This window comes from Bufo bufo, chromosome 4 (assembly GCF_905171765.1).
Source record: "Bufo bufo chromosome 4, aBufBuf1.1, whole genome shotgun sequence".
NCBI classification, from domain to species: domain Eukaryota; kingdom Metazoa; phylum Chordata; class Amphibia; order Anura; family Bufonidae; genus Bufo; species Bufo bufo.
The window spans coordinates 320076009-320148097 of NC_053392.1; positions in this window are offsets into that span (position 1 = coordinate 320076009).

Here is a 72089-nt window from a genome sequence, read left to right on the forward strand (position 1 = left end):
AGCTGAATTTGCTGGGCAATGGGGAGCCAGTTAAGGGATTGACAGAGGGGAGAGGCAGAAGTGTAATGGGCTGAGAGGTGGATTAGTCGGGCAGCAGAGTTGAGGATAGATTGGAGGGGTGCAAGAGTGCTAGATGGAAGGCCGCTGAGGAGGATGTTACAGTTGTCTAGGCGGGAGATGATGAGGGCATGTACAAGCATTTTTGACGACTCCTGCGTAAGGAATGTGCGGATGCGGGAAATATTTTTAAGTTGGAGGCAGCAGGTGGTGGAAATGGCTTGGATGTGTAGTTTGAAGGACAGGGCCGAATCCAAGGTTACTCCAAGGTAGCAGACTTGGTTGCCCGGTGAGAGTGTGCAGCGATTGATCGTGATAGATAAGTCTGTTGGTGGGCTTGAGCAAGATGGGAAAGAGATGATAAATTCTGTTTTATCCATGTTAAGTTTTAAAAAGTGAGAGGAGAAGAAGGAGGATATGGAAGATAGGTATTGTGGGATTCTTGATAGTAAGGTGGTGATATCTGGACCAGAGAGGTAAATTTGTGTGTTGTCAGCATAAAAGTGATACTGAAAACCATGGTACTCTATGAGCTGTCCCAGGCCGAAGGTGTAGCTAGAGAAGAGCAGGGGACCTAGGACAGAGCCTTGCGGGACACCAAAAGAGAGGGCATGAGACAAGGAGGTGTGTGAGAGTGAAGATGATAAATGTGATCCAGAAGAAGGCCAGGTCCATGATGCCAAGAGATGAGAGAGTTTGTAACAGAAGAGAGTGGTCGGCGGTGTCAAAGGCAAGGAAGGACAGAGTAATGTTTTTTTGGTTTTGGCCATTAGCAGGTCGTTGATGGCTTTGCTAAGGGCCGTTTCAGTTGAGTGGTGGTGTCAGAAGCCAGATTGTAGTCGGTCAAAGAGGGAGCAGGAAGAGAGGTGAGCGGACAGTTCAGAATGGACATGTTGTTCAAGTAGCTTTGAGGCATATGGAAGAAGTGATATGGGGCTATAACTGGACAAAGAAGATGGGTGAAGGGAAGGCTTTTTGAGGATGGGTGTAATGGAAGTATCGGAAAAGGGAAGACACTGGTGGTTATTGAAAAATTAAAGAGATTAGTTAGGGCTGGGATAAACACTTTGGTGAGGTTGGGGATGAGGTAGAATGGGATTTGGTCAAGTGCACAGATGGTGAGATGTGATCTGGAGAGTAGGGTGGAAAGTTTTTCATCTGTAATGGTGGAGAAGCAGGTTTTGGGAGAAGAGGACTGAGTAGTTGTGTAGAGGGGCTGTGGGGACTGTGCACTGAAGCTTTCTTTGATGTTTACGATCTTTTGTTTAAAGTATGTGGCAAAGTACTCAGTTGAGATGAGAGGTGACGGTGAGGGCACTGGGGGACATAGAAGAGAGTTAAAAATATCTGTGTCAGCAGAACAATTAACTGTTGTTTAAATTATTGTATTTCCGTGTGACAACTGCAAGGAACCAAAAAATATCTGTGTCAGCACACAATTAACTGATGTTTTAACTATTGTATTTCTGTGTGACAACGGCTAGTGATGGACGAACATCAGCCCGGACGTTTTGTGTTCGCGGCGGGGCCCATTCACTTTAATGGCAGGAGAAAATGAAAAACTTTCAGGTCATATTTGCAGCCACCAAATACTTAATAGAACTGCACAAATAGTCCCTAAACATGGACAGTGACATACCAGAGGGGGATCAATGGCAAAAATTCCCACAAAAAAATATGTATTTTAATCAAGGGCCATTTTTATGCGTCTTAACCCCTTAAGGACTCAGCCATTTTTCACCTTAAGGACCAGGCCATTTTTAGCAAATCTGACATGTGTCACTTTATGTGGTGATAACTTTTAAACGCTTTTACTTATCCAGGCCATTCTGAGATTTTCCATCACATATTGTACTTCATGACAATGGTGAAATTGAGTAAAAAAATAAATACAATTATTTATAACAAAAACTCAAAATTTACCCAAAATTTGGAAAAATTAGCTAATTTCAAAATTTCGATTTCTCTACTTTTATAATAGATAGTAATACCTCCAAAAATAGTTATTACTTTACATTCCCCATATGTCTACTTCATGTTTGGATCATTTTGTGAATGCCATTTTTTTTTTTGGGGACGTTAGAAGGCTTTGAAGTTTGGAAGCAAATCTTAAAATTTTTCAGAAAATTTCTAAAACCCACTTTTTCAGGACCAGTTCAGGTCTGAAGTCACTTTGTGAGGCTTACATAATAGAAACCCCATTTCACAAACTACACCCAAGGTATTCAAAACTGATTTTACAAACTTTGTTAACCCTTTAGGTGTTCCACAAGAATTAATGGAAATTAGAGATAATATTTCAAAATTTCACTTTTTTGGCAGATTTTCCATTTGAATAATTTTTTCCTGTTACAAAGCAAGGGTTAACAGCCAAACAAAACTCTATATTTATGGTCCTGATTCTTTAGTTTACAGAAACACCCCATATGTGGTCGTAAACTGCTGTACGGGCACATAGCAGGGCTCAGAAGGAAAGGAATGCCATACAGTTTTTGGAAGGCAGATTTGGCTGGACTGTTTTTTTGACAACATGTCCCATTTGAAGCCCCCCTGATGCACCCCTAGAGTGGAAACTCCAAAAAAGTGACCCCATTTTAGAAACTAAACCCCTCAAGGTATACAAAACTGATTTCACAAACTTTGTTAACCCTTTAGGTGTTCCACAAGAATTAATGGAAAATAAAGATGAAATTTCAGAATTTCACTTTTTTGGCAGATTTTCCATTTGAATCCATTTTTTCCAGTTACAAAGCAAGGGTTAACAGCCAAACAAAACTCAATATATATGGCCCTGATTCTGTAGTTTACAGAAACACCCCATGTTTGGTCGTAAACTGATGTACAGGCACACGGCAGGGCGCAGAAGGAAAGGAATGCCATACGGTTTTTGGAAGGCAAATTTTGTTGGACTGGTTTTTTGACACCATGTCCCATTTGAAGCCTCCTTGATGCACCCCTAGAGTAGAAACTCCAAAAAAGTGACCCCATTTTGGAAACTATGGGATAGGATGTCAGTTTTGTTGGTACTATATTAGGGTACAAATGATTTTTAGTTGATCTATATTACACTTTTTGTGAAGCAAGGTAACCAGAAATAGCTGTTTTTATTTGTTATTTACAACATTCATACCAAATATGACTACTTTTTGGGGTTTGTTTCAGTTTTACATAACAAAGCATTAAAAAAAAATATATGATTCTTTAGTGTCTCCACATTCTGAAAGCCATAGTTTTATTTATTTTTTTCGGCGACTGTCTTGTGTAGGGGCTCATTTTTTTGGGGATGAGATGACGGTTTTATTGGCACTATTTTGGGGTGCGTATGACTTTTTGATCGCTTGATATTACACTTTTTGTGATGTAAGGTGACAAAAAATTGCTTTTTTTGGGGTTAACCGCCTCCGGACCGCCTAACGCAGGATTGCGTTCCGGAGGCGGCAGCCCTGCGCAGAGTCACGCATATATGCGTCATCTCGCGAGACGCGAGATTTCCTGTGAACGCGCGCACACAGGCGCGCGCGTTCACGGATCGGAAGGTAAGCGAGTGGATCTCCAGCCTGCCAGCGGCGATCGTTCGCTGGCAGGCTGGAGATGTGATTTTTTTAACCCCTAACAGGTATATTAGACGCTGTTTTGATAACAGCGTCTAATATACCTGCTACCTGGTCCTCTGGTGGTCCCCTTTGTTTGGATCAACCACCAGAGGACACAGGTAGCTCAGTAAAGTAGCATCAAACACCACTACACTACACTACACCCCCCCCCCCCCCCCGTCACTCATTAAACCCTTATTAGCCCCTGATCACCCCATATAGACTCCCTGATCACCCCCCTGTCATTGATTACCCCCCTGTCATTGATCACCCCCCTGTAAAGCTCCATTCAGATGTCCGCATGATTTTTACGGATCCACTGATAGATGGATCGGATCCGCAAAACGCACACGGACGTCTGAATGGAGCCTTACAGGGGCGTGATTAATGACTGTGGTGATCACCCCATATAGACTCCCTGATCACCCCCCTGTCATTGATTACCCCCCTGTCATTGATCACCCCCCTGTAAAGCTCCATTCAGACGTCCGCATGATTTTTACGGATCCACTGATAGATGGATCGGATCCGCAAAACGCATACGGACGTCTGAATGGAGCCTTACAGGGGCGTGATCAATGACTGTGGTGATCACCCCATATAGACTCCCTGATCACCCCCCTGTCATTGATTACCCCCCTGTCATTGATCACCCCCCTGTAAAGCTCCATTCAGGCGTCCGCATGATTTTTACGGATCCACTGATAGATGGATCGGATCCGCAAAACGCATACGGACGTCTGAATGGAGCCTTACAGGGGCGTGATCAATGACTGTGGTGATCACCCCATATAGACTCCCTGATCACCCCCCTGTCATTGATTACCCCCCTGTCATTGATCACCCCCCTGTAAAGCTCCATTCAGACGTCCGCATGATTTTTACGGATCCACTGATAGATGGATCGGATCCGCAAAACACATACAGGCGTCTCCCTGGAGCCTTCCAGGGGGGGTGATCACCCCATATAGACTCCCTGATCACCCCCCTGTCATTGATCACCCCCCCTGTCATTGATCACCCCCCCTGTCAGGCTGCATTCAGATGTCCGTATGATTTTTACGGATCCACGGATACATGGATCGGATCCGCAAAACACATACGGACATCTGAATGGAGCCTTATAGGGGGGTGTCAATGACAGGGGGGTGATCACCCCATATAGACTCCCTGATCACCCCCCTGTCATTGATCACCCCCCTGTCATTGATCACCCCCCTGTAAGGCTCCATTCAGACATTTCTTTGGCCCAAGTTAGCGAAAATAATTTTTTTTTTCTTACAAAGTCTCATATTCCACTAACTTGTGTCAAAAAATTAAATCTCACATGAACTCACCATACCCCTCACGGAATCCAAATGCGTAAAATTTTTTAGACATTTATATTCCAGACTTCTTCTCACGCTTTAGGGCCCCTAGAATGCTAGGGCAGTATAAATACCCCACATGTGACCCCATTTTGGAAAGAAGACACCCCCATGTATTCCGTGAGGGGCATATTGAGTCCATGAAAGATTGAAATTTTTGTCCCAAGTTAGCGGAAAGGGAGACTTTGTGAGAAAAAAAAAATATAAAATCAATTTCCGCTAACTTGTGCCAAAAAAAATAAATTTCTATGAACTCGCCATGCCCCTCATTGAATACCTTGGGGTGTCTTCTTTCCAAAATGGGGTCACATGTGGGGTATTTATACTGCCCTGACATTTTAGGGGCCCTAAAGCGTGAGAAGAAGTCTGGGATCCAAATGTCTAAAAATGCCCTCATAAAAGGAATGTGGGCCCCTTTGCGCATCTAGGCTGCAAAAAAGTGTCACACATCTGGTATCGCCGTACTCAGGAGAAGTTGGGCAATGTGTTTTGGGGTGTCATTTTACATATACCCATGCTGGGTGAGATAAATATCTTGGTCAAATGCCAACTTTGTATAAAAAAATGTGAAAAAGTTGTCTTTTGCCGAGATATTTCTCTCACCCAGCATGAGTATATGTAAAAAGACACCCCAAAACACATTGCCCAACTTCTCCTGAATACGGCGATACCACATGTGTGACACTTTTTTGCAGCCTAGGTGGGAAAAGGGGCCCACATTCCAAAGAGCACCTTTAGGGTTTCACAGGTCATTTACCTACTTACCACACTTTAGGGCCCCTGGAAAATGCCAGGGCAGTATAACTACCCCACAAGTGACCCCATTTTGGAAAGAAGACACCCCAAGGCATTCTGTGAGGGGAAGGGCGAGTTCCTAGAATTTTATATTTTTTGTCACAAGTTAGCGGAAAATGATGATTTATTTTTTATTTATTTTTTTCCTTACAAAGTCTCATATTCCACTAACTTGTGACAAAAAATAAAAACTTCCATGAACTCACTATGCCCATCACGAAATACCTTGGGGTGTCTTCTTTCCAAAATGGGGTCACTTGTGGGGTAGTTATACTGCCCTGGCATTTTAGGGGCCGAATGCGTGAGAAGTGGTTTGAAATCAAAATCTGTAAAAAATGGCCGGTGAAATCCGAAAGGTGCTCTTTGGAATTTGGGCCCCTTTGCGCACCTAGGCTGCAAAAAAGTGTCACACATGTGGTATCGCTGTACTCAGGAGAAGTTGGGGAATGTGTTTTGGGGTGTCATTTTACATATACCCATGCTGGGTGAGAGAAATATCTTGGCAAAAGACAACTTTTCCCATTTTTTTATACAAAGTTGGCATTTGACCAAGATATTTATCTCACCCAGCATGGGTATATGTAAAATGACACCCCAAAACACATTGCCCAACTTCTCTTGAGTACAGCGATACCACATGTGTGACACTTTTTTTGCAGCCTAGGTGGGCAAAGGGGCCCACATTCCAAAGAGCACCTTTCGGATTTCACAGGTCATTTACCTACTTACCACACATTAGGGCCCCTGGATAATGCCAGGGCAGTATAACTACCCAACAAGTGACCCCATTTTGGAAAGAAGACACCCCAAGGTATTCCGTGAGGGGCATGGCGAGTTCCTAGAATTTTATATTTTTTGTCACAAGTTAGCGGAAAATGATGAATTTTTTTTTTCCTTACAAAGTCTCATATTCCACTAACTTGTGACAAAAAATAAAAACTTCCATGAACTCACTATGCCCATCACGAAATACCTGGGGGTGTCTTCTTTCCAAAAAGGGGTCACTTGTGGGGTAGTTATACTGCCCTGGCATTCTAGGGGCCCAAATGTGTGGTAAGAAGTTTGAAATCAAAATGTGTAAAAAATGACCGGTGAAATCCGAAAGGTGCTCTTTGGAATATGGGCCCCTTTGCCCACCTAGGCTGCAAAAAAGTGTCACACATGTGGTATCTTCGTATTCAGGAGAAGTTGGGCAATGTGTTTTGGGGTGTCATTTTACATATACCCATGCTGGGTGAGAGAAATATCTTGGCAAAAGACAACTTTTCCCATTTTTTTACACAAAGTTGGCATTTGACCAAGATATTTATCTCACCCAGCATGGGTATATGTAAAATGACACCCCAAAACACATTCCCCAACTTCTCCTGAGTACGGCGATACCACATGTGTGGCACTTTTTTGCAGCCTAGGTGGGCAAAGGGGCCCACATTCCAAAGAGCACCTTTCGGATTTCACCGGTCATTTTTTACACATTTTGATTTCAAACTACTTACCACACATTTGGGCCCCTAGAATGCCAGGGTAGTATAACTACCCCACAAGTGACCCCATTTTGGAAAGAAGACACCACAAGGTATTCGCTGATGGGCATAGTGAGTTCATAGAAGTTTTTATTTTTTGTCACAAGTTAGTGGAATATGAGACTTTGTAAGAAAAAAAAATAAAAAATAAAAATCATCATTTTCCACTAACTTGTGACAAAAAATAAAAAGTTCTATGAACTCACTATGCCCATCAGCGAATACCTTAGGGTGTCTACTTTCCGAAATGGGGTCATTTGTGGGGTGTTTGTACTGTCTGGGCATTGTAGAACCTCAGGAAACATGACAGGTGCTCAGAAAGTCAAAGCTGCTTCAAAAAGCGGAAATTCACATTTTTGTACCATAGTTTGTAAATGCTATAACTTTTACCCAAACCATTTTTTTTTTTTACCCAAACATTTTTATTTTATCAAAGACATGTAGAACAATAAATTTTAAGCAAAATTTATATATGGATGTCGGTTTTTTTTGCAAAATTTTACAACTGAAAGTGAAAAATGTCTTTTTTTTGCCAAAAAAATTGTTAAATTTCGATTAATAACAAAAAAAGTACAAATGTCAGCAGCAATGAAATACCACCAAATGAAAGCTCTATTAGTGAGAAGAAAAGGAGGTAAAATTCATTTGGGTGGTAAGTTGCATGACCGAGCAATAAACGGTGAAAGTAGGGTAGGTCAGAAGTGTAAAAAGTGGCCTGGTCTTTAAGGGTGTTTAAGCTATAGGGGCTGAGGTGGTTAAGTCATGTTATATTTTTATACAGCAGGTTCTTACGGACGCGGCGATACCTAATATGTCTACTTTTGTTTTATTTATGTAAGTTTTACACAATGATTTCATTTTTGAAACAAAAAAAATCATGTTTTAGTGTCTCCATAGTCTGAGAGCCATAGTTTTTTCAGTTTTAGGGTGATTAACTTAGATAGTGTATGATTTTTGCGGGATGAGATGACTGTTTGATTGGCACTATTTTGGGGTGCGTATGACAGTCCCATGGCAAATTGTGCCAGCTCTGGCCACAGGTTGAGCCTGCTCACCCAGTAGTCCAGGGGTTCCTCGCTTCTTAGAGCATCCACATCGGCCGTTAACCTGATGTAGTCGGACACCTGTCAGTCTAGGCGTTCCCTGAGGCTGGTTTCCGGAGGGGGGCTGTCGATGGGTTGGCTGCAAGAATGATCTCATATCTGAAGTGACCAACACATTTTCAAACCACCCTCTTCGTGCATGTGCTGTTGGATTGGTACCCGCAACTGTTTCTCTGTGAGTGGAAATTCCTATGCCAGTGCCCGCAAAAGCAGAATGCAGCATTTCTCGAAGCAAGGCCAGGAAATGCTGCATTCTGACATGCTGGTGATGCTGGTAACATGTCTGCCATTTTGTTTTTATACCGGGGGTCTAAGTACGTTGCCACCCTGTACTGGTCCTTTCCCTTTATGCTTTTTATACGGGGTCCCTCTTCAAACACTGGAGCATGAAGGCCCCAATTTGCACTAAACTGGAAGCAGTGGAGTGGCCTGGCTCCTGCTCATCGTCCAGGATAATGTCATCCTCGATCTCCTCCCCCCAGCCACGGACAACACCAGGGATCCTCGAAAAGTTTAAAGCCTGCTCTTCTTGCTCCTCCTCCGCCCCAGCACCATCCTCCTCTGACTCTTCTTCAGACTCCTGTTGACTTGTCTCAGATGGAGTATCCCCCCCTGGGAATTCATTCAGCATTGCGACTTCCTCATCTTCCTGCTCCTACTCCTCGACGGCTTGATCAATGACACCACGCAATGCACGCTCCAGAAAGAAGGCATAAAGTACGATGTCACTAATGGCGCCTTGGCCGCGAATGACAAGTTTGGTGATCTCATCAAATGGCTGCAGAAGTCTGCATGCATCGTGCATGAGCAGCCACTGGCACGGTGAAAAAAACAAGCTCCCCAGAACCTGTCCTGCTGCAGAGTTCGTACAGGTAGTCGTTAACTGCATGTTTCTGCTGGAGCAGCCTATCAAGCATATACAAGGTGGAGTTCCATCGCGTCGGGCAGTCACAAACCAGACGTCTGATGGGCAGGTGGTGTCGCCGCTGAACGTCAGCAAGGCGAGCCATGGCCTTGTAAGATCTTCTAAAATGGCCAGAGGTTTTCCTGGCCTGCCGCAAGACGTCCTGGACTCGGGGTATTTGGCAACGAATCACTGCACGACTAAGTTCAGGACGTGTGCGATGCATGGCATGTGTGTCATTTTGCCCTGTTTCAGGGCGCTCAGCAGATTGGCATAGTTGTCGCACACCACTTTACCAACTGTCAAATTGAGCGGGGTTAGTCAATGATCGGCCTGTGACCGCAAAGCTGAAAGGAGTGCAGGACCAGTGTAGCTCTTGGCTTCCAGACACAACAGCCGTAGCACAGCATGGCAACGTCTCACCTGGTCGAATAGGTTCTAGGGAGCTTGGGGGGCATAGCGGAAGAGGCGGTAGCAGTGGAAAAGGAGGAGTCAGCCGAGGAGGAGACGGAGGATGGAGTAGGAGGAGGAGAAGAAGAAGAAGAGGCAGGCCTGCATGCAATCCGTGGCGGTAACACCAAATCCACACAGGTGCCATGGGTTGCATGCTTGACGGATGTCAGAAGGATCACCCAGTGGGCAATAAAAGTTATGTACCTTCCCTGCCCGTGTTTGCTAGACCACGTGTCTGTGGTCAGATGTATCTTGGCACCGACACTGTGTGCCAGAGATACATTCACTTGCCGCTGAACGTGGCCATATAGCTCCGGGATGCTCTTCTGGGAGAAATATTTCCGTCTGGGGACCTTCCATTGCAGTGTGCTAATGGCCACAAATTTTCTAAAGGCCTCTGAGTCCACCAGTTTATATGGCAGTAGTTGGTGGGCAAGTAGTTCCAACAAGCCAGCGGTCAGCGGCTGGGCAAGAGGGTTATCCGGCGTTATCATCTTTTTTTTGCTCGAACATTTGGGCCACGGAAGCCTGCCTTTTGCCAGATCAATGCGACGACGGCAAGGTGGAAGGTGGAGTGGAGGACAAATGGGAGGAGAGAGGAGAAGGAGAAGAGGCAGGACGTGGAGAACCAGGAGTATGTCTTTGTGGGTTCTGACGGTGTTGCTCCCACTGGGCTCAGTGATGGGAGGCCAGGTGCCTTCTCAAGGCGTTCGTCCCTAAGTGAGTGTTGGGCTTACCGCGACTTATGCGTTGACAGCACAGTCTGCAGATGGCAAAACTATTTTCAGCAGCGGACACGTTAAAAAAAAAAAACACACTGCGGAGCCATGTGCCAGTGTTCTGGGAGCGCCAGATGTGACAGTGCATGGTGGATGGCTCGTTCCAGATACATTAGCAGTCTGCTTTTTTCCTCCTGTGCACTGTAAGTTCTGCCTGCTTCTCCTCCTTCTCCTCCCTATCTGCTGCTCCGTCTCTCCCTCTGAACTCCCCTCCTCTTTCTCTCTTGTGGGCACCCACGTGACGTCCATAGACACGTCATCATCGTCCCCTTCACCACCACTGACCAAGATTTCGGAGTAGGCAGCAACAGCGGGGACCACCCTCCTTGGGCTGATCTGGGTACTGTCGTCAGACTGCTTGGTGGCGACCGTTGATACCTCCTCTTCCTGATCCGATACCAAGAATGGCTGCGCATCGGTAAGGTCTTGTAATAGATGGGAAAATAATTCCTCTGACTTGAGCGGAGGGGATATGGTGGTGATGGTGGTGGTGGTAGTGGTGGTGTCTTTGGGGGTGCACACAGCAGAGAGTGAGGAGGGTGCAGATAGAGAGGATGAAGAGGGTGCAGAAGCGGCGCGCTAAGTGAGCCACTCAACCAAGTCTGGTGCGTCCTTTGACGTAATCGCAAACTTCCACTTAGGCTCCGGCCTGGTGCACCTGCCCGACCCCTACCACCCCTGTGGAATGGCCTGCCTCTTCCTCTGCTTGTCATTTTCAAAATGACCCAGTGACAAAAGTCCCTATAGAAGAGCAGTATTTGTGGAAGAAGGTATATCACACCCTTGCTTCAATCAGTTTTTTTGGGGGGCAACTGGTATAACACACCAGCTGAAATTATTTGTTCCAATGGCATTTGTCACTCTGTGTAGCTGCGGTAACGCAGCAAAACTGCAAACAAAATGCTGCACTACCCAAATGCACTATATAGAAAGTATATTATTGGTATATAACACCCCTGCTTCAATCAGTTTTTTTGGGGGGCAACTGGTATATCACACCAGTAGAAATTATTTGTTCCAATGGCGTTTGTCACTCTGTGTAGCTGCGGTAACGCAGCAAAACCGCAAACAAATGCTGCACTACCCAAATGCACTATATAGAAAGTATATTATTGGTATATAATACCCCTGCTTCAATCAGTTTTTTTGGGGGGCATCTAGTATATCACACCAGTAGAAATTATTTGTTCCAATAGCGTTTGGCACTCTGTGTAGCTGCAGTATCGCAGCAGAACCGCACACAACTGCTCCACAATACAAATGCACTATAATATACTTTCTATGTTAGAAAGTCTATTATAAGTACAGTATATCACACCCCTCAGTATATCACACCTATCGATAGCAAACCTATTCCAGTGCTTAAAAGGACTTTTGTGCACTATTGGATAGCGTTTGGTGTCCCTAACAGTCTGTCCCTGCTCCACAAAGCAACCTCTCCCTACACTGGCAAAACACAGAATGTAAAATGGCTGCCAGATTGGGTTCTGTTATAGGGTGGGGGTGTGTCCATGTGCTGAAACGTCTCAATTGGCTGTCCTGTCCCACCTGATGGATGTGTCAAGGGTCAAAGTTCGGAGCAATGCAAAAGAATATGGCGCATGCGAACATTGCCATATGTTCGCATGTTCGGCGAATCGCAAACGAGCAAAGTTCGCCGCGAAACAACCGCCGGGCGAACCGCAAGGCCATCTCTAACAACGGCAAGGAACGAGTTTTGCGAACCAAAATATATCTGTGTCAGCAACACAATTAACTGATGTTTTAATGATGTATTTCCGTGTGACAACGGCAAGGAATGGGTTTTGTGGTCCAAAAATAGTTATGTGTCAGTGACACAATTAACAGATGGATTAACTATTAACTATTGCACCAACCAAAAATTACTACAGGTCACCCACACTGAAAAGCACGATTAAGTATTGTATTTCTGTGTCACTGGAGCAAAGGTGTTGTATTGCACTGATCAATAATGCCTACAGGTCACCAGCACACTTTTTTGTTTCAATAATAAAAGCCTAACACTCTCACTGCATGCAGTAGCATCCTGTCCCTACACTAGTTAGAGCAGAATGGTGGCACACCATGTGATCCGACATTTATGCTTGCAGGGTCATATGGTGCCCCGGCCAATCACAGCCATGCCAATACTAGGCATGACTGTGATGGCTTCCAAGTGCCCACAGCTTAAACGTTTGTTGATTGGCTGAGCTGCAGCCTTTCAACTAGCTTTATTTTAACTACGAACAACGAACATGAACACAGACTTTGAAGCCAAAATCCACGTTCAGGGTCAGTACCCAGATACCGTAAAGTTTGGTACAGGACCAAACGTGGTGGTCCGGGTTCACTCATCACTAGCAGTGAGACTTTTTCACCTTAGATAATTAAAAGGGTTGTGTCATTTCAGACTTTGGTGGCACATCACTAGGATATGCCATCAAAGTCATATAAGTGCAAGTCCCACATCTGAGACCCGCACCTATCTCCAGAACGGGCCCCCGAAAGTGAAGGAGAGCACACTGCACATGCGCGGCATGCTCTCCATTCATTTCTATGGGGGTTCCAAAAATAGCCGAGCAAGGTCGCATGGCTATTTTTGGAAGTCCTATAGAAATAAATGGAGAGCATACCGCCCAAGCGCAGCCACTCCTCCATTCACTTGTATGGGACTACCGGAGATAGCAGTCCAATAAGAATGAATGGGGCGGTGGCCGCATTTGCGTGGCTGCTCTCCGTTCACTTTGGGGGTCCAAGCAATATGCCACCATCGTCCAATATTAGACAAAGTTATTAAAGGGGGTTTCTGAAATTTTAATACTGATGACCTATCAGCTGCTTGAGAAGGTAGCGGGGCTCCTGTCAACACTTTGGCCTTCTTGCAGATTACCAAGCACAACACCATACACATTATAACAGCTGTGTTTGATCTCACACTCAGCCCCATTCACTTTTATAGGGCTGAGCTGTGCCTAGGCCACGTAACTGTTGAACGTGATGTTACTGGCCTAGGAAAAGCTGAGAGAAGGCCACTGCGCTACTTTAAGCTTCGGTGTCTTCTCTAACATCTGATGGGGGGAGGCCCGGGTGTTGTATCCTCACGATCAGATACTGATGACCTATCAAGAGGATAGGTCATCAATATTAAAATCTCGAAAAACAACATTTTTTTTCTTGTTACAGATACGGCTGCGAAATTCACAAGCGAGGAGAGGACAGAGATAGTGCCAATCTCCGGGGAGCTCAAGACCGGATTAAGTTTGATGGAGGCACCTGGACAATAGAAATTTGGTGGAGTCCCCCATGATTGCCAACAGCCTGAAGACTGAGTAAAATTTTCTCTCTGTGTATGCAGTCCTCTATTTAGACGAGGGAGGAGTGTGTTGGAGATAAGAGTTTTGGTCACATGACACAGCTGAGTATCAGAAGGGAGGTTATAACTCACAAAATCAATCACTGTCAAGAAAATTATCTTCACTACAGTATGCATCATGTACTTTTCTAACAGGTCAGAGAATAAACATTTTGTGGGTGTGCTTCTTTATGAGGTATGTCCCAATACTTTTCTCCCTATAGTGTGTATTATTGGTTGCAAGTTGGTCAAAAGAAAAAAAGTTTGAAGAGCAAAAAAAAGCTGATAAAAGGTAAATGAAACATGATTTAATCCAACTTGTTCAATAAAAACTAGGCCTTAGATATATTAATGAAAATATAAAAAAAATCATGCAACAGCTATATTTACATGAGACATTTGTACATAGTACACCCAACGCTAGGGGCTACAAGCCCATTGCTGGACCAGCATCGATAAACTGATAAGTTTCAAAGAAAGTTTTACAGAAAGAAAACCTTTGTGCTTTAATTGTATTGCTGGTAGCTGGTGTGACAGGGCCATTGCATTTTCATAAAGTGTCAATGTGCATGAACAATTAATGAAACGTGGCTCCACAGATGCAGGCATGTATGCAGCAAGTCACTTTAAAAATGGGATGCTTAAAGATCACATATTACACAATCCAACCAACATTTCTCAGGTTGTTTTTTTCAATATCAGAAAGGCCCATAAATATATTCACAGATGTTCCCTTGTTTATTTGTTGACTCTGTGTAATTTGTTTGCCCTAATTTGTTTTTGTCTACCCTGGGACTCCTCTTTTTAATTTCCCTTTCTCTGTTTACCACTCTTTGTGGAGCAGCGGTCTGTTAAGCTGTGAGAGGCACATGCCAAATTAAAAAAAAGACACTGCAGATTGTTTCAAGCATTGGCTGCCCCTTTGGGCCTGAAGGCCTTGCTTGAAGCCTGCACCTGCTCCTCCTCCTGAGACACAGGGCTCCTGATCTTTATCCCCTGCCTTTAAGCTGCCTGATTCCTATTATCCAAAGTCAAACAGCGTTCTCTGCATTCACGCCTCCAGCACTTGGCATGAAATTAATAAGGCTGGCTGATATATTTCCCTGGAAGCCTGCCAATCTTTAACAGTGGTGTTAGATTAAAAATGTTGGCATGGTTAATAAACATAGAAAAACAAGAGCCAAAAGTTTTTCACAGTAATGCAAAATCCTCTAAAAGGAAGGAGGTGCAGAAAAAGAACATCAACTTTCTTCTTTTGTTCTGTGACACTTCTGTTGCTATATAAACAGGAGATGACACGTTATACAAATTCTCTTCAGACTAGATGGTGATATGAGATGAACAAACACACATAGACAGAAAAAATAGATGCAGATATTAGATAGATAGATAGATAGATAGATAGATAGATAGATAGATAGATAGATGGATGGATGGATGGATGGATGGATGGATGGATGGATGGATGGATGGATGGATGGATGGATGGATAGATAGATAGATAGATAGATAGATAGATAGATAGATAGATAGATAGATAGATAGATAGATAGATAGATAGATAGATAGATAGATAGATAGATATGATACTTAATAAATAGATAGATAGATAGATAGATAGATAGATAGATAGATAGATAGATATGATACTTAATAGATAGATAGATAGATAGATATGATACTTAATAAATAGATAGATAGATAGATTGATAGATAGATAGATAGATAGATAGATAGATAGATATGATACTTAATAAATAAATAGATAGATAGATAGATAGATAGATAGATAGATAGATATTAGATAGATATGAGATGATAGATAGTAGATAGATAGATAGATAGATAGATAGATAGATAGATAGATAGATAGATAGATTAAATAGAATGATATTACACAGAGTACTAATAAATAACTAGATAGATAGATTAAATAGAATGCTAATAAAAAGCAAGAAATGATTGATAGATAGATAGATAGATAGATAGATAGATAGATAGATAGATAGATAGATAGATAGATAGATAATAGATATGTAGTATCTCACAAAAGTGAGCACACCCCTCACATTTTTGTAAATATTTTATCATATCTTTTCATGGGACAGCACTGAAGATCTGACACTTCGATACAATGTAAAGTAGTCAGTGTACAGCTTGTATAACAGTGTGAATTTATTGTGCCCTTAAAATAGGGCCTCATGCACACGACCGTTGTGTGCATCCGTGGCCGTTGTTCCGTTTTCCGTGATTTTCTGCGGACCCATTGACTTTCAATGGGTCCGTTGAAAACTCGGAAAATGCACCGTTGTTCATCCGCGGCCGTGATCCGTGTTTTCTGTCCGTCAAAAAAATAGGACCTGTCCTAATTTTTTGACGGACAACGGTTCACAGACCCATTCAAGTCAATGGGTCCGTGAAAAAACACGGATGCACACAAGATTGGCATCCGCGTCCGTGATCCGTGGCCGTAGGCTACTTTCACACAGACGGATCGCAGATCCGTCTGCATAAAAGCTTTTTCAGAGCTGAGTTTTCACTTCGTGAAAACTCAGATCCGACAGTATATTCTAACACAGAGGCGTTCCCATAGTGATGGGGACGCTTCAAGTTAGAATATACTAAGAACTGTGTACATGACTGCCCCCTGCTGCCTGGCAGCACCCGATCTCTTACAGGCGGCTGTGATCCACACAATTAACCCCTCAGGTGCCGCACATAAGGGGTTAATTGTGCGTATCATAGCCCCCTGTAAGAGATCAGGTGCTGCCAGGCAGGAGGGGGCACACCCCCCTCCCTCCCCAGTTTTAAATTCATTGGTGGCCAGTGTGCCCCCCTCCCTCCCTCCCCTGTATTACATTTATTGGTGGCCAGTGCGGCCCCCCTCCCTCCCCTGTATTACTGTACATTCATTGGTGGCCAGTGGGCCCCCCCTCCCCCGTATTATTGTACATTCAATGGTGGCCAGTGGGCCCCCCCTCCCTCCCCTGTATTACTGTACATTCATTGGTGGCCAGTGGGCCCCCCCTCCCTCCCCTGTATTATTGTACATTCATTGGTGGCCAGTGCGGCCCCCCTCCCTCCCCCTCCTAATTAAAATCCCCCCCTATCATTGGTGGCAGTGGAGAGTTCCGATCGAAGTCCCAGTTTAATCGCTGGGGCTCCGATCGGTAACCATGGCAACCAGGATGCTACTGCAGTCCTGGTTGCCATGGTTGCTTAGCAATTTTTAGAAGCATTTTGCTTACCTGCGATGTCTGTGACCGGCCGGGCACTCCTCCTACTGGTAAGTGACAGGTCTGTGCTATAAGCAATGCGCCACACAGACCTTTCACTTACCAGTAGGAGGAGTGCCCGGCCGGTCACAGACAGCTTAAGGTAAGTATAATACTTCTAAAATTGCTAAGTAACCATGGCAACCAGGACTGCAGTAGCGTCCTGGTTGCCCCGGTTACCGATCGGAGTCCCTGTGATTAAACTGGGACTCCGATCGGAACTCTCCGCTGCCACCAATGATGGGGGGGAATTTTAATTAGGAGGGGGAGGGAGGGGGGGCCCACTGGCCACCAATGAATGTACAGTAATACAGGGGAGGGAGGGGGGGCCCACTGGCCACCAATGAATGTACAGTAATACAGGGGAGGGAGGGGGGCTCACTGGCCACCAATGAATGTACAGTAATACAGGGGAGGGAGGGGGGGCCGCACTGGCCACCAATAAATGTAATACAGGGGAGGGAGGGAGGGGGGTCACACTGGCCACCAATGAATTTAAAACTGGGGAGGGAGGGGGGTGTGCCCCCTCCTGCTTGGCAGCACCTGATCTCTTACAAAGGTCTATGATACGCACAATTAACCCCTTAGGTGCAGCACCTGAGGGGTTAATTGTGCGGATCACAGCCCCCTGTAAGAGATCGGGTGCTGCCAGGCAGCAGGGGGCAGTCATGTACACAGTTCGTAGTATATTCTAACTTGAAGCGTCCCCATCACTATGGGAATGCCTCTGTATTAGAATATACTGTCGGATATGAGTTTTCACGATCTAACTCAAATCCAATGGTATATTCTAACATAGAGGCGTTCCCATGGTGATAGGGACGCTTCAAGTTAAAATATACCATCGGATTGGAGAAAACTCTGATCCGATGGTATAATAGGGACTCCTGACTTTACATTGAAAGTCAATGGGGGACGGATCCGTTTGCAATTGCACCATATTGTGTCAACGTCAAACGGATCCGTCCCCATTGACTTGCATTGTAAATCAGGATGGATACGTTTGGCTCCGCACGGCCAGGCGGACACCAAAACGACTTTTTCCTTCATGTCCGTGGATCATCCAAAAATCAAGGAAGACCCACGGAAGAAAAACAGCTTGCTGAAATAGTGACCACAGGGTCGCTTTCGGCAACAGGAGAGTCAAGGCAAGCAGTTGCTGATCAAGCAGGTAGCGGACTCCAGGAACAAAAGCATGGGTCAGGTTAACAGGAACCCAAGCAGAGATTTACCTTTGCAGGACACAAGGACCTTGACGCTCAGGCACCTGGGAAGGCGGCTGAGCCACTTATATATATGCAGGAGGGCTAGGATTGGACAGCAAGGTCTCATGCGCTAACACACAGGAAGTGATGCATGCCAGCAGGGCTGGCTCCAGGTTTATGTGGGCCCTTGGGCGATAAAGTCTTAGTGGGACTCCTCACACAGTGATACATCTCTGAGTACAGATAACATAGTAGATGTACCCTGCAGTCCTATGTAACAGTACAGATAACACAGTGATGGCTATCTGAGTACAGAAAATGTAGTAGTGTTATCTGCATTCATGTTTAAAACCACAGATAACACTAGTTCTGATAATGTGGTAGTGTTACCTGCAGTGCTAAGTAAAATCACAGACAACACTAGTGCTGATAATGTGGTAGTGTTACCTGCAGTACTATGTAAAACCACAGATAACACTAGTGCTGATAATGTGTTAGTGTTACCTGCAGTCCTATGTAAAACCACAGATAACACTAGGGCTGATAATGTGGTAGTGTTAACTGCAGTCCTATGTAAAACCACAGATAACACCAGTGTAGATTATGTGGTAATGTTACCTACTTCCTTAATGTGCCTCCCTGTGCCTCTCCTTACGGGACTCCATGCTGGCAGCGCTGCCTCCTCTTCCTTCTTTCTTCTTGCCCCGCACAGAATTTCCTATCAGGGGCGGATTGGCCATAGACCCTACAGGAAAATTTCCCGATGGGCCAATGCCCAGGGGTCATCCAAGCTCTCCTGATGGCCGCAGGCTGGTTCATAATGATCTGATGCTCATCGGCCCCAGTTGCCCTCCTGACCTCAACTGTATCACCATCCTCAGGACGATGATACAGTTGAGTACTGTGAAGAGGGTGACAATATTTTCTGCTGCGGTGGTAATTTGTGCTGCACTATGGTATTGCAGGCCCTGTCTACTTCTGTTGTCCCCGCATACTTATATTGCCCTGTCTTCTATCAATTTAGTCTGACCTACAACATGGGGCATTTATTTTTATTTTTTTTCAGGTCCACTTTAAGTTCCCAATCTGCCCATGGTCCTGATGTAGCTGCATCAAGACATAGGAACACTGTGGGCATGGTTATTGTGACACACACACACACACAGGGACACACACACACACACACAAGTACAGACACACACACAGGGATGGTCAAATACACACAGGGACAGATATACACACAGGGACAGACATACACACAGGGACAGACACACACACACAGGGACAGACACACACACAGGGACACAAAAGTAACAGCTCACGATCCTTGTTCAAGCTGCACGGGAAGGGGCAATCCCCAGGTCAAATCCAGCAAAGAAAATCCCAGCAGCGTACTTGTTTTCAATCAATTATATTCTTTTATTGTAACTCAGGATAGGATAATCACAGAGGATTATCCTATCCTGAGTTACAATAAAAGAATATAATTGATTGAAAACAAGTACGCTGCTGGGATTTTCTTTGCTGGACACACACAGGGACAGACACACACAGGCACAGACACACACACACACAAGGACAGACACACACAGGGATGAAGGGTGGTCATGTACACACAGGGACAGACACACACAGGGACTGTCAAATACACATAGGGACAGACATACACAGGGACAGACACACGCACACAGGGACAGACACACACAGGGAAAGACACACGCACACAGGGACACACACACACAGGGACAGACACACACAGGGTCAGACAGACACACACATGGACAGATAGACACACAGGGACAGACACACACACAGGGAGAGATACACACACAGGGACAGACACACACACAGAGACAGATAGACATACAGGGACAGACACACACACACAGAGACAGATAGACATACAGGGACAGATACACACACACACACACACAAGGACAGAAACACACAGCTAGGCCTCACCACACTCCAGCCTGGCTCCTCTCCATACAGGAACACAGCTCTCTGCTCCGCTGGCTCCTCCCCCACTGGTCACATGGGCGGATGACATCAGGAAGATCCTTTAGCCGACTAGGAAACACCATCTACCCTGTTCTGAGTCCTGGGGAAGCCCACCCCAACAGTGCACTCAGAAAAAATTGTCTGCATTGCTGGGGTAAGCTGCCCTAGAATTCAGAACAGGCAGTTTGATGAAGCTTAGGATGCAGTTGCAGGAATGAGCGGGCACAGTGCCCCCCCCCACCTCTTCCCAGTAGCAGTGGGCCCCGGAACTTTTTCGGGTATGCCGGGTGCTGATGCTGGCCCTGCGCACTGGCCCTTAAAGGGGTTTTGCCACTTCAGCAAATACACCTATACCGAAAATGACTAAACAGGTTTAACATCAATATATATACACTCACCTAAAGAATTATTAGGAACACCTGTTCTATTTCTCATTAATGCAATTATCTAGTCAACCAATCACATGGCAGTTGCTTCAATGCATTTAGGGGTGTGGTCCTGGTCAAGACAATCTCCTGAACTCCAAACTGAATGTCAGAATGGGAAAGAAAGGTGATTTAAGCAATTTTGAACGTGGCATGGTTGTTGGTGCCAGACGGGCCGGTCTGAGTATTTCTGCTCAGTTACTGAGATTTTCACGCACAACCATTTCTAGGGTTTACAAAGAATGGTGTGAAAAGGGAAAAACATCCAGTATGCGGCAGTCCTGTGGGCGAAAATGCCTTGTGGATGCTAGAGGTCAGAGGAGAATGGGCCGACTGATTCAAGCTGATAGAAGAGCAACGTTGACTGAAATAACCACTCGTTACAACCGAGGTATGCAGCAAAGCATTTGTGAAGCTACAACACGCACAACCTTGAGGCGGATGGGCTACAACAGCAGAAGACCCCACTGGGTACCACTCATCTCCACTACAAATAGGAAAAAGAGGCTACAATTTGCACGAGCTCACCAAAATTGGACTGTTGAAGACTTGAAAAATGTTGCCTGGTCTGATGAGTCTCGATTTCTGTTGAGACATTCAAATGGTAGAGTCCGAATTTGGCGTAAACAGAATGAGAACATGTATCCATCCTCTGATGGCTACTTCCAGCAGGATAATGCACCATGTCACAAAGCTCGAATCATTTCACATTGGTTTCTTGAACATGACAATGAGTTCACTGTACTAAAATGGCCCCCACAGTCACCAGATCTCAACCCAATAGAGCATCTTTGAGATGTGGTGGAACGGGAGCTTCGTGCCCTGGATGTGCATCCCTCAAATCTCCATCAACTGCAAGATGCTATCCTATCAATATGGGCCAACATTTCTAAAGAATGCTATCAGCACCTTGTTGAATCAATGCCACGTAGAATTAAGGCAGTTCTGAAGGCAAAAGGGGGTCCAACACCGTATTAGTATGGTGTTCCTAATAATTCTTTAGGTGAGTGTATATACTTTATTAAATACAAATTACATAGATAAAAAAGAGAACATGATACATCAGATAAAAAAAGTAGACCACACCTGAGGAGGTATTAAAAAGTATACATGTAGAGGAAAAGAAGGAACAGAAGTGATAAAAAAAGTTATTTGGCCCAATATTGTATATACACCTGTGTCCACAATTGATATGTATGCATATATACGCATATGTAACACCCAACAGGACTAAAGTGCAAGTGCATATCAGTTAAATCTCTGTAATGACCGGCGTCACGCAAAGGGAGGGAAATGGGAAGGCCCTGTCGAAGGGAGAGGGAAAGGTGGTGACCCCTGACTCACCTCGAGGCTGGCATCTGACTGCCCTGACGTCCCTAGACGGGTTCCTCACCCGTACGCCGATCACGTGCCTAAACCCTGGCTTTCCCTAAGATGAGCCCTATGTAGTGAACGGGGAGGTGGGATCACTAGTCCGCACCACTGACACTAAAAAGAAAACACCAAGGAGAGGACAGACAATAAGGACAAACATATAATCCCAGGTGGGCGACAACAGTAGACCACAAAGGCCCAACAGGGATCCGGAGGGTAACGTTCTGGAAAAACAACCAGGGAACACAGCTACACAGCTACACAGCTCCAGTGGGTCAGTATAGAAGTCCAGGCAGGAAGCTCTATATCTGGCAACCAGAGAAGTGAGAGAGGGGAATATAAGGAGGTTAGGAGTGCTGGACAAGAAACAGCTGAGGAGAAGAAGCTACGGATCCCTGAGTGAGCCAAAAAGGGTTGCAAGGCAAACCCAGAAAGCTACCATTCAGAAACAGCACTATCTTTATACATAGAACGCGCAGCCACCCGCTGCGACTTCCTGACCCCGGGTATAACGGAGTCAGACGTGACAATCTCCATATCAACAATTAGCCGCCAGTACCATAACAATAAGGCTACCATAATAACCCAAATACAAGTATTAGGGAACAAAATGTTGAGAGCCAAGACTGGAATAATGTATATCAAATTTGTAGACAATCACAACACTAATAACTTAAACCTCACAGTAATACATAGTATTGTCACATACCCATCATATTAGGGATATCCACCTCAGGAGAGCCACGTATCCCGACGCGCGTTTCGGCGATGCCTTCCTCTGGGGGAGCGGCTCTCCTTGTTAGTGTGCTCCTTTTAAAATACCCAGCTCATGAGTGGCCGGGACTGTGGAAGCTCACTTAAGCCTGTGCTTTTTTCTATAATGTACAAGCACTGCCACCGCTGCTGGACTTCAGGGTGGTTGTAACCATGGAAATTTCTCTGCAGCCTCCTCACAGCTTACCAAGCAATTCACAGCGCCATACTGTACATTGAATAGTTCATTTGAATGGGACTGAGCTGCATCTAGGCCATGAAGCCGAAGAATGTGATGTCACTGACCTAGGAAGAGGCCTAGATGCTCACTGGAATACCATGGTCTCTTCATATAGCTGATCGGCAGCGGTGCCAGTAGTCAGACCTTCACAGATCAGATATTGATGACATACCCTAAGGATAGGCCATCAATTATAAACTCTCAGAAAACCCAATTTTTCAAACTAGCACCATGATCTGAACACTATTGTAATTGCATATAATTACAAACTTAGTATAGCCACTGAGTTATTCAATAAAATGTATCTGTATAGTGCCATCAGCTTTTTGCTCTTTTCCTTATTTCTCTGTCCACCTCAGTAACATCGCTGAGGTGTTCACTAGTGATGGACGAACATCGGCCGGGACGATTTGCGAACGCGATGGCAAGAACGCGATCAAATGTTTGCGAACCGCAAGTTCGCGGCAGGCCCCATTCACTTTAATGGCAGGCGAACCTGAAAAACCTTCAGGTCATATTTGCAGCCACCAAATACTTACTAGAAGTGCACAACATGGACAGTAACATACTAATGGGGGATCAATGACAAAAATTCCCACAAAAAATATGTATTTTAATCATGGGCTATTTTTATTCGTCTTAAAGGTAAATTCAAAAAAATGTGCCCTGCTGGAGCCTAGAAATTTTTTATTTTAGGCCACGGGAGTACAGGCCCTAAAAATTAGGCATTCACCTGACATAAAAGAAATTGTGATTATGTGGCTGGAGGTACATTAGACGGTCATTGATTAACAATTTTACTGCAGGCCAGTGGAGTACAGGCCCCAAACATTAGGTATTCACCGTACAGAAAAGATCAAGTGATTATGTGGCTGGAAGCAGTGCTTGAAGTGGGCCGGAACGCGGCGGTACTCAGTACCGCCACTTCCAAAAATTGCCCTGGAGAGTACCAGCACCTCTCCGTGCGCCCAGTACGTGGGTTTCCGGTACCGGAGCGCAGCGGAGAGCTGGCAGTATCTCCTCCCTAATGTCGTTGGCTGGGCAGCTAGTGGAGGGGGGCGGGTCGTTGCAGAGTACGGCTCAGGCTGGCGCAGGCAGGGAGTTGACCTCACGTTAGGTGACGTCAACTCCTTCCCGCGCGCCTGTGACTGAGGAGCGATCAGTGCGGCGACCAGTGACTGGTCCTCCTTGGAGTCAGGAGTCGGACGGTGCAGCAAAGAACATCGACTTTGCTTTGGAATCCAACTTCTGAAGAGTACTGGTGAGTGACAGGCACCCCCCCTCCCCCCACACACATTAGTTCCTCTCTGTACCAGTACCCCCCCCTGGCAGGGGGGTACTGGTACAGAGAGGAATTAATGTGTGTGATGAGGGGGGGGGGGGTCTGATGTGCAGGGGGGTACTGGTACAGAGAGGAACGAATGTGCGGTGGTGGGGGGGGGGGGTACTGGTACATAGAGGAACTAATATATATGTGTCTGATGGGTGGGTCTGATGTGTAGGGGGCCCCTGCACATCAGACCCCCCCATCACACACATATATATTAGTTCCTCTATGTACCAGGACCCCCCCCCCCCCCACCACCGCACATTCGTTCCTCTCTGTACCAGTACCCCCCTGCACATCAGACCCCCCCCCCTCATCACACACATTAGTTCCTCTCTTTACCAGTACCCCCCCCCACCACCACCACACATTAGTGCCTCTCTGTACCAGTACCCCTCTGCACATCAGACCCCCCATCACACACATATATATTAGTTCCTCTATGTACCAGTACCCCCCCCCCCCACCACCGCACATTCGTTCCTCTCTGAACCAGTACCCCCCTGCACATCAGACCCCCCCCTCATCACACACACACACACATTAATTCCTCTCTGTACCAGTACCCCCCTGGCAGGGGGGTACTGGTACAGAGAGGAATTAATGTGTGTGTGTGTGATGAGTGGGGGGGGGGGTCTGATGTGCAGGGGGGTACTGGTACAGAGAGGAACGAATGTGCGGTGGTGGGGGGGGTACTGTACTGGTACATAGAGGAACTAATATATATGTGTGTGATGGGGGGGTCTGATGTGCAGGGGGGGGGAGCACCGGCGCCTAATAGAGTACCGGCACCTCTTTTGGCCCACTTAAAGCACTGGCTGGAAGTATATTAGACTGTCATTGGATAACAATTTTACTGTAGGCCAGTGGAGTACAGGCCCCAAACATTAGGCATTCACCGGACAGAAAAGGCCTTTTATGCCACTGTATTTACATAAGACAGGGACCATTTATTATTCTGGTTGGTGGAGGATGTGTGGACTAGCATGAGGAAATTCAATTAAACGTGGTCATCACAGGTGTTGAATTCCTCCGAGATCCATGCCTCATTCATTTTTAAAAATGTGATGTAGTCCACACTGTCGTGAGCTAGGCGAGTGCGCTTATCGGTCACGATCCCCCCTGCTGCACTGAACGTCCTTTCGGACAGGACACTCGACGAGGAGCAAGCCAAGAGTTCAATAGCAAATTGTGCCAGCTCTGGCCACAGTTCAAGCCTGCACACCCAGTAGTCCAGGGGTTCCTCGCTTCTCAGAGCGTCCACATCAGCCGCTAACCCGATGTAATGGGACACCTGTCGGTCTAGGCGTTCCCTTAGGCTGGATCCGGAGGGCGGCTTTCGATGGGTTGGCTGCAAGAATGATCTTATATCTAAAGTGACCAACACATCTTCAAACCGCCCTTCTTCTTGCAAGCGCGGTAGGATTGGTACCCGCACCTGTGTCTTTGTGGGTGGAAATTCCTCTGCCAGCGCCCGCAGCAGCAGAATGCAGCATCTCTCACAGAAAGGTCTGGAAATGCTGCATTTTGTGTTTGTACCGGGGGTCTAAGTACGTTGCCACCCAGTACTGGTGCTTGCCCTTTATGCTTTTTATACGGGGGTTCCTCTTCAAACACTGGAGCATGAAGGCCCCCATTTTCACTAAATTGGAAGCGGTGGAGCGCCCTGGCTCCTGATCATCATCCAGGAGAATGTTGTCCTCAGTCGCCTCCCCCCAGCCACGGACAACAGCAGGGATCCCCGAAAAGTTTAAAGCCTGCTGACTTGTCTCAGATGGAGTAGCTTCCCCCCCCCGGGAATTCATTCAGCATTGCGACTTCCTCATCTTCCAGCTCCTGCTCCTTGATGGTTTGATAAATGACACGATGCAATGCACGCTCCAGAAAGAAGGCGTAAGGTACGATGTTACTGATAGCGCCCTGGCTGCGACTGACCAGTTTGGTGATCTCATCAAATGGCCGCAGAAGTCTGCACGCGTCGCCCATGAGCAGCCATTGGCGCGGTGAAAAGAAACCAAGCTCCCCAAAACCTGTACTGCTGCAGAGTTCGTACAGGTAGTCATTAACGGCACGTTGCTGCTGGAGCAGCCTATCAAGCATATACAAGGTGGAGTTCCAGCGCGTCGGGCTGTCACAAATCAGACGTCTGACGGGCAGGTGGTGTCGCCGCTGAACACCATATGGACTGGATGCTACTGGAAATTTATTTAAAAGAAGAACCTGTACCCAGAGGCCTAAGACTGAGGTTTATAAGCAGCTTTGAGAATGATCCAATTTTTTCCAAAGAATGGGACAAATACATGTTATTATGTGCCAGGGGCATGCTCAATCTGCTTCACACTAAACGCAAAAAAACTTTGTGACACCCTGAAAACACAGATAGACGAGAAAGTGGCCTTCCTAGCCCAGTATGCAACACATAACGAATTTATCAAGTATGATAGACTAACCACCACAAGGATCCTTCATTATGAAAAAGAAATAATTGAAACCAAATCTACCAAATTAAATAGAGACAGAAATGACTTCCGTACAGATAACATAAAATTTTGGCTAAATAGATCTGGCAACCCACACAAATCTAATTTGCGAAGCGAGTATAAACCGGTTTTGCACCCCCCTACAACATTGGTACACGACAAAGCTCGGTCCTCCACCCATCTCCACCAAATACCAACCGAATCTTCTAGTACATCTCAATCCGGTAGACACCCACCGAATCCCACACCTAGACATACACGTCCAAATCACCACACTACCACCAACACCAAAAAATACCACCAAAGGAACACATTCGTCAACAGCAACAGGTGGAAACCTCAGAATGGGCTTCCTAAGGCGTCCCATATGCCCAAAAAGCCCCTTAACTCCAATTCCAGCACCCACATACCCAATAACAAGCCCAATCCAACCCCGATGACTGTCACCAAGGTCGATCCTATATCCACTGGCCTAGAATCTCACAAGTTGGGATCATCAATAACCCAATGGTTCACTCCAAATAACCACCATCCGGGGTCCCCCACATTAGAAACCAACCACTCATCCACTAATCATCTCTGTCTTCCCCCAACCACATTCAGTCCACCACCTCCAACTCAGTCACCATCAGACGAGGACGACGAGGAGGGAGAACAAGAACAAACAAGAACACTGACGTCCCCAAAAACAGAGACACACAAGGTAAGCCCAAAGAGGAACAAGAGGACACGCTAGTTAGAATCTTTAATCTTTCATCACACACACTTACTAAGGCGGAAACCAGCCTATTACAAAAAGGCCTATCATTCTGCCCCACCAGCAAATTCGATGAATTTGAACTGTTCGTTGACCTAAACACCTACATTCGCAAACTAACACTAACCCGACATTTCGAGATCCAAGCCTCAAGACCGAAGATTTCACCACAGGTAACATCAGATAATGTGATCTCACAGTCTGATGTGACCCCGGAAGCTATCAACACTGGGTTGAAACCCAAATCTACGTTCAACCCCACACATCATAGGGGGAGCCAAATAGAGGCATTTTCTGCCCTGGTCACAAAAGACCTTAGGACCATAAATAGAGGCCTGGAAATTCCAAATAACCTCAGCAAAGAGGAAAAAAACACCTTAAAAAACCTTATGGCCAACAAGTCCCTTGTCATCAGGAATGCGGGCAAGGGGGGTGGCATCGTGATCCAGGATAGGAAGTCCTACCTGGCAGAAGCATACAAAATCTTAAGTGACGAGGAGTATTATCTAACTCTAACAGAAAATCCACTAAGAGAAGATGCCAAAAAACTAACAGCCCTCTTGAAAACAGCCGAAGTCCAAAAAATATTATCCAAAAAAGAAAAAGAATACATCACCATAGACCATCCGAATTTAGCATTATTCTATCATCTACCTAAAATCCATAAATCCATCACCAACCCACCAGGAAGACCAATCATTTCTGGAATTTCCTCTTTGACCATCAACTTATCCCACTATATCGACATTCTGCTTCAAAAATACATCATGCAACTACCATCATATCTAAGGGATTCAGCTAGTCTGATCACCCTCCTTAAGGGAATTGAATGGAAGGACTCCTACACCTGGGCCACACTAGACGTCTCATCCTTATATTCCAATATCCCACACACAACAGGAATCAATGCCATACGGCAAATTTTACAGCGAGATGAGAGACTGTCATACAAACAAAGCCAGTTTATACTGGAAGCCATAGAGTTTATACTCAACCACAACATCTTTACCTTTGAGAACAAAATATATAAGCAGACGAAAGGGACCGCGATGGGGACGCGCCAAGCTTCGCGAATTTATACATGGGGTCTTTGAGGAGCAATTTATCCATAATGAGCAAGCTTGGCATAAGAAATTGATTTTTTACATACGTTATATTGATTATCTACTATTCATCTGGGATGGAAGTATAGAGGACATCAACAAATTCACTACTCACTTGAACAATAACGATTTCAACCTCACCTTTACAGCAAACTATTCTAAAACATCCGTTGAATATTTAGACCTAGTCCTCTCTTCGAAGGAAAACTCTATAGAAACCAAAACCTTTTTTAAAAAAGTAGATGAAAATAGCTATTTAGATTACGAGAGCGCACATCACAAAAAATGGAAGAACAACGTCCCTTTTAGTCAGTTCAAACGCATCCGTAGAAACTGCACTAATGATGAGGACTTCAAACAACAAAGTCAAGTCATCGAAAAAAGATTCCTAAACAAAGGGTATCCTAGTGGAGTCATTAAGGCAGCCCTCCAGCAAACACAGAAATACACCCAAGAAAACTGCTTGTCCTCAAAAACGGAAGAATGTGACTCAAAAACCACCAAGAAATACCAAACTTCCTTCACCACCACATACAACACCAACCATAATGTTTTGCGTAACATCTTTTCAAAACACTGGCCCATTTTACAAGCAGATCCGTTTTTAAAAAAACATATCCAATCAAAACCTCAAATAACCTTCAGAAGGGCCCAAACCCTCAAGAATCTCATCGCTCCTAGCCGATTACGGTCCCAAAAGACGCAAATACCGTCTACCGTAACCATGTTCCCCCAAGTCCTTGGAAGCTACAAGTGCGGACATCGCCGATGTAAATGCTGTAGTAACATCTCCTCCCGGGTCACCAGATTTTTCAATAATGTCACCGGTGAACAATTCCAAATTGGAAATTTTCTAAATTGCTCATCATCCTACGTCATCTACCTATTAGAATGCACCTGCGGATTACAATATATAGGCCGCACTACCATGACTCTGAGAGAGAGAATAAACAAACACCGGTGGAACATTACAAACGGTTTCATAAAACATGGAGTCTCGCGACATTTCCTCCACTGCCATAACAAAAATCCTGTGGACCTTGCCATAACACCAATAGAACAAATTCCCACCGCCTGTACCAACCGGTATCAGAAACTAAGAAGGAAAGAAATGTTCTGGATATTTAAATTACAGACAATACACTGCGTGCAGAATTATTAGGCAAATGAGTATTTTGACCACATCATCCTCTTTATGCATGTTGTCTTACTCCAAGCTGTATAGGCTCGAAAGCCTACTACCAATTAAGCATATTAGGTGATGTGCATCTCTGTAATGAGAAGGGGTGTGGTCTAATGACATCAACACCCTATATAATGTGTGCATAATTATTAGGCAACTTCCTTTCCTTTGGCAAAATGGGTCAAAAGAAGGACTTGACAGGCTCAGAAAAGTCAAAAATAGTGAGATATCTTGCAGAGGGATGCAGCACTCTTAAAATTGCAAAGCTTCTGAAGCGTGATCATCGAACAATCAAGCGTTTCATTCAAAATAGTCAACAGGGTCGCAAGAAGCGTGTGGAAAAACCAAGGCGCAAAATAACTGCCCATGAACTGAGAAAAGTCAAGCGTGCAGCTGCCAAGATGCCACTTGCCACCAGTTTGGCCATATTTCAGAGCTGCAACATCACTGGAGTGCCCAAAAGCACAAGGTGTGCAATACTCAGAGACATGGCCAAGGTAAGAAAGGCTGAAAGACGACCACCACTGAACAAGACACACAAGCTGAAACGTCAAGACTGGGCCAAGAAATATCTCAAGACTGATTTTTCTAAGGTTTTATGGACTGATGAAATGAGAGTGAGTCTTGATGGGCCAGATGGATGGGCCCGTGGCTGGATTGGTAAAGGGCAGAGAGCTCCAGTCCGACTCAGACGCCAGCAAGGTGGAGGTGGAGTACTGGTTTGGGCTGGTATCATCAAAGATGAGCTTGTGGGGCCTTTTCGGGTTGAGGATGGAGTCAAGCTCAACTCCCAGTCCTACTGCCAGTTTCTGGAAGACACCTTCTTCAAGCAGTGGTACAGGAAGAAGTCTGCATCCTTCAAGAAAAACATGATTTTCATGCAGGACAATGCTCCATCACACGCGTCCAAGTACTCCACAGCGTGGCTGGCAAGAAAGGGTATAAAAGAAGAAAATCTAATGACATGGCCTCCTTGTTCACCTGATCTGAACCCCATTGAGAACCTGTGGTCCATCATCAAATGTGAGATTTACAAGGAGGGAAAACAGTACACCTCTCTGAACAGTGTCTGGGAGGCTGTGGTTGCTGCTGCACGCAATGTTGATGGTGAACAGATCAAAACACTGACAGAATCCATGGATGGCAGGCTTTTGAGTGTCCTTGCAAAGAAAGGTGGCTATATTGGTCACTGATTTGTTTTTGTTTTGTTTTTGAATGTCAGAAATGTATATTTGTGAATGTTGAGATGTTATATTGGTTTCACTGGTAAAAATAAATAATTGAAATGGGTATATATTTGTTTTTTGTTAAGTTGCCTAATAATTATGCACAGTAATAGTCACCTGCACACACAGATATCCCCCTAAAATAGCTAAAACTAAAAACAAACTAAAAACTACTTCCAAAAATATTCAGCTTTGATATTAATGAGTTTTTTGGGTTCATTGAGAACATGGTTGTTGTTCAATAATAAAATTTATCCTCAAAAATACAACTTGCCTAATAATTCTGCACTCCCTGTAGAGCCCTATGGTCTCAACGAATCCCTTGAAAGCAACTGTTTCTAAAATACCCCCCCTTCCCTTGGCTCCCCTCCCCCTCTCTGAATATATACATCTTTTAATACATCTATCTATTAAATTAATTTTTATTAATAACAATATACAGTCGTGGCCAAAATTTTTGAGAATGACACAAATATTAGTTTTCACAAAGTCTGCTGCTAAACTGCTTTTAGATCTTTGTTTCAGTTGTTTCTGTGATGTAGTGAAATATAATTACACGCACTTCATACGTTTCAAAGGCTTTTATCGACAATTACATGACATTTATGCAAAGAGTCAGTATTTGCAGTGTTGGCCCTTCTTTTTCAGGACCTCTGCAATTCGACTGGGCATGCTCTCAATCAACTTCTGGGCCAATTCCTGACTGATAGCAACCCATTCTTTCATAATCACTTCTTGGAGTTTATCAGAATTAGTGGGTTTTTGTTTGTCCACCTGCCTCTTGAGGATTGACCACAAGTTCTCAATGGGATTAAGATCTGGGGAGCTTCCAGGCCATGGACCCAAAATGTCAACCTTTTGGTCCCCGAGCCACTTAGTTATCACTTTTGCCTTATGGCACGGTGCTCCATCGTGCTGGAAAATGCATTGTTCTTCACCAAACTGTTGTTGGAAGAAGTGGCTGTTGGAGGGTGTTTTGGTACCATTCTTTATTCATGGCTGTGTTTTTGGACAAAATTGTGAGTGAGCCCACTCCCTTGGATGAGAAGCAACCCCACACATGAATGGTCTCAGGATGCTTTACTGTTGGCATGACACAGGACTGATGGTAGCGCTCACCTTTTCTTCTCCGAACAAGCCCTTTTCCAGATGCCCCAAACAATCATAAAGAGGCTTCATCGGAGAATATGACTTTGCCCCAGTCCTCAGCAGTCCATTCACCATACTTTCTGCAGAAGATTAATCTGTCCCTGATGTTTGTTTTGGAGAGAAGTGGCTTCTTTGCTGCCCTTCTTGACACCAGGCCATCTTCCAAAAGTCTTCGCCTCACTGTGCGTGCAGATGCGCTCACACCTGCCTGCTGCCATTCCTGAGCAAGCTCTGCACTGGTGGCACTCCAATCCCGCAGCTGAATCCTCTTTAGGAGACGATCCTGGCACTTGCTGGACTTTCTTGGACGCCCTGAAGCCTTCTTAACAAGAATTGAACCTCTTTCCTTGAAGATCCTATAAATTGTTGATTGAGGTGCAATCTTAGTAGCCACAATATCCTTGCCTGTGAAGCCATTTTTATGCAACGCAATGATGGCTGCACGCATTTCTTTTCAGGTCACCAAGGTTAACAATGGAAGAACAATGATTTCAAGCATTACCCTCCTTTTAACATGTCAAGTCTGCCATTTTAACCCAATCAGCCTGACATAATGATCTCCAGCCTTGTGCTCATCAACATTCTCACCTGAGTTAACAAGACGATTACTGAAATGATCTCAGCAGGTCCTTTAATGACAGCAATGAAATGCAGTGGAAAGTTTTTTTGGGGATTAAGTTAATTTTCATGGCAAACAAGGACTATGCAATTCATCTGATCACTCTTCATAACATTCTGGAGTATATGCAAATTGCTATTATAAAAATTTAAGCAGCAACTTTTCCAATTTCCAATATTTATGTAATTCTCAAAACATTTGGCCACGACTGTATATAAAAAAAACTCTTTTCATTATCATTTACATCATCAATATCACCAAGTTTCATCCTCTCACCCTTATATTCTCAATTTGTCCTTTTAATCTACCACAGTGCCATCATCTCATACATTAATTCACCATCCCTTACCTCAGTCACTCCCAGCCCATTCCCAATTAAGCATACCAACACACCAACATTCGACTACACTACTAATCCTCATCACCCCTATAACATTTGCCAGCACATGTCTGCCCGGATACCCCTCAATTACTAGTGCCAGTATTTCACTACAGAGCGCACTGACACCGTGCACACAGACAAGTTCACTGCAGCGGTCCGTCATTAGCCCCACCCCCCGCCTTCCCACATCCTCCAATCGGCAGCCCGCAACTAGCCACAACCCCCCCCCTTCTGCCCGGCTCAAAAAAGCGCTTTCTCCCACACACGTGGTAAGCCGCGCTACACATACAGGACCCGACACCAAGGTAATGCTCTGCTCCACCCAAACAAATTTATCACCATAATATTAATGTTTGGTTTGGTTTAATCTATTTCTAATTTAGTATTCAAGCTCATAATCTTTCAATTTAGTTCTAATTCAGTATTAAAGCTCATAACTCTCTAATTGTTTTAACCCATAGCATTTGGATCAGTCGCACCAACTGTATGTACCCGGCTCCAAAGGTAATTACCCCCATCACTTTCTCCCCTGTGCCTCTCCTTATTATTATTATTATTATTACCACTACATCTACCAAACATTAGCTATCTTTTCAAGCCAACTACTCACACATTCATCCGGATGATGCATATGTGTATTCATGTATATGTATATAACTGTAGATATGTATCCGTGCATGTATGTATTCACATCATCTAAGTTGATACCGGTAGCATTATCAGGTCAACAGTATCGCTGTGATAACCGTCAATTCGCTTGTGAGCGTCTTGGTTTTGTAGTTAATACAGTTGCAATAATGTCAGTGACACGATTAGTGTAATTCTGAATCCCCTGATACTTCCATTTATATATATTCTATCAGTCTCTCTGTTCTTTTTGTATCAAGGCCACCACTATTAACATTAGTTTTTCCTTTTATCATCAAACTAATACTATCGCCAATTTTAATATTATCAAGATTACTAGTATTGATTTTAATATAAATTTTCTTTAACTGCGAAAGAAAAAAGTTCCTTTACCACACAGTTACCCATTTTTAAATTATATCGGACCCTTCTGACTATGTTCGGTACATTTATGTGACTATTCCATGTGATTCTTATATAGTCCATTAACCGCACACCATTTTATCTTTATTTTTACTTCATTCATGTTTTATTCCTTGGCATTACTACTTCACATACTACTGTTTCTTTTAGACTTGATAAAGGAGTACTTTCACTCCGAAACGCATTGTCACCTGAATGAATAAATAACTCTTAAAAAGACGTCACTCGCAATTGTGGTTTTGCGCCAAGGATTGAGAAGATACCGGCAGCATACCCCTCCTGATCGACCCCCTCCCCCCCGCCTTTGCAAGTGTTGTACTGACACAAGCACAACACCAGAAGGTGAGTGTAACAATTGACACAGCACACTCTCTAAATCTGATACCCAAAATTTACTACCCTATGAGCGCCTTGTTTCCCGTTTATTTTGCCAAATTCGCCGCTGAACGTCAGCAACTCGAGCTATGGCTGTGTAAGTTCTTCTAAATGGCCAGAGATTTTCCTGGCCTGCCGCAAGACATCCTGGACCCCAGGGTATTTGGCAACGAATCACTGCAAGTTCAGGACGTGTGTCATGCGCAGCACGTGTGTCAGTTTGCCCTGTTTCAGCGCGCTCAGCAGATTGGCGGTAACACCAAACCCACACGGGTGCCATGGGTTGCATGCTTGAAAGCCGTCAGAGGGTTCACCCAGTGGGCAGTAAAATTGATGTACCTTCCCTGCCCGTGTTTGCTAGACCATGTGTCTGTGGTCAGATGTATCTTGGCACCGACACTGTGTGCCAGAGATACATTCACTTGCCGCTGAACGTAGCCATATAGCTCTGGGATGTCCTTCTGCGAGAAATATTTCCTTCCGGGGACCTTCCATTGCAGTGTACCAATGGCCACAAATTTTCTAAAGGCCTCAGAGTCCACCAGTTTATATGGCAGTAGTTGGCGGGCTGGCAGTTCCGACAAGCCAGCAGTCAGCCGTTGGGCAAGAGGGTTATCCGGTGTCATCAACTTTTTACATTCGAACATTTGGGCCATGGAAGCCTGCCTTTTGCGAGATGAACGCGACGACGGCACGGTGGAAGGTGGAGTGGAGGACAAATGGGAGGAGAGAGGAGAAAGAGAAGAGGCAGGATGTGGAGCGCCGGGAGTGTGGCTTTGTGGGTTCTGACGGTGTTGCTCCCATTGGGTTCGGTGATGGGAGGCCAGGTGCCTTCTTAAGGCGGTCGTCCCCAGGTGAGTGTTGGGCTTACCACGACTTATGCGTTGACAGCACAGGCTTCAGATTGCAACAGTATTATCAGCAGCTGACACGTTAAAAAAGCCCACACTGCGGAGCCATGTGACGGCGTCCTGGGAGCGCCAGATGTGACCGTGCATGGTGGATGGCTTGCTCCAGATACATTTGCAGTCTGCTTTTTGCCTCCTGTGCACTGTAATTTCCGCCTGCTTCTCCTCCTTCTAACCCCTATCTGCCGCTCTGTCTCTCCCTCTGAACTCTCCTCCTCTTCCTCTCTTGTGGGCACCCATGTGACATCCATTGACACGTCATCATCGTGACCTTCACCACCACTGACATTAGAAATCTTGGAGTAGGCAGCAACAGCGGGGACCTCCGTCCTGATCTGGGTACTGTAGTCAGAGCGCTGGGTGGCGGCCGTTGCTACCTCCTCTTCCTGATTCGATGCCAAGAATGGCTGCGCATCGGTAAGGTCTGGGAATGAATGGGAAAATATTTCCTCTGACTCGAGTGGAGGGGCTATGGTGGTGGTGGTGTCTTTGTCAGTGCACACAGGAGAGAGTGAGGAGGGTGCAGATACAGAAGATGAGGAGGGTGCAGAAGCAGAAGGCTGAGTAAGCCACTCAACCAACTCTGGTGCGTCCTTTGACGTAATCGCATGCACCTTGTCCAACTTCCCACTTAGGCTCCGGCCTGGTGCAACTGCCCGACCCCTACCACCACTGCAGACGGGGTTCCGCTTGTGAGTTCCGTTTGAAGGCTCTCACAAGCGGCCCCGAACGGATCCGTACAGCCCTAATGCATTCTGAGTGGATGCGGATCCGCTCAGAATGCCTCAGTTTGGCACCGTTTGGCCTCCGTTCCGCTTAGCAGGCGGACACCCGAACGCAGCTTGCAGCGTTCGGGTGTCCGTCTGGCCGTGCGGAGCCAAACGGATCCGTCCAGACTTACAATGCAAGTCAATGGGGACGGATCCGTTTGACGTTGACACAATATGGTGCAATTGCAAACGGATCCGTCCCCCATTGACTTTCAATGTAAAGTCAGGAGTCCCTATTAATATACCATCGGATCAGAGTTTTCTCCAATCCGATGGTATATTTTAACTTGAAGCGTCCCCATCACCAAGGGAACGCCTCTATGTTAGAATATACCATCGGATTTGAGTTAGATCGTGAAACTCAGATCCGACAGTATATTCTAACACAGAGGCGTTCCCATAGTGATGGGGACGCTTCAAGTTAGAATATACTGAGAACTGTGTAATAACTGCCCCCTGCTGCCTGGCAGCACCTGATCTCTTACAGGGGGCTGTGATCCTCACAATTAACCCCTCAGGTGCTGCCAGGCAGCAGGGGACAGACCCCCCTCCCTCCCCAGTTTTAAATTCATTGGTGGCCAGTGCGGCCCCCCTCCCTCCCTCCCCAGTATTATATTCATTGGTGGCCAGTGTGGCCCCCCTCCCTCCCCAGTATTATATTAATTGGTGGCCAGTGCGGCCCCCCTCCCTCCCTCCCCAGTGTTATATTCATTGGTGGCCAGTGTGGCCCCCCTCCCTCCCTCCCTCCCCAGTATTATATTAATTGGTGGCCAGTGCGGCCTCCCCTCTCCCCCCCCGCCTAATTAAAATGACCAACCCCCCATCATTGGTGGCAGTTGCAATCAGAGTCCCAGTTTAATCGCTGGGGCTCCGATCGGTTACCTTGGCAGCCAAGATGCTACTGCAGTCCTGGCTGCCATGGTTACTTAGCAATTTTAGAAGCATTATACTTACCTTCGATGTCTGTGACCGGCCGGGCGCTCCTTCTACTGGTAAGTGAAAGGTCTGTGCGGCGCATTGCTTATAGCACAGACCTTTCACTTACCAGTAGGAGGAGCGCCCAGCCGGTCACAGACATCGCAGGTAAGTATAATGCTTCTAAAATTGCTAAATGCACTATAATATATTTCTATGTTAGAAAGTATATTATAAGTATATCACACCCCTCAGTATGTCACACCTATCGATAGCACACTTATAGCAGTACTTAAAAGGACTTTTGTGGCCTATTAGCTAATGTTTTGTGTCCCTAACAGTCTGTCCCTGCTCCACACATCAACCTCTCTACACTGGCAAAAAACTGAATGTAAAATGGCTGCCAGATCGGGTTTATTTATAGGGTATGGCTGTCCTGTCTCACCTGACGGATGTGGTATAGTAAGGACCAGCACTCGCTTCAGTAATAATTTCAAATAGATTTAATGGTCACATACAAATGATAAGTGATGCGTACGTTTCGGCTACTGTGAGCCTTTGTCAAAACATCATGTGTTTTGACAAAGCGATGAAGCGAGTGCTGGTCCTTACTATACCATTATCTGTGGATCTTCCTCCCGGGACGCGCGCACCGCACCGCTGAAAGCAGAAGTGCCGCTTGTATCTTCTCTTGGATCTATCACCTGACGAATGTGTAATGGGTCAAAGTTCGGCACAATGTAAAAGAATATGGCATCGGCGGACATCGCCATATGTTTGCATGCTCGGTGAACCGCGAACGAGCAAAATTCGCCGCGACACGACCGCCAGGCGAACCGCGAGGCCATCTCTAGTGGTAATACATGCTCAGTTCCATCCTTCAACTGCTACCAGCTATAGTTAATGTTAGAAGCTGTGACAGTTAGTGAGAGAGCTGCAGCAAAAAAGACATGCCCCCCCCATGAAAGAGGACACACCCCTTTAGCTGCCAGCCTGAAGAGATTCTAGCAGAGCAATAGATTTCGGGCTCCATGTGAGGTAAAGGGCTGGTTCTAGCTTTGTTAGAAAGAGTCATATACTAAGTTTGATTTAAAAAATTTTATATTAATCATGGGGTAACTCCCTTAAAGGGTTGACTGCTCCAAACATAATATATATATATATATATATATATATATATATATATATATATATATATATATATTACATATAATATAATATCTTGATTAATGTGTTTGCTAATAATAATAAAAGCTGGAATTTAGATCCATAAAAAACCATATATATCAATCTGCTCAGCCTCTCCTTTTCTATGACATTGTCATGCCCCACTCTGACGATGTGCGGAGGTCGGCCAGGATTGCAGCACGAGTTTAGTGTTTGTTTTGGAGTCGTGCTGGATCCGCCCCTCATCAGGTGCACTGGGTGGAGTCATTAGTTTAAATAGCTCCTATGCCCAGTGCCCGGAGCGGATTATACTGTTCATTATTGTCTGGGAAGTTTGGAAGGAAGGTTGGCTGTTTGTTCCTGCTCTCAGCAGATAAGTGTCTTTTCTTGTTTGGTTGTTTATGTCATCTTACCCATCCAGGTTCTGTGCGAGCAGGCTGCTCCTTTCTCCCCACTTCACCATCTCAGGGAGTTCAGGGTTCTGTTAGTATAGGCTGGTGGACACAGCAAATCTACCATCAAGGTTTGTCTGTGGGCTGAGCATTGCAGGGAAAGAGGTCAGGGATAAATTAGGAGGTGACCCTTCCCCTGTCTCTCGTCCAGAGCCTGGTTGGTGTGTTATCTGTTTAACTGTGCACGTCCGCCGTGACATTATAATCCGCCATACTGTGACCGCCATTTCTCAGTGTTTATGTGATGGCGTCAATTGATGCACTGGTTGACCGCATGCAGGGTTTGTCCCTGGAGGTTGCGGATCTACGTAGTACGGTCACACAGTGTCAGAGGGTGTTGGCTTCAGGTACAGGTCAAATTGTTGGGGAGCCTAAAGTCTCTCTTCCGGAGAAATTTGCAGGGGGTACTGATGATTTTTTCCGTTTCAAGGAATCATGTAAGTTGTACTTTCGATTGTGCCTATTTTCATCAGGTAATGAGGATCAGAGGGTGGGTATCGTCATGTCTTTGCTGAAAGGGGACGCGCAATCCTGGGCTTTTTCCCTGCCGCCCGGTTCTCTGGCTCTCCGGTCGGTGGAGGAATTTTTTAAAGCCCTGGGATTGATTTACGATGACCCAGATCGAGTTTCAATGGCAGAGTCAAAATTACGTAACTTACTACAGGGTAAACATACTGCTGAGGTTTACTGTACAGAGTTTAGGAGGTGGGCTACTGAGTCAGGGTGGAACGACCCCGCGTTACGTAGCCAGTTTTGTCAGGGGTTATCTGAAAAGTTGAAGGATGCTCTGGCTTTTCATGAATACCCAGATACTTTGGAAAATGCAATGTCTTTGGCGATACGTTTGGATAGACGTATCAGAGAGAGGTGTATGGGTCCCTCTGTGCAGGGGATTCCTCCCGCGTGTGGTTTTGTTCCACCAGTTGCCCAGGGAGATATTGCTTGTTATTCTGGCCTAGGAGAGGAACCCATGCAGTTAGGTCAGATATCTTTCCATTCAGATAGTAGAGACTTTCGTAAAGCGCACAAATTATGTGGAATTTTGTGGAAAGAGGGGTCATTTTGTTTTTTCTTGTCCGTATGTTGAACCACAGGGGAGAGTGATGAAGAAAAAAGAAAAAAAAAACTCCCTCACACTTGGTAGTATGAATGGTGTGGTAGAGCAGACTGGTATGCAAGTTCCCTGCAGTTCCCGTTTTCTCCTTTCAGCTATGGTGGCGCTAGAGTCTCGAAATGTGTTTGTGGAGGTTTTTCTTGATTGTGGTGCTGGGGTAAATTTAATTGACTTTCTGTTTCTTGAGGGTTTGGGACTAAGTATTTGCACGTTAGAGAACGAGATTCGTGTTTTTGCCATTGATTCTTCCCCTCTTTCTCAAGGGAGCCTTACTCACGTTGTTCATGATATTCATTTAAGGGTTGGTGATTCACATGCTGAGATCATTTCCTGTTTCGTCATGAAGGATTTTCCAGCTCCAATAGTTTTGGGGTTGCCATGGTTGTCTAAACATAACCCAATTATAGACTGGCAGGCGAGACAAATCATTGGTTGGAGCAAGTTTTGTTCGGATAATTGTCTTGTCACATCTATTTCTGAAGTGTCCGTTACGGCCTTGCCTCAGTATCTCTCAGATTTTTCGGACGTGTTTGCGGAGGTTGGGGCTCAGGAATTGCCCCCTCATTGTGACTATGATTGTCCTGTGAATCTCATTCCGGGGGCTAAGTTGCCTAAGTCTCGGCTCTACAACCTCTCTCAACCCGAGAGAGAGGTCATGCGAAAGTATGTCGCCGAGAGTTTGGCAAAGGGTCATATTAGACCATCTAAGTCTCCAGTGGCTGTAGGTTTGTTCTTCGTGAAGAAGAAAGATGGATCACTGAGACCGTGTTTGGATTTCCGGGAGCTGAATCGTATTACAGTCCGGGATCCATATCCCCTGCCTTTGATCTCTGATCTTTTTGATCATATTGTTGGAGCCAAGGTGTTCTCCAAGTTGGATTTGAGAGGAGCATACAATCTGATAAGGATCAAGGAGGGGGATGAGTGGAAAACGGCCTTCAATACGCACAAGGGTCATTTTGAGAACCTGGTAATGCCTTTTGGGTTGACGAATGCGCCAGCGGTATTTCAGCGATTCGTCAATGATATTTTTCATCATTTGGTGGGGAGGTTCGTAGTAGTCTACCTTGATGACATTTTAATTTATTCTCCTGATCTGAAGACCCATCAGGATCATGTGAGACAGGTTTTGACGATCCTTCGGGAGAATAAATTATACGCCAAATTGGAGAAATGTTTGTTTGCGGTGCAAGAGCTTCCATTTTTGGGATACATGCTTTCTGATTCGGGTTTTCGTATGGACCCCGAAAAGGTCCGGGCGGTTCTGGAGTGGGACCGACCGGAGAATCAGAAAGCTTTGATGTGATTTTTGGGGTTTACGAATTATTATAGAATTATTTTTTTTTTAATTATTCCACGCTAGTCAAACCTCTTACTGATATGACCAAGAAGGGCGCTGATGTATCTGTCTGGCCGGATGAGGCATTGCAGGCCTTTTCGGCTATTAAGGAGCGTTTTGCGTCTGCTCCCATTCTGGTGCAGCCGGATGTATCTCAGCCATTCGTGGTCGAGATTGATGCATCAGAGGTGGGGGTTGGGGCGGTGCTTTCGCAGGGTCCTTCTCCTGGCAAGTGGGTCCCGTGTGCCTTCTTCTCCAGGAAGCTCTCGGTCGCCGAGAGGAATTATGATGTTGGAGATAGGGAGTTGTTGGCGATCAAGTTGGCCTTTGAAGAATGGCGTCACTGGTTAGAGGGGGTTTCTCACCCTGTTACTGTGTATACAGACCATAAGAATTTGGCTTACCTGCAATCTGCCAAGTGTCTGAACCCTAGACAGGCCAGATGGTCATTGTTTTTTACCAGGTTCAATTTCGTGGTTACCTTTCGCCCAGGGGTCAAGAACATCAAGGCAGATGCCTTGTCTCGCAGCTTCCCTGGGGGAGGTGATTCAGAAGATCCAGCGCCGATTTTGGCGGATGGAGTGGTGGTCTCCGCTCTGTACCCTGAATTGGAGATGGAGGTGTTGGGAGCTCAGGAGGGGGCTCCTGGTTCGTGTCCCCCAGGGAGGTTGTTTGTTCCTGAGGGCCTACGATCAGGGCCGGCGTCATAACCCGGCATCCCCGGGCAAGTGCCGGGGCCCAATGCTCCTGGGGGGGCCCACTGAGCTGCTATGAGCACTTCCATCAATACAGATAGGAGCTCTCACTGCTGTCATTTCACATACGCAGTACCCCTCTGGTGGGCCCTCTGAGCTGCAGAGACTCAGGACACGCCCCCTCTACACAGGACACGCCCCCTCTACACAGGACACACGCTGCCTGAGGAGACTGGAGTGAGACCGCAGGGCTGGAGCTGGAGCAGAGAAGTGTGGAGACAGTCTGTGAGTGAGTCTGCACTGTGACTGTCTCTTCTCTGTGGGATAGAAGGAAGGGGGGGACGCTGCTGCTTCATTCTATTTAGTTGTGTTACTGTTTTATTAAGCTGATTGTCTCCATGACACCTGCCCCCCCCCCCCCCCCCCCCCCATATCCTGTCCTATATCACCCTTATGGAGCCCCTGCTGTCTCCTTTCCTCCCTCATGTATCCAGGGCTCCTGTCCCACCCTCCTATCTCCTATTGCTGCCCTGCACAGACCTCCTGCCACTACTTGTATGAATCCCCCTCAGAGCCCCTTCCACCTACTTGCTGTGTCCACCCCTCCTGTCCATCCAGGGCCCCGGGCCCCTGTCTCACTCCTCTGCCTCTCATTATGGTGGCATCTGAACCGCATTCACCATAAGGACCTTCTAACATCACAGGGTCATGTGACTGTGCCCCCCACCCCGTACTGTGCCCCTTTATACCCTGCATTGTGCCCTCTTACCACACTCTGTGCAGTGCCCATAGTCATTCCCTGTACTGTGCCCTCTTATACCCTTTTATCCGGTCACTGTATGGTGGTTTTATCCTTGTATGGCGGTGTTATCACTATATGGCGGTGTTATCACTATATGGTGGTGTTATCACTATATGGCGGTGGTATCCAATAACTGGATGGCCATAACTGTACCCCTTTCTGCCCACACCACTTTTTTTAGACCTGGCATGAGCGGGAAAAGATACAGATTGCGGTGTTAAGGACCTTTGCGCCACATCTGTGTCAGAAATACGCCTAATATAGACGTATTTCTATATAATAAATGACCCCCTAATCGTATGATTATTCGGGGGGTGGGGCTAATATCTTTATATTATATAGATTCTAGTGCATTATACTGTTCCCTGTATTTCCCAGTAGAAAATGATCCTTGGGAGACACAGTCCTCATCCCTGACCAGCAGGACCAGGTAGCGCTCTGTCAGTACATGGCGGCCTCCCTTCTCCGCCACGCTGCTCCGCTGTGTACTGGGGCTTATTCTGACACTAGGGCTGGGTTCACATCACATTTTTGCCATCCATTTAATGCATACTGAAAATGTATGCATTGACAGATGCCTCAGACTGATGCCGTACAGTGGCGTCCGTTCACCATACAGTTCCATGGTAAAAAAACATATACGTTAACGTAGGCATTTTTTACTTGACTCTGCAGGATACAAAAACGTGGAGTGCTGCACATGTGTATACATCAAACCGATAGGAAAAACGTAATGTGAACACACATTGGGGGGGAGGGGGGCGTACTAAATTTCGCTGTGGGGCCCAGTCAGTTCTAGCTCTATCACTGCACATCTCCTTCTCTCCTCCAGGCCTGGCTCACTGCTGCAGCGGGCCGGAGGAGAGAAGGAGCGCAGGGAGCTGCGGTTAGTGAATGACAGGACCACCAGCTCCCCTGCAATGATAGGTATGTGAGGGGGTCATTCATCACACTGTGAGGGCCCCTTACACAGTATAATGACTCCCAGTGCCCCCCATTTAGTATAATGATCCCCATTGACCCTCCATTTAGCATAATGACCACCAGATCCCCCATTAAATATAATAACCCCTCGTGCCCCCTCCATACAGTATAACCCCCAGTGTGGGGGCGACTGGGGGTCATTATTCTGAATGGAGGGTCACTGTGGGGTCATTATACTGTGAGGGCCCTTTACATAGTATAATGACCCCCAGTGTCCCCCATTTAGTATAATGATCACCAATGACCCTCCATTCAGTATAATGACCCCCAGAGCCCCCTCCATACAGTATTCCCCCCGTGTGGGGGCTACTGGGGGTCATTCAGGGCCGGCTCCAGGTTCATGTGAGGAGCTGGGAGCTGCGGTTAGTGAATTACAGGACCACCAGCTCCCCTGCAATGATAGGTATGTGAGGGGGCCACTGGGGGGTCATTCATCACACTGTGAGGGTCCCTTACACAGTATAATGACTCCCAGTGCCCCCCATTTAGTATAATGATCCCCATTGACCCTCCATTTAGCATAATGACCACCAGAGCCCCCATTAAATATAATAACCCCTCGTGCCCCCTCCATACAGTATAACCCCCAGTGTGGGGGCGACTGGGGGTCATTATTCTGAATGGAGGGCCACTGTGGGGTCATTATACTGTGAGGGCCCTTTACATAGTATAATGACCCCCAGTGTCCCCCATTTAGTAATGATCACCAATGACCCTCCATTCAGTATAAATACCCCCAGAGCCCCCTCCATACAGTATTCCCCCAGTGTGGGGGCTACTGGGGGTCATTATTCTAAATGGGGGCGACTGGGGGTTATTATTCTGAATGCAGGGCCACAGGTGGTCATTATACAGTGGGGGGGGGGGAATTGGGGGTTTATTATACTGTGTGAAGGGCCACTAGTAGTCATTATACTGTATAGGGGCCACTGGGGGTCATTATACCGTGTAGGAGCCACAGGGGGACATGTCAATGTAAAAAAATGCCTCATGGGGGCCCACTGGGATTTATCGCCCAAGGGCCCACATGAACCTGGAGCCGGCCCTGCCTACGATACAAGGTGTCCAAGGAACATCACGATACTGTTCTCGCTGGACATCCTGGTGGTAAGTCCACCTGTGATCTGGTGTCCCGGAGGTTCTGGTGGCCAGGTTTGCGTAAGAGTATTGAGAATTACGTGACAGCTTGTGAAACCTGCGCTCGGTCTAAGGTTGCTCATACTCGACTGCCTGGTTCACTTCTTCCATTGTCTATTCCATCTCGTCCTTGGACACATTTGTCCATGGACTTTATTACGGACCTACCGAGTTCCTCCGGGAGAACAGTGATTTTGGTGGTAGTCGATCGTTTCAGTAAAATGGCTCATTTTATACCACTAACAAGTCTGCCTAACGCTAAGACTCTGGCGCAGATTTTTGTGGATAATATTGTTAAATTGCACGGTATTCCTTCGGATATTGTCTCTGATAGGGGCACGCAGGTTTTGGAGGGCGTTCTGCTCTCGACTTGGCATTCAACTTTCTTTTTCGTCGGCTTTTCATCCACAGTCGAATGGTCAGACGGAGCGTACCAATCAAAACCTGGAGACCTACTTGAGGTGTTTTGTGGCTGAGAATCAGGAGGACTGGTCCTCATTCTTGCCCTTAGCAGAATTTGCATTGAATAACCGTAGGCAGGAGTCCACGGGTAAGTCGCCATTTTTTGGCGCATACGGTTTCCATCCTCAGTTTGGTACCTTTTCTGGGTCTGGTTCCTCCGGGATGCCAGAGGAGGAGAGATTCTCTTCTGCTTTATCCTCTATCTGGCGGGGGATTCAAGGGAATTTGGAGAGGATGGGTGAGAGGTATAAACGAATGGCTGACAGGAGACGTGTGACTGGTCCGGACCTGTGTGTGGGTGATTTGGTGTGGTTGTCCACTAGGAATATCAAGTTGAGAATGCCATCTTGGAAACTGGGTCCAAGATTTGTTGGTCCATATAAGATTTCTGCTGTGATCAATCCTGTGGCATTTCGACTTGATCTGCCGCAGACTTGGAGGATCCACGATGTCTTCCACAAGTCTTTACTAAAAAAAATATGCTAAACCGGTGGGAAACTTGGAGTTTGAGATCTCCAGGATTCTCGACTCGAGAGTTCTGCGGGGTTCCCTCCAGTACCGGGTTCACTGGAGGGGATACGGTCCTGAGGAGAGGATGTGGGTTCCGGCGTCGGATGTCAACGCCAGCCGACTGGTGAGGGCTTTTCATAGGTCCCATCTGGATAAGGTTGGTCCGGGGTGTCCGGAGGTCACCCGTAGAAGGGGGGGTACTGTCATGCCCCACTCTGACGATGTGCGGAGGTCGGCCAGGATTGCAGCACGAGTTTAGTGTTTGTTTTGGAGTCATGCTGGATCCGCCCCTCATCAGGTGAACTGGGTGGAGTCATTAGTTTAAATAGCTCCTCTGCCCAGTGCCCGGAGCGGATTATACTGTTCATTATTGTCTGGGAAGTTTGGAAGGAAGGTTGGCTGTTTGTTCCTGCTCTCAGCAGATAAGTGTCTTTTCTTGTTTGGTTGTTTATGTCATCTTACCCATCCAGGTTCTGTGCGAGCAGGCTGCTCCTTTCTCCCCACTTCACCATCTCAGGGAGTTCAGGGTTCTGTTAGTATAGGCTGGTGGACACAGCAAATCTACCATCAAGGTTTGTCTGTGGGCTGAGCATTGCAGGGAAAGAGGTCAGGGATAAATTAGGAGGTGACCCTTCCCCTGTCTGGTTGGTGTGTATTCTGTTTAACTGTGCACGTCCGCCGTGACAGACATGCTGCATAAAGATTGCACTGCATTTCCAAGGTGACAGGTTCATTTTGAAGGACTTTAGAAGCATAGATGACTGTGTTTGGTGACCACTATAGATGATATTTTTTAGGCGTGGCACTGGCTGGGAAGTATTTCTTACACTGAGCACAGCACGGATTATAGTGATTGAGGTACCCTGCGGTTAGTAATTCTGCACTGTAATGGCATGCTCCATAGTTATCCAAGGGTTCTTCTCTGTCACTAACAGTCTCCAAACACGTCCATAAGATGGTCGCATGTCACATCAGTAGGAAACAAGTGTAACACTGTACTCTACAGGAACCTCTGTGCCTGCCTACTTGCATGCTCCACCCTAATGGTGGCCCACAACTGGACATGTCCAGGACCTGTGCATTCAGAGAATAAAGCATACTAAAAAGCGTCCATCAAACTAGCACATGCACTACTGCTTTTATTTAGAGAATAAACTGAGAATTAGAGACAGAGCATGCAGAGGGAAAAAACTAGTAAAAAATGCAGGATATAAGTCACATAATGCTCAATTATTGTGCTGCTACTTGTGTGTACACACATACAACAGCTGAAAAGTCACCTGAGATGACGCTATAATGTCCACAGTAGAATCCTTCATAAACTAATACACACTGCACACAAATATTGGTGATAGTTTTCAACTGAACTGCTCTGAAAGGGTTTTGTGAATACTAGGCCCCCTCAAGGGCACTCCTAGATGTATGCCTTATTAATTTTAGCTGTGTACTTGTGTCATGTTGCCATTCACCGACCCCAAACAGAGAACTTGAAAATGGTGAGAGAGTTGCATATGCCTAATAGGACATATGGAAAGTGGTTGGCTTCATGAATCCTTTTTGCATTTTGCAAAGAATAAAAGTCACCATGACCAATTCATAGGAAACAAGTACCATGTTTAAGGGTATGTTCACACACAGAAATTACTGCAACTGAAGATACATTATATTCATTTAGTTGTTCTTTTTTTCTGCAGAGAAAGCAACTCTATAAACCTCCTTCAGATGAACAAGCCAGTCACACATCTGAATATACCCTCACAGCCATATCCTAAGCAGCAACTTAAAATAAACCATGGAAAAAAACATTCACCCATTAGAAAAATAGCAAACATGCAAACAATATAGTAATGTAATTATATAATATCTTCGTCAAACTATCTAATAGATAATAGACCTTACTAGGTGATTTCCTATCCCTTGCTAATATTTCTGCTAATGTTTAGCTATATGCATTTGACAACATCATCTCCAGTCTTATATCTCATAAAAAGTTGATTCCAGGTATCACACACACTTCACTCTCAGAAGAAATGAAATTTCACTATTGTCGTAAAAATAAATGTACATTCAAAAAAGTAATTTTTAACATTTTACAAAAGAGAATAAAAACCCAATGGCAACAACCAGTAATCAAGACAATAAAATCCAGGGCACTGTTCACAGTGCTGAATTTTACAATTTCAAAAGCCTGACTGCTATTTGCAATTGAAAAAAGGCAGACCTTTGCTACTGATTAGAAATGAAACAAATTTGCAAATACTCATGAATAAAAATAGCCTACTAGTTTGTATATGCAGCTCTTATGCAGACTTTTATATCTTCATGGTTACAGACTACAAACAGATTCTGTGTAGTCAGATCCTTAAGTCATAGTCTCCTATGTGAGGAATAAGAAGGGAACAAATGAAAGTGTGTCTGCCCTTATAAAAAGAAATAAAAAACTTAGAATTTGACTTTCTATAAACAAAGGTATATCATGATGCAATAGTAATACTCATGTACCATCCTCCATAAATATGGCAAATTCATAAGGTGCTTGTCACATTTAAACCACATGTGGCAGATATTCCATTTTCAGTGTAACTTAAGTGAGTATTTTAAAACATGACCCACCCTGTGCATCTTATTCCAATGTTTCAGCATGTCATAGAGACACGTTAGGAGACATCAGTCAAAATGTCAAGTCAAGGAAGCACCCAAAAACAAAATAAAGACCTCAAAATCTCCAAACTCCGAGCAGGTAAACATTTTTCAGCTCATATGTCCGAATGACAAGGGCATCTGCATAGCAATTTATTTGTGCTATTTATTGTTAAATAATCCCTTATTAAGACAGAAAATGTATTTTAAGATGGCACTCACATGTAAATGACATGCACTGCACAACGAGGACTCATTTCCATACAATGTTGCAGTCCGTACAGGCCCTATTTCATTGTATCCGCACTCAAAACAGTGCCTGCAAGAGGTAGGGGATAAGGTGGTTTACATGGCACTAATGTTGCACCTTCAAAAATGTGCAGAATTGAATTTTTTGTAATTGTTCTGTAGTGGTTACATCATGCCATGTTTAGTAAGGTTGCCTTTGCAATACACATTCGGAGAATCACTCTCCTATGCATCTTTTTTCCTAAAAGTGCAAAAAGATTAATAGTATAAAAAAACCAAGGATACATTCTCTAAGAAAGATAGCCTTACATTCACTACTCACAAAAAGTTAGGGATATTTGGCTTGTAGGTGAAATTTCAGGATGAACCTAAAATGCACTCTAACCTTTACCGGTGAACTTAATGTGACCTTCTCTAAACTTTTGAATGCAAATGTCCAACTGTTTAATGTTTCAGTACTTTTTGAACAACTTGCTGTTCTCTAACAAGGAGCTTAATGGCAAAATTCACAACAAGTGCTTGATCCATGAATCACCCAATACATTTTCTGGTTCACTTAGAATTGGCATTTAAACAGTCCTCCTCATGCTGTTCACATTTTGACATCATGAGACCAAGACGACACCTAACAATTGATCAACAGTACCTTGCCATTACAAGGCTTCAAGCAGGATGTTCTCAAACAGAAGTGGCCACTGAGCTTAGAGTGTCACAATGTGTCATCAGCAGTTTGCAACAGAGATACAGAGAGACTGGAAGAGTCACAGAAAGGCATAGAAGTGGACGTCCTTTTGCCACATCCCACACGATGACCGGATGATGAATGCCATACAACTCCAGGCACATTTAAGGGAGGTGAGTGGCACCCAAGTACTAGGGATTTCTGAATATAAAGAAAGTAAAATAACATTAATTTTATGTAAAGATTCAACTCAGCAGCAGCAAATTAAATTGAGAGAGAGCAATTCAGATTCATATTATAGTGGGTCATATATATTATAGTATTTAATGCTGATGTATTAAAGATTTTCAACTTACAAGAATGGACCAAAAATATAATCAGATGCCATATCCCTCTCCTTATTCATCTTAACATGCAAAGGTCTATACTAAGTAGGTCTAGAAAATGGGCACAGAAGAAGGCACCTTACCTGCCTCTTGTTGCTGGGGATCAGTCGCCATTTAGCAAAATATGAAAAGGAATTCCAAGGGATAAGTTACAAGGACATAGTTCTTTGGTCAGTATCTGCCATGTAAAAGTGGTCTTATGCAGATATTCTCTCCCAGGTACCCTATGATGGCAGATGATGGAATTCCTATTGCCTCCATACAGTCAATGCACATGCCTTTGCTGTGTGCATGATACCTAAAACTGTCTTTTATTTTATCTCACAAAATGTGTCACTGATTTCCCTGAAATCTGATCACTCCCATTATATTTTAGGCTTTCTTTCATATTTATTGATGCACTTTTTAAAACTAAAGGCAGGGGAGCATTATCACCAGAGGACACATGTTAAGGGAAGAATGTGATTTCTCCACTTTTTGTATCCACTCCTGGCATTGGCTTTAAAAACTCTATCAACACCCTAAATGTGAAAACCCAACCTTAAAGCGTACCTGAGTTTTCAAAAAAAGTTTGCATTATGACTGTGCTTCATTGTACAATCATAACTCTGAAGGAACTGGTATTTTTGTGCTTCCCTAATCTCTCTGTCAGCCATATTATTCCTTATTTCAGCTGCACAGCTAGATGCATTTCATTTAGAAGCAGGGGGTGTATCCCCTCTGTGAAATCTTCCAGCACTGTGCTGCTATGATGTCCTTTCCCATACTTCCCACTATGTTTTTTTTTCAGCTCGCAGAACAGATAAGGAGGGGAAAAATCACATTTACATGAGCACAGGAGACTCTTATAATCTTCAAATGCTGTGTAAAAGCCATTCTGTTATCAGGCTCAGCTGAAATGAAATGAAATTTTGTGAAAGTACAGTGACTTTTTAAAATACGACATTAACTTAGCTTAGGGTAAATGCGACCATAATGCAGTAACCAAGTTTTCAGTGGTTGAGTACTGATATCGCTTGGCAATTAGTAGTAACTGAGGTGCGGTACATGTAGCAAAGGCCACTCATGTAATAGAAGGTCCAGCTAAGGTATAACCCTACAAAGTGGATAATCTTTAATAATATTCACACATGTAATAGCATCGTTAGGTAACAGGTTAAAAAGTGTTGCAATTGTTTCTCTGATTAAGGCCTCATGCACAAGACCGTATGTATTTTGCGGTCCACAAAAAATGGATCTGCAAAAGATACAAATGACTTCTGTGTGCATTCCATATTTTGCAGAATGGAACAGCTGGCCCCTAATAGAACAGTCCTATCTTTGTCCGTAATGTGGACAATAATAGGACACAGAAACGGAATGCACACGGAGTAACTTCCATTTTTTCTTTTTTGCGGACCCATTGAAATGAATGGTTCCTTATGCAGTCTGCAAAAAAAAACAGTACGGACACTGAAAGAAAATATGTTCGTGTGCATGAGGCCTAACTGTAACGATGGCACTAAAGAAAATTCCTACTGAAAGCCAATATATACAAATAACTAAAGGAATGGTTCACTTTCTTAAAAATCCTGCCATCAATCATCTCACAGAGGGTATATCAATTTCTCGCTACTTCTCACATTAATTTCTGAATATATTAAGTAAGAAAGTAAATAATGTAAAAATAGACATTTAACATACTAATTAAATCAGCCCAAGTTAAATGAGTTGGGTAATTATTCTGAAAAACAGAAGCTATAGAATGTGCCCCGCTGGACAGTGGTTCACTGTTCTTTCCTATAATGAGCAGCAACGTATATATGATGTTGTAGTGTGGAATTTAAGTAAGAGAGAAGGACTAGGGGGTCATGCATAATACCTTGCCATCTATTCCCTTTTAGCATTTATATGATTTGTACCATTTATCAGCTACTGCTATGGGGCACTATATAATAGTAGCTACTGGCAGCTTTCACTGGGGGAGCTCACTATGTACACATTTATACAACTACTTACTAGCTAGATAAATCTGTATACATGTGAAACATTGCAAAAATAATGTAGCATCAAATATACATCACAAATAAAGAACAGGAGGATGCTCTTTTCTTTTGACCCATAAAACTGACCCTCAGCACATTATTGATCTGGCCCGAATTAAGTCTGTGGCTCCTTTCATGGTTAACCCCTTCCCATTCCATGACGTAAACATATAGCATGGTAAGCTGAACATTTTTACATAGTTAATACGGTTAAAAAAATACATAAGTCCATCAAGTTCAATCAAGGGATAGGTGGGGACACGAATCCCAGAAGGAAATGAGACTCAGATTTCTACACATTTTCATAAGCATTAATCTTGTTTACTTTTAAGAATTAATCTAAACCCTTTTTAAAACTGTCCACTGTTTCTGCTGTGACCACATCCTGAGGAAGTCTATTCCACAGATTCACAGTTCTTACAGTAAAGCTTTGACGCTTCTGGAGACTGAACATTTTCTTCTCCAGTCGGAGGCAGTTCCCCCCTTGTCTTTTTAAGGGCATTTTACATGGAACAGTTTTTCAACGTATTTTTTGTATGGCCCATTTATATATTTGTATAGGTTAATCATGTCCCCCCTTAGACGTCCCTTCTCAAGACTAAATAAATTAAATTCTTTCAATCTTTCTTCATAACTAAGACCCTCCATGCCCCTTATCACTTTAGTCACTCTCCTCTGTATTTTTCCAGCTGCAGTGCATCCTTTCTATGGACTGGTGCCCAGAACTGAACTGCATATTCCAGATGAGGCCGCACCAACGCTTTGTAAAGTGGTAATATTACATCCCTGCCCCGCGAGTCCATGCCTCGTTTAATGCATGACCTTATCCTGGAAGCAGCTGATTTACATTTTATGCTGTTATTCAATCTATGATCTACAAGGAAACCCAAATCCTTCTCTATAAGTGACTCCCCCAGTGTTACATCACCTAGAACATATGAAGCACAGAGATTATTACTACCAAGATGCATAACTTTACATTTATCCACATTGAACCTCATTTGCCAAATTGATGCCCAATCACTCAGAGTTTTCAAGTCAGCTTGTAGTTTATGGACATCTTCCATAGACTGTGCAGTACTACACAGCTTAGTGTCATCTGCAAAAATAGAAATGGTGCTATTAATCCTGTCCTCAATATCATTAATAAATAAATTAAATAATAAAGGACCCAGCACTGAACCTTGGGGTACACCACTTATAACCTGGGACCATTCTGAATAGGAATCATTGACCACAACTCTCTGGACACGGTCCTTCAGCCATTTTTCAATCCAATTACAAACTATACTTTCCAAGCCTATAGACCTTACTTTACCTATTAAACATCTAGGAGGGACAGTATCAAAAGCCTTTGCAAAATCCAGAAACACTACATCCACAGCCGCCCCTCTGTCCAGGCTACTACTCACCTCCTCATAAAAACAAATCAGGTTAGTCTGACAACATCTGTCCTTGGTAAACGCATGTTGGTTATCACTTATAATATTATTTACAGTCACAAACTCCTGTATATAGTCCCTTAAGAGTCCTTCAAATATTTTTCCCACAGCAGAAGTTAAACTAACTGGTCTATAATTACCTGTGGAGGACCTTGATCCTTTTTTGAATATGGGCACCACATTTGCCTTGCGTCAATCACTTGGCACTGTGTCAGTACCTAGAGAATCTTTAAAAATTATAAACAGGGGCACAGCAATGACTGAACTGAGCTCTTTAAGCACTCTTGGGTATAATGCATCTGGACCTGGAGCCTTGTTCACATTTACCTCATTTAAACTTATCTTGGACCATATCTACAGTTAGCCAATTGAGTATATTACTGGATGAACTAACAGCCCCAGCACCACAGATATCAGCTCCCTTCTCTTCTGTTGTTTATACAGAGCTAAAGAAAAACATTTTGTAACTCCACCTTTTCCTTATCTTCAGTAACTAATCCCCCTTTACCATTATTTAGGGTACCTACCTGCTCAGACCTTAATTTTTTAGCATTTATTTTTTTAAATAATTTTTGGGGATTTGTTTTGCTCTCTTTTGCCACCTGCTGTTCGTTTTGTATTTTTGCTAATTTTATCTCCTTTTTACAGATTTTATTAAGCCCTTTGTAAACTTCAAACCCTACAGCTGACCCCTCAGATTTGTATTTTTCAAATGCCCTTTTTTGATCTTTAATTGCTTTTTTTACAGTAGCTGTAAGCCATGGGGGTTTTTATTTTAGCCATTTATATTTGTTACCTAAAGGAAAACATTTTTTAGTGCAATTACTAAATGTGGATTTAAAGCTCTACCATTTATCCTCAGCATTATTATGTGACAGTAGCTGCTCTCAGTCTATGCCCTGAAATTCTGCCCTCAACCCAGGGAAATTAGTTGTTTTTTTAATTCAATGTCTTTGCTCCGCCTGACAGAGTTTGCTTCTTATAGTTTAGGGGAAATATAATTATATTGTGGTCACCATTACCTAGTGTTTCTCAAACAGTAACATTTCCAACAAGCTCTGCATCATTACAAATTACCAGATCCAACAGAGCGTTGCCCCTAGTGGGAGCTTCTACAAACTGGCCCATAAAGTGGTCATGCAGCAAGTTGAGGAATCTTCTCCCTTTTGTGGTTGAGGCAGAACCATGACCCCAGTCAATCTCTGGGAAGTTAAAATCTCCCATTCTGACCACTGTAACAGCCTGTGCAGCCCGCTCTATTTGGTTATACAGTTGCGATTTTATCTCCTCTGTGATGTTAGGGTGTCTATGGATTACACCAAGTATTATTTTTTCAGTGTTTATATCCCTTTGAAATTCCACCCATAGGGTTTCAACATCCTCACCATCTTCACCCACAATTTCCTCTTTCACACTTGTCTTCAGATCACTCCTCACATACAGGCACACGCAGGCGTGTAGCTATAGGGGGTGCAGAGGTAGCAGTCGCTACCGGGCCCAGGAGCCTGAGGGGCCCAAAGACCCTTGTGCCACATAAGACACTGGCATTCTAAAAAGTGCATGCTGGTCAATTTACACCTCTGGCTGGAGGGAAGGGGTTAGGTCAAGAATTTGGCATGAGGGGGTGCCCTTTCAATGTTTGCCTCAGGCAGCAGGAAGGCTTTCCAACAAGCACTGAGGGAAGGGGGGCCCAAGCTGAACTCTTGCACTAGGGCCCATGAGCTTTTAGCTACGCCCCTGGCACCACCACCTTTTCTATTGACCCTGTCTTTCCTAAATAGTGTAAAACCCTCAATATTTACAGCCCAGTCATGTGAAGAGTCCAACCATGTCTCAGCCACACCAACTACATCTATGTGTTCTTCTAGTACCATAGCCTCCAGCTCCCACATTTTGCTAGCTAGACTTCTGGCATTTGTGAAAATACATTTTAAATTACTATTACCTGTAAAGTGAATATCCAGGATTTTTTTGTTACCTTGGTTGATGTTTGTCTGTAACAGGTTCTTGTTACCAGTAGTTCTATTTTTCATCAGTGTATAGTTCTGCCCAGTCTTCTCCCTACTTTTCTTACCAACCCCAGCCCCCACTAAATCCCCACTGTCCCCTCCTATATCTCACTATCTACACCCTTATTAGTATGACCCCCCACCCTCCCCCCAGATCCTAGTTTAAAAGCTCCTCCAGCTATCTAACCATTTATTCCCCCAGGGCAGTTGCACCCTCGCCATTAAGGTGCAGCCCCTCCCTACTGTAGAGCCTGTAACCGACTGAGAAGTCGGCCCAGTTCTCCATGAACCCAAACCCTTCCTTCCTGCACCAGCTTCTGAGCCACTTATTTAACTCCCTAAGCTCCAGTTGTCTCTCTGGTGACGCTCATGGCACTGGTAGTATTTCTGAAAACACTACCTTTGAGGTCCTGGACTTGAGCTTCTCTCCTAGTTCCCTAAAATAAATTTTAAGGACCTTCCATCTCCCCCTGACTTTGTCATTTGTGCCAATGTGTACCATAACATTAACGCACCATGCCGTATATGTCACGATCAGTGTGGGGAAAAAACTCTACACTAAACACAGGAGGGAAGGGGAACAGTAACTGGGCCTGGAAACTAGGGAAGAAACAGGTCACCTCCTTAAAAAACCCTAATTCGGGCCCTAACTACCTATCAATATGAATAGACCTTGAAGTTAGGAATATTCATATGCTGTATACCTAGGCCCTTATATCCCTATAAGGCCCTGGAATGAGGTTAGGACCATAGACAACCCATTCCTCCCCAGATGGACGAATGGAAGTCTCTGTCTCAGGCCCAGATACAAAGTACAGGGAATATAACAAATACAAAACAATAATAAAAGACAAGACTTATCTGAAAGTAGAAAACTGGCAACTCCAGAAGCTCCACAGGGTACAACACCTGAAGTAAGGGGTGTGGCCTTCACCAAAACACAGACACAATACGATCCACAGTGAACTTGTCAATTTAACCCACGAGTTGCCAGTCTCTCCGATATCCTGTTACCTGCCATGGGAACGTCCATGACAGTATATTTATGGCATGAAGATGGCATGGCTCAGGAACAGAGCCGCCACCATCAGCAGCGGGTGTCTGCTGTAACTAAGTTGATACCCCACTGCAATAGCCAAGATCAGTGCTAGCACTGATCATGGCTGTTTAATTCCTTAGATGCTGTAGTTTATAGCAACAGCATCTAATAGGTTTTGTAAGGGATCGCTCTTTCACAGGGGGTTGCAATCACAGACTTCTCCTCTGACAACAGGGTTCAAGTCCAAATGGTGCTTTATTTTGTCACTTAAGCACCAGCACAAACATAAATCCAAACCAAAAATAAACACCTGTCCGTCTGGGCACTAGTTAATACAGAGGTCTTCTCCCTGACTCACCTCTAAAGCGCAGTTTACCCACAGGATCTCAGGCTCCAAACCTTAGCAGGTCAGCTCACCAAACATAAGTCCAGGGGAGAGATCCGGCTTCACTAACAGCCCACCTGGCTGTGACCACACAGCCTCTCAGGCTTCCCTCTCTGTAGGGTCACTTCCACTCCCCCAGACTCATACACAGAGGGTTAATTTATCCCTCTTTGATTAACCTAGCTGGCCACACCTGGGGCCAGGGAACCTTTAATGGATTAGGGGTGTGGACTGGAAGACTCCCACTAGCAACCTGTCTCACAGTCCAAATAAATACAGCCCATACAACTTTAAATAAAAAACAGCTCCAGCAACTATGCCTTGCTGAAGTCATACCATTTCTGGATTTCAGTTCTCACCCAGCTAAACTGAAAAACCTGGTGAGATACACACCCCCACCCTCTACTGTGCACTTTACTGTACACATTACCACATATTCCCCCTCTTCTCCAGACCGGAGGAGGTCTGGGCATTTCTCCACATAATACCATGCCCTCTGGAAGATGTGGCCAGTGTCACATTTTTTCCTTTATTCTGCCACACACAGGCCAGCAGAGCACAGTTTGTCACAAACCCAGATTTTCTACCTAGTAGATATTATCTAATGGACTCTAGTGCCCATCTAATGGCCAGAAACTCTTGTAATCTTTTACGAGCGATGATGATACGCTCTTGCACTCTTTGTCTCTCTATTTTATCAAAAGCTTGCATCTCTCTTTTTTCTCTACTCTCAGCGTTTCGATCTTGGCTTCTGGAACTTCTTTCAGAAGATTTCATCTCTTTGTTGCCTCCAATCTCTTAGCTAGCCTTCTCATCCTTCTTGGACATGGCATCATATACTTGCACTCTTAACTCCTCCCTTTCTTTCTTATCGAGGTTGGAGGCACTGAGGATATTGGGGTCCTTATCAGACTCTTCATCTTCCTTTTCTGGCATTCCACAGAATTTCTACAAGTTACACTTTTCACCTTCTCTGCATATTGCCAGTTCCTTTCAAGTCTCATACCTTAATCCACTGCTGATCAACTGCACTCCAGAACTTCAGTCTCTGATGACGCTTCAGTTAAATCTGAAGATGAGTTTGAGGTAAAGTGCATTATTGATGTCAATGCATCAACCCACAGGGAATTCTATTTGTGGTCTGAACCAAAGAGTCCATGCCGTCCATTTTGCCTCTTCTGAAAGGCAGGGCTACTAGAGTAATCCATACTGCTCCATTCTGTGCTCTGTTGAAGGCCATCCCTGCTTCCCACTGCTCGCACCTTAGGGCCAATGCATACACATGCTAATCATCCATTTCCAATTGCAGCATTCCCTGATGTATATAAGGTGCCTTCCTCTACTTGCTTGTCTAGTCCTGTGCCATTGAATTGTTCTGGCCTCCCATGCCAAACCTCTGTCTGTATCCCGGATTGACCCTGTGATACCTGCCTTGACCGCTGACTGATCACCACATTGTGCCACCTGCCCTGGCCTACAGCCTGAGTACTGTACTGTAGTCCTGATCTCAGCTTGTCCACAGACCATGCTCTTGCCTGTCACTTTGGTGCCACTCACTATCTTGGCCCAGCTGTGTCAACAGCCTCTGGACAGAGGTTACTCTTGTAGGAAGCGGCTTGGTAGCCCCTGCAGCAAAGTCCAGATTACCATACAAGAGTCAAAGGGTAAAAAGTAGGAGTCAACCTTGACAACATCCTCAGGAGTAGCCCCAAGCCAAATCTGTTCAATGGGCACAGTAGTTCCACACATGCTGTGTTACAATAGAGTTTGCTTCAGGTAGTGTAGGCTGCATGCCTCTATGCTTCAATTTAACAATGTTACAATGTATGGTTATTAGATTACTGGAGGTACCAGGATTGCAGCGCTGGCCCAATAAGCAACATTTAATACGTTTGGTACCAATGAAAAGGGGGGAAATATAATAAAAAATATATAGATACACTGACCCCTTTAAGGCTGCACAGTGCTTTTGGCCAACAATGTGTCGTGCAACCAAGGATCACAGCAGCACAATGGTGTAATGCATTGAGTTAAAATGAACGGGGTCGCATTGTGACCTTCAAGTTTCTTACAATCACAATCAGAAAGTCGCAAGAAATTCAGCAGGTTGGATTTTTTGTGACTGTTGGGTCACGGCCCCATTTACTTTTACTAGTTGTGATGTAGTGTAGCCTTGCTGCAGTCTTTGGCTGCACAATGTGTGTTGCAGCCACAGCCATCTTGTGGTGCCAGCCTAAGGGCCTATTTAGAGTGTTGATCCATATGTGTTTTGCAGTTTGCAAATTGCGGATCTGCAAAACACGGAGACTGGCCGCATGCGTCCTATGATAGAAAATGCCTATTCTTGTCTGCAATTGTGGACAAGAATAGGACATGTTCTATCTTTTTTGAGGGGCCGTGGAACAGAAGTATGGATGCGGGCAAAACACGCAGTGTGCTGTCTGCATCATTTGCAGACCCATTGAAATGAATGGGTCCACACCCGTTTCGCAAAATTGCAGAACGGATGCGGACCCGTTCATACGGCCGTCTCAATGGGCTCTTACACACATACTGGACTTTCATATGTGCAGTTGCTCTTTTTCACACATTCTCACAGGCACTCTTACATACACACATTTATACACATGCAGGCACTCTTACATACACACACTGTCATACATGCAGGCACTCTTACATACACACAGTGTCATACATGCAGGCAGAAGAATTTCACAGACAACCTCATATTGCAATCAATGAAAAGTTTATTCTTTTAGAGTGGAAAGCCAACAAGCTTGATATCTAAAAGTAACAGTGAGCATTCTTTGTAAATCAGTGTTGCAGTCAATATAGCAAAGTATGCAAAGGTTTATTCTTATAGTCCTATATCCAGCCGCCACACATGATGCTTCAGCATCTTTTGTATTAAGGCAACCACTATCTCTCTCCTTTGGCTCATGGCTGAACCCACTTTATCTCACAGTTATGGTACCTGGTAACACCTTTGCAGACAGTCTTGTTATGAGCCACCCCTCTTAGTGTCCAGGGTCCTTCTCACTCCTGGGACCTCATTCATGACCCTCTAGCAAGGGACTATGACTGAGACAGCCTGGTGCTTCATTCTACCATGGAAAGAGCCTGCCAGGGGTGCACCTAACCTTTCTGCTGCCTGAGGCGAAAATTGAACTGGCACCCACCCCCCAGGATCCTTCCACTGGATGACTTCTTATTCTAATTCCTCTCCTTAGACCTACTGTTAAAGACAATTGTGGTCATTACATACAGCGCTACAAAACATACAAGATATAGCAGTGCCCATCATCAGAGCAGTGCCTGTGTGAGTGGCACGTCCTGATAGTGAGGCAAGTCTTTTACTAGCGCATTGAGTACTGTGCTATCACTATACTTTTTCAGATCAACGCTCCCCGCTTCTCTCTAGATAGTGCCGCACGCGGCGGCCGCTTTACCTCGCCTCATTAAAGGTGCACCTCTGGTGCGTGGGTATCTAACTTAAACTTCACAGCAGCACTGGCCACTTCCCTGGGATTGCTACTAGGCCTCATTCCTTCCTGTCAGTTTCTCTCTAGACCACACAGGGCATTTCCATGTCAGCACTTGTCTTGTTGCCTCTACTACTGTGACACACTCCCACCAAAACAGGCAGGTCTATATATGTATGGGACTGGCTCACTAATCCACCAAGTCAATGGGAGACAACCAGGCACCCCCTGCTCCGAAGAGGGGAGGGTGCCTGGTCCATTGGAAAAGGTCAGAAGGTGACAGAAACACCACAGAAATGGATTGGGAACACCATGGGGACGATGTCTGGATGCAACTTGGTATTCCAAGTCGCTGCTGGGAACCATGCTGTCCGAGTTGTATGCCACTTTTACAGACTGCCAAAAATATGCACAAAACTCCCCAAAAAATCAATTTTACAGTAAAAATTTTTAGGAAACATTCTTTCCTGTATATTCAATTGTATATTAAGTGCAAGTGCTGCAAAAAAATTACAAGCAAGAGGCACTCCGAAACAGCCTGTATATCACATAAAGGAGGGCCTCATTCACATTGTGGTACAATTGTTCATGTAGTGGGACTCCTACACTCATAAAGCCTATGCACTAAGTGAAAGGGCTGCCAAAAATTACAAGGAACCGGCACTCCAAAAGACCCTTTGTTACACATAAAGGAGGGCATCGTACACAGCCTTGAAACATTATGATTGATGGCCTGCTGGTGACCATAAAAAACATTTGGAGCAAGGGCCTGCTGATCTGACCATCTCAAACCTTATTGGTGACTCTAGATAACCTCTGGGCATTTGCACGTCCATCTGTGACGGCGACGATCCATTTGGATGTCTGCCCTATCAACTTTCGATGTTCTTTTCTGCGCCTACCATGGTGATCACAGGTAACAGGGAATCAGGGTTCGATGCCGGAGAGGGAGCTTGAGAAAGGGATACCACATCCAAGGGAGGTCAATGGCTGAAATCTGATTGGCTGTTGTTGCCGTGCCACTTTTTTTTGTCATAATTGTGAACCACCCAGAGAGGGAGGGTCAAGTTATTAAAGCAGAAACATGCAAGGAAGGCAGCAGGCGCGCGGCAATTTCCCACTCCCTACTCGGGGAGGTAGTGACGATAAATAACAATACAGGACTCTTAAGATGCCCTGTTATTGGAATGAGTAATAAAAAATTACAGGGAATGTCACTGGGGTATTTTGGATGAGGAAACGTTTTACAGGAGAGGCCCTGCTACCGCTTTGTTGACTCTAGATAACTTCTGCACGATCCATTTGGACATCTTCCCTATCAACTTTCGATGTTCTTTTATGCTCCTAACATGGTGACCACCGGTAACAGGGAATCATTGTTCGATTTCGGAGAGGGAGCCTGATAAACGGCTACGACTACTACTTCAAAGCAAGGCAGCATGAGTTGCAGGCCTGCAGGTGAGCTGACCCTGTAAAAGTTTTGAGTTGCGGGCATGAAGGTGAGCTGACCCTGTAAAAGATTTCAGGTTCGGGCCTGCTGGTGAGCTGACCCTGTAAAACATTATATGCTAGTGCCTGCGTTTGAGCTGACCCTGTAAAACATTTTATGCGATGGCCTGCAGCTGAGCTGACCCTCTAAAAAGTTCTATGTGAGTGCCTGCATGTGAGCTGACCCAGTAAAAGATTCGAGTTGCGGACCTGCACGTGAGCTGACCCAATAAAAGATTTTAGGTGCGGGCCTGCTGGTGAGCTGAGGTGGAACCGACAAACCCAACTTGAATTTGATGGCTGCATTAATCTGCAGGTGACCGTTATACAGCTCCACAGATTGTTTCCATCTGCATCTTTCTAAGCAATCTGTGGCCTTAGTCTTTTATCCAGACTCAGTCATTGTGCCACTATGTGGCCTCCTCATGCTGCCATCTCCACACCATGTCACCTTGCCACTAATTGTTATCACCATGCTGCTGCTGATGTTGCTTAAAAGGCCTTAAACTGATCACCAGGCCCATAATTTAATTAAGGTTTTGTAATCGATAAACCCAACTTGCTTTTGTGGGCTGCATCAGTGGCGTAGCCAGAATTGACTGGGCCCCACAGCAAATTTTTGAATGGGGCTCCATCCCACACTAATTTTTTAGCGACCCCTTCCTTTCATGCCTCCCCCATTCCTGTAGCTAGTAAAGATCGCTCTCTCAGACCAGGGCCGGCAGCTGCTCCATCAGTTTTATACACTGTCTATAATAAAACTGTATATAATTTAATTGTGTAATACTGTTGAGGGGGCCCTGACCAAATCCTTTAGTCCTCCTCCTCCTTGATGGGCCCCTTCTGGGTCAGGGCCCCAAAGCTGCAGCTTCCCTTGCTTCCCCTATAGCTATGGCCCTGGTCCACAGATTGTTTCCATCTGCATCTTTCTAAACCATCTGTGGCCTTAGTCTTTTATCCAGACTCAGTCATTGTGCCACTATGTGGCCTCCTCATGCTGCCATCTCCACACCATGTCACCCTGCCACTCATTTTTAACACCATGCTGCCGCTGATGCAGCTTAAAAGGGCTTAAAGGGATCACCAGGCCCACAATCTAATTAAGGTTTTACGCACAAATCCAAAGTAAAAAATCGATTTTATAGGGAAAATTTATTGAAAACATTTCCTGTATATTTACTTGTATATAAAGTGCAAGTGCTGCCAAAAATTACAAGGAAGAGGCACTCCGATACAACCTGTATATCACATAAAGGAGTGTCTCTTTCACATTGAGTTGCGGGCCTGAAGGTGAGCTGACCCTGTAAAAGATTTTAGGTTTTGGCCTGCAGGTGAGCTGACCCTGTAAAAGATTTGAGTTGCGGGCCTGCAGGGGAGCTGACCAAGTAAAAGATTTTAGGTGCGGGCCTGCTGGTGAGCTGACCCTGTAAAACATTATATGCGAGGGCCTACTGCTGAGCTGACCCTCTAAAACATTAGGGGCGAGGGCCTGCTGGTGAGCTGACCCTGTAAAACATTATATGAGATGGCCTGCTGCTGAGCTGACCCTCTAAAACATTAGGTGCGAGGGCCTGCTGTTCCGGCCAGCCAATCACTGTAATGCCAGCAGCCAACACGGCTACTGGCATTACAGTGATGGCAGTACTTACCTGCACATTTATTGGCTGCTTAGCATGGTGCTTGAGCACATGCGGTACTCGGCTGAGTACCGCCATGTGCCGAGCATAGCGATGCTCGAGCCGAACAAGTATTTGGCCGAGCATGCTCGCTCATCACTAATCTTCAGCAAAGTAACAGATGGGTGGTTTCCTAGTAATGGTTCTAGCCCAGGCACCCTTACCAACATTAGAGATGTCCCGAACTATTCGCCGGCGAACAGTTCCCGGTGAACATCGCTTGTTCGCGTTCGCCGCGGCGGGAGAACATATGCGATGTTCGTTCCGCCCCCTATACGTCATCATTGAGCAAACTTTGACCCTGTACCTCACAGTCAGCAGACACATTCCAGCCAATCAGCATACCCTCCCTCCCAGACCCTCCCACCTCCTATCAAAAAGCAAGGACAGCATCCATCTTAGATTCATTCTGAAGCTGCAGTGTTAGTGAGAGCAGGGAGAGTGCAGCTGCTGCTGATTTAATAGGGAAATCGTTAGCTAGGCCAGTGTTCTGTGTCCACTCCAGTCCTCAAAGACTCATCTGATCTGCTGTAAGGACAGCGTACTGACAGCACCCCAAAAAGGCTAGCACCACAAAAAGGGCTAGTAAATCAGTCTGCTTCTTTTTTTTTTTTTTTTTTCTGTAATGTAATTGCAGTGGCCTGCCAGTGTGTGTCAGGCCCACAGAGTGTACTGTGCCCACTGCCAGTGCCCACTACTCATATTTGGTGGCACAGTAGCTTGCATTTAAAACAGTACAACCATTTTTTCTCTGTAATATAATTGCAGTTGCCTGCCAGTGTGTGTCAGGCCCACAGAGTGTACTGTGCCCACTGCCAGTGCCCACCACTCATATCTGGTGGCACAGTAGCTTGCATTTAAAACAGTAAGACAATTTTTTCTCTGTAATGTAATTGCAGTGGCCTGCCAGTGTGTGTCAGGCCCACAGAGTGTACTGTGCCCACTGCCAGTGCCCACTACTCATATTTGGTGGCACAGTAGCTTGCATTTAAAACAGTACAACCATTTTTTCTCTGTAATATAATTGCAGTTGCCTGCCAGTGTGTGTCAGGCCCACAGAGTGTACTGTGCCCACTGCCAGTGCCCACCACTCATATCTGGTGGCACAGTAGCTTGCATTTAAAACAGTAAAACATTTTTTCTCTGTAATATAATTGCAGTTGCCTGCTAGTGTGTGTCAGGCCCACAGAGTGTACTGTGCCCACTGCCAGTGCCCACCACTCATATCTGGTGGCACAGTAGCTTGCATTTAAAACAGTAAAAAAAAAAATCTCTGTAATATAATTGCAGTTGCCTGCCAGTGTGTGTCAGGCCCACAGAGTGTACTGTGCCCACTGCCAGTGCCCACCACTCATATCTGGTGGCACAGTAGCTTGCATTTAAAACAGTAAGACAATTTTTTCTCTGTAATGTAATTGCAGTGGCCTGCCAGTGTGTGTCAGGCCCACAGAGTGTACTGTGCCCACTGCCAGTGCCCACTACTCATATTTGGTGGCACAGTAGCTTGCATTTAAAACAGTACAACCATTTTTTCTCTGTAATATAATTGCAGTTGCCTGCCAGTGTGTGTCAGGCCCACAGAGTGTACTGTGCCCACTGCCAGTGCCCACCACTCATATCTGGTGGCACAGTAGCTTGCATTTAAAACAGTAAGACAATTTTTTCTCTGTAATGTAATTGCAGTGGCCTGCCAGTGTGTGTCAGGCCCACAGAGTGTACTGTGCCCACTGCCAGTGCCCACTACTCATATTTGGTGGCACAGTAGCTTGCATTTAAAACAGTACAACCATTTTTTCTCTGTAATATAATTGCAGTTGCCTGCCAGTGTGTGTCAGGCCCACAGAGTGTACTGTGCCCACTGCCAGTGCCCACCACTCATATCTGGTGGCACAGTAGCTTGCATTTAAAACAGTAAAACATTTTTTTCTCTGTAATATAATTGCAGTTGCCTGCTAGTGTGTGTCAGGCCCACAGAGTGTACTGTGCCCACTGCCAGTGCCCACCACTCATATCTGGTGGCACAGTAGCTTGCATTTAAAACAGTAAAAAAAAAAATCTCTATAATATAATTGCAGTTGCCTGCCAGTGTGTGTCAGGCCCACAGAGTGTACTGTGCCCACTGCCAGTGCCCACTACTCATATCTGGTGGCACAGTAGCTTGCATTTAAAACAGTAAGACAATTTTTTCTCTGTAATATAATTGCAGTTGCCTGACAGTGTGTGTCAGGCCCACAGAGTGTACTGTGCCCACTGCCAGTGCCCACTACTCATATTTGGTGGCACAGTAGCTTGCATTTAAAACAGTACAACCATTTTTTCTCTGTAATATAATTGCAGTTGCCTGCCAGTGTGTGTCAGGCCCACAGAGTGTACTGTGCCCACTGCCAGTGCCCACCACTCATATCTGGTGGCACAGTAGCTTGCATTTAAAACAGTAAAACATTTTTTTCTCTGTAATATAATTGCAGTTGTCTGCTAGTGTGTGTCAGGCCCACAGAGTGTACTGTGCCCACTGCCAGTGCCCACCACTCATATCTGGTGGCACAGTAGCTTGCATTTAAAACAGTAAAAAAAACAATCTCTGTAATATAATTGCAGTTGCCTGCCAGTGTGTGTCAGGCCCACAGAGTGTACTGTGCCCACTGCCAGTGCCCACCACTCATATCTGGTGGCACAGTAGCTTGCATTTAAAACAGTAAGACAATTTTTTTCTCTGTAATGTAATTGCAGTGGCCTGCCAGTGTGTGTCAGGCCCACAGAGTGTACTGTGCCCACCACTCATATTTGGTGGCACAGTAGCTTGCATTTAAAACAGTACAACCATTTTTTCTCTGTAATATAATTGCAGTTGCCTGCCAGTGTGTGTCAGGCCCACAGAGTGTACTGTGCCCACTGCCAGTGCCCACCACTCATATCTGGTGGCACAGTAGCTTGCATTTAAAACAGTAAAACATTTTTTTCTCTGTAACATAATTGCAGTTTCCTGCTAGTGTGTGTCAGGCCCACAGAGTGTACTGTGCCCACTGCCAGTGCCCACCACTCATATCTGGTGGCACAGTAGCTTGCATTTAAAACAGTAAAAAAAAAAATCTCTATAATATAATTGCAGTTGCCTGCCAGTGTGTGTCAGGCCCACAGAGTGTACTGTGCCCACTGCCAGTGCCCACTACTCATATCTGGTGGCACAGTAGCTTGCATTTAAAACAGTAAGACAATTTTTTCTCTGTAATATAATTGCAGTTGCCTGACAGTGTGTGTCAGGCCCACAGAGTGTACTGTGCCCACTGCCAGTGCCCACTACTCATATTTGGTGGCACAGTAGCTTGCATTTAAAACAGTACAACCATTTTTTCTCTGTAATATAATTGCAGTTGCCTGCCAGTGTGTGTCAGGCCCACAGAGTGTACTGTGCCCACTGCCAGTGCCCACCACTCATATCTGGTGGCACAGTAGCTTGCATTTAAAACAGTAAAACATTTTTTTCTCTGTAATATAATTGCAGTTGTCTGCTAGTGTGTGTCAGGCCCACAGAGTGTACTGTGCCCACTGCCAGTGCCCACCACTCATATCTGGTGGCACAGTAGCTTGCATTTAAAACAGTAAAAAAAAAAATCTCTGTAATATAATTGCAGTTGCCTGCCAGTGTGTGTCAGGCCCACAGAGTGTACTGTGCCCACTGCCAGTGCCCACCACTCATATCTGGTGGCACAGTAGCTTGCATTTAAAACAGTAAGACAATTTTTTTCTCTGTAATGTAATTGCAGTGGCCTGCCAGTGTGTGTCAGGCCCACAGAGTGTACTGTGCCCACTACTCATATTTGGTGGCACAGTAGCTTGCATTTAAAACAGTACAACCATTTTTTCTCTGTAATATAATTGCAGTTGCCTGCCAGTGTGTGTCAGGCCCACAGAGTGTACTGTGCCCACTGCCAGTGCCCACCACTCATATCTGGTGGCACAGTAGCTTGCATTTAAAACAGTAAAACATTTTTTTCTCTGTAACATAATTGCAGTTGCCTGCTAGTGTGTGTCAGGCCCACAGAGTGTACTGTGCCCACTGCCAGTGCCCACCACTCATATCTGGTGGCAAAGTAGCTTGCATTTAAAACAGTAAAAAAAAAAATCTCTGTAATACAATTGCAGTTGCCTGCCAGTGTGTGTCAGGCCCACAGAGTGTACTGTGCCCACTGCCAGTGCCCACTACTCATATCTGGTGGCACAGTAGCTTGCATTTAAAACAGTAAGACAATTTTTTCTCTGTAATATAATTGCAGTTGCCTGACAGTGTGTGTCAGGCCCACAGAGTGTACTGTGCCCACTGCCAGTGCCCACCAGTCATATCTGGTGGCACAGTAGCTTGCATTTAAAACAGTAAAACATTTTTTTCTCTGTAATATAATTGCAGTTGCCTGCTAGTGTGTGTCAGGCCCACATAGTGTACTGTGCCCACTGCCAGTGCCCACCACTCATATCTGGTGGCACAGTAGCTTGCATTTAACCCCTTAAGGACACAGCCTTATTTCACCTTAAGGACCAGGCCATTTTTTGCAAATCTGACCAGTGTCACTTTAAGTGGTGATAACTTTAAAACTCTTTGACTTATCCAGGCCATTCTGAGATAGTTTTTTCGTCACATATTGTACTTCATGACACTGGTAAAATGAAGTCAAAAAAATATTTTTTTTTGCATAAAAAAATACCAAATTTAACAAAAAATTTTAAAAATTTGAAAATTTCAAAGTTTAATTTTCTCTACTTCTGTAATACATAGTAATACCCCCAAAAATTGTGATGACTTTACATTCCTTATATGTCTACTTCATGTTTGAATTATTTTGGGAATGATATTTTATTTTTTTTAGAAGCAAATCTTGAAATTTTTTAGAAATTTACAAAAACCCAATTTTTAGGGACCACTACAGCTCTGAAGTGACTTTGCGAGGCTTACATAATAGAAACCACCCAAAAACTACACCCCTCAAGGTATTCAAAACTGATTTTACAAACTTCGTTAACCCTTTAGGTGTTGCACAAGAGTTATTGGCAAATGGGGATGAAATTTGAGAACTTCATTTTTTTGCCTAATTTTCCATTTTAACCCATTTTTTCCCCTAACAAAGCAAGGGTTAACAGCCAAACAAGACTGTATTGCCCTGACTCTGCCGTTTACAGAAACACCCCATATGTGGCCGTAAACTACTGTACGGCCACACAGCGGGGCGTAGAGTGAAAGGTGCACCTTTTGGTTTTTGGAAGGCAGATTTTGTTGGACTGGTTTATTTACACCATGTCCCATTTGAAGCCCCCCTGATGCACCCCTAGAGTAGAAACTCCATAAAAGTGACCCCATATAAGAAACTACACCCCTCAAGGTATTCAAAACTGATATTTACAAACTTTGTTAACCCTTTAGGTGTTGCACAAGATTTAATGGAAAATAGAGATACAATTTAAAAATTTCTCATTTTTTGCAGATTTTCCATTTTAATATTTTTTTTCCAGTTACAAAGCAAGGGTTAACAGCCAAACAAAACTCATTATTTATGGCCGTGATTCTTTCGTTTACAGAAACACCCCATATGTGGTCGTAAACTGCTGTACGGGCACACGGCAGGGCGCAGAAGGAAAGGAATGCCATACGGTTTTTGGAAGGCAGATTTTGCTGGACTGGTTTATTTACACCATGTCCCATTTGAAGCCCCCCTGATGCACCCCTAGAGTAGAAACTCCATAAAAGTGACCCCATCTAAGAAACTACACCCCTCAAGGTATTCAAAACTGATATTTACAAACTTTGTTAACCCTTTAGGTGTTGCACAAGATTTAATGGAAAATAGAGATACAATTTAAAAATTTCTCATTTTTTGCAGATTTTCCATTTTAATATTTTTTTTCCAGTTACAAAGCAAGGGTTAACAGCCAAACAAAACTCATTATTTATGGCCGTGATTCTGTAGTTTGCAGAAACACCCCATATGTGGTCGTAAACTGCTGTACGGGCACACGGCAGGGCGCAGAAGGAAAGGAATGCCATACGGTTTTTGGAAGGCAGATTTTGCTGGACTGTTTTTTTTACACCATGTCCCATTTGAAGCCCCCCTGATGCACCCCTAGAGTAGAAACTCCATAAAAGTGACCCCATCTAAGAAACTACACCCCTCAAGGTATTCAAAACTGATTTTACAAACTTTGTTAACCCTTTAGGTGTTGCACAAGATTTAATTGAAAATAGAGATACAATTTAAAAATTTCACTTTTTTGGCAGATTTTCCATTTTAATATTTTTTTTCCAGTTACAAAGCAAGGGTTAACAGCAAAACAAAACTCATTATTTATGGGCACACGGCAGGGCGCAAAAGGAGAGGAATGCCATACGTTTTTTGGAAGGCAGATTTTGCTGGACTGTTTTTTTTTTACACCATATCCCATTTGAAGCCCCCCCTGATACCCCCCCTAGAGTAGAAACTCCAAAAAAGTGACCCCATTTTAGAAACTATGGGATAGGGTGGCAGTTTTGTTGGTACTAGTTTAGGGTACATATGATTTTTGGTTGCTCTATATTACACTTTTTGTGCGGCAAGGTAACAAGAAATAGCTTTTTTGGCACCGTTTTTTTTTTTTGTTATTTACAACATTCATCTGACAGGTTAGATCATGTGGTAATTTTATAGAGCAGGTTGTCGCGGACGCGGCGATACCTAATATGTATACAATTTTTTTTATTTATGTAAGTTTTACACAATGATTTCATTTTTAAAACAAAAAAAAGGTTTTAGTGTTTCCATAGTCTAAGAGCCATAGTTTTTTCAGTTTTTGGGCGATTATCTTAAGTAGGGTCTCATTTTTGGAGGGATGAGATGACGGTTTGATTGGCACTATTTTGGGGTGCATATGACTTTTTGATCGCTTGCTATTACACTTTTTGTGACGTAAGATGACAAAAAATGGCTTTTTTTACACCGTTTTTATTTTTATTTTTTTACGGTGGTCATCTGAGGGGTTAGGTCATGTGATATTTTTATAGAGACGGTCGATACGGATGCGGAGATACCTAATATGTATACTTTTTTTTTGATTTATGTAAGTTTTACACAATGATTTCATTTTTGAAACAAAAAAAATCATGTTTTAGTGTTTCCATAGTCTAAGAGCCATAGTTTTTTCAGTTTTTGGGTGATTATCTTGGGTAGGGTATGATTTTTGCGGGATGAGATGACGGTTTGATTGTTAAAATTTTGGCGTACATGCGACTTTTTTGATCACTTTTATTACCTTTTTTGGGAAGTAAGGTGGACAAAATTTCAATTTCATCATAGCTTTTTATTTTTTATTTTTATGGCATTCACCATTCGGGTAAAGTAACATGACCGTTTTATAGAACAGGTCGTTACGGACGCGGCGATACCAAACATGTGTAGGGAATTTTTATTTTTTATTTTTTAATCAGTGATAAATATGTTTTTTGATTTTTACTTTTTTTTTCACTTTTTTTACTTTTTTTTGGACCCAGACCCACTTGGTTCTTGAAGATCCAGTGGGTCTGATGTCTGTATATATAGTGTACTGTACTTTATTTTACTTACACTTTGTCTGAACAGATCTATGCCTTTAGCACAGATCTGTTCAGCAACATGGACAGCAGGATGCCTGAGAAGGTGTCCTGTTGCCATGGGAACCTTCCCCGTCTGCTCAGTTGTGGCCAAAACTGCGCAGACGGGGAAGGGTAAGGAGGGGAGCTCCCTCCCTCTGTCACCCCATCCTGTACGGACCGCGGTATGGAAAGGGTTAAATGGCTGACATCGCATCACAGATGTCAGCCGTTTATACCAGGGTGTCAGCAATGTGCTGACACCCTGGTATACCCACTGTCCACCAACGATTATTCAAGGGGAGGCGGGCGAGGGGATCGTGATCTCACCTGCCGCACCGCCCGCACCGCCTTTACCCCCCCCCCCTGCACCTCCCGCTGCCACAAAATCATTCAGGGGTGCAGGGGGGGTGAAACATATATATTTTAGGCATATTAAAGTTTCTGATCATAAACTGCAGAAAGCGCAGCAAACCGCAGGTCTGAATTGACCTGCGATTTGTAGCGATCGCTGACATGGGGGGGGTCACGGGACCCCCCCGCGCATTTAGCCGAGGTGCCTGCTCAATGATTTGAGCAGGCACCTTGTTCCGATCACCGCCGGCCGGGCGGCAGTGATCGGAACAACACATGACATACCGGTACGTCATGTGTCCTTAAGGACTAAGGAAACTTGCCGTTCCGGTACGTCATGTGTCCTTAAGGGGTTAAAACAGTAAAACTTTTTTTTCTCTGTAATATAATTGCAGTTGCCTGCCAGTGTGTGTCAGGCCCATAGAGTGTACTGTGCCCACTGCTAGTGCCCACCACTCATATCTGGTGGCACAGTAGCTTGCATTTAAAACAGTAAAACTATTTTTTCTCTGTAATATAATTGCAGTTGCCCGCCAGTG